Below are 72,089 nucleotides of genomic sequence, written 5' to 3' on the forward strand. Positions count from 1 at the left end.
CTGACGCTTACCACTAGCTGTTCAATAGTGGGACACCTCGTGTACAACACTGGCAGCTGCGGATGGAGTGCTTGTGCGACTGCGGTCTGTGGACGAGCTTTTGCTTCTGGAGGAGGGGGGGTCGAACGCCTACAGCCGTTTCTTATACCGTGGGCTAGGCAGCACTGTCCCACTGCCGCTGTCCCCTGTGGACCCTGCATCCACCACATTAACCCAGTGCGCAGTGATGGACACGTAACAGCCCTGGCCATGCCTACTGGACCATGCATCTGTTGTGAGGTGCACCTTTCCACTCACTGATTGCTTGAGTGCATGGACAATGCGGTCTTTCACATGCACGTGGAGGGCTGGGCTGGCTTTTCGTGAAAAGAAGTGCCGACTGGGTAGGTCATAGCGTGGTATTGCGTAGGCCATGAGCTTGCGGAAAGCTTTGCTTTCAACCAACCGGTAGGGCATCATCTCTAACGAGATCAGTTTGGCAATGTGGGTGTTCAAAGCCAGTGTACGCGGATGAGAGGATGAGTACTTTCTTGTCCTACTCAGAGTCTCTGGTAGGGTGAGCTGGACTTGAGAGCTGCATATGGTGGAACTAGCGGTGGACATGGCAGACTGAGAGAGGGTTGGTGATCGTGATGGTGTTGGTGGTGTTGCTGATGGCCTAGATTCAGTCTTTCGTAGCAATAACATTGTGACTCCATGACTGCTTTACCCTTGCGACGACACCTCGACATTTGCTGCTGGTGGTGTGCTAACAGTGGGGGAAGCGATGTAGCATTGCTGAATACCTTCATTCGGAGCAGGTGCACATGTGGTACATGAGGCTTGGTAGTCCGTCCACGCTTGCAAGTGCATGGTGGTTAAATGTCTAAGCATGCAACTGGTATTCAAATTTCACAGATTTTTCCCTCGGCTAAAGGTCTTTGCGCACTTCTTACAGATAACTTTTGCCTGATCATTAGGATTTTGTTCTAAAAAGTGCCACACTGCACTCTTCCTACTATGGAAGACATTTTGAGACCTTGCACGCTGTGCTAATTTGACCGTATGGCCAAGCTGTCCTGCAACCCTTTTGGTTTTTGTAACACGTTTTTGGACTGCTACGGTCCTGCCAGATAACAGCTGTTGCGATGTCGTTGCATGCTGCGGATCCTCCTCCTCTTCTGAGCTATTGGCAGCGGCACCCTCTTCCCCCAATGGATGCCAATCTGGGTCAACAACTGGGTCATTCATCACCTCCTCTTCAATTTCATGTGCACCTTCCTCTGTGTCACCGTGTAAGGTGGTATAGTATGCGGGAAGGGGCACTTGAGTTTCATCGGGGTCTGATTCTGCCTCAGTGCACTGTGAGGACAATGTAGTGCTCTGAGTGAATGTACCAGCTGAAAAATCTAGCAGTGGCTGTGCATCAATGCACTCCATGTCAGATTCATCTTGGACTGGGGAATTCACGATTTTACTTGCTAACCCAGGCATGGTATGTGAAAAGAGCTCCATGGAGTAATCGGTAGTGTGGCCTGCAACATCCTTCACTTTTAGTAGGGGTGAAGGACACAAGGAAAGGTGTTCCTGACCAGGAGCCTCCAATGACGACTCAGTGATTTTATTTTTTGAAACTTCAGAAGAGGATGCGAAAGAGCTGGAGGCTGTGTCAGCAATGTAAGCCAAAACTTGTTCCTGAAGCTCCAGCTTTAAAATTGGTTTACATACTCCCAGAAAAGAGAGCTTTCGAGGCCTTGTGGAGCCAGACGATGATGCAGGCTCAACACCTCCTGCCTTAGGTGCTATTGTGCTTTTGCCACTACCAACAGATGCAACACCATCACCATCGGGACCAGCTTGCAACCCCCGCCCACTTCCATGGCGTCTTCCACCATACTTGCTCATTTTTGTGAAAATGTACCCAAAATACCACCAGCTATATGGTACCGTAAAAGAAGGTAGAAGGTGTATCTACTATTGGTGAGAATTTGGATCTCACCATAGATTTGAAGACACTGAACTATTGTCTCTAGCCCAGTAGAGATTACACCTCAATGTAACAGGCTGATATTGGATGGTGAATGACAAGGTGGAGGGTGTCTATAGGATTGGTGAGATTTTGAATCTCACTATAGACTTGAGGACGCAGAACTTTTGTCTCTGGCCCAGGAGAGATTACACCTCAATGTAACAGACTGAAATTGGATGGTTAAAAACACACATGTGACATGCACAATGTGAACAAGTCTGTTGGACCATGTTCACTCCACCCTGACTGAAACACAAACAAAAAGCACAGAATGACAAATGTGCAAAAATACCTTGCAATAAGACATATAACAGTAGTCAGCAAGTGCTGATAAAAGGTAATAACAAACACAGGGTATTTAGTCTATACGTTTTTTTGCAAAAAAATGTATAACAAGCTGCCTCACCAACGTCAAGGTAACCCGTATTGAAGCAGTCCCTATCTAATGTATTTAATACCTGAACATATGAACTGTATCTAAATGAGCAGGATTAAGACAGGCGCTTTCTGGTATGGGCACGTGATGCAAGACAGCTCCTTATGTGCATGTCACACAAGAGAGGGGTGGGGTCTCTCAAATCATGCATAAGCATGAAAAAAACTGGATTAAAAACACACATGTGACATGCACAATGTGAACAAGTCTGTTGGACCATGTTCACTCCACCCTGACTGAAACACAAACAAAAAGCACAGAATGAGAAATGTGCAAAAATACCTTGCAATAAGATATATAACAGTAGTCAGCAAGTGCTGATAAAAGGTAATAACAAACACAGGGTATTTAGTCTATACGTTTTTTTGCAAAAAAATGTATAACAAGCTGCCTCACCAATGTCAAGGTAACCCGTATTGAAGTAGTCCCTATCTAATGTATTTAATACCTGAACATATGAACTGTGAAATTGGATGGTGTATGACAAGGTGGAGGGTGTCTATAGGATTGGTGAGAATTTTGATCTCACTAGAGATTTGAGGACGCTGACAATGATGCTCTCAGTCCAAGTATGGACGCAGGCAGCCTAATAAGGACTGCTGCACAGTGCACACACAAAAGGGTGGAAAAATGAACGCTTGGTAAATGTACACAAAAGAGGAAGAAAAGTATTGCTTTTAAAAAAGCAGTTTGCACAGCAGTGTGCAAACAGCAATGCAGCTATCAGGGAGCCTTATAAGGCAGCCTAATAACCAACAGAGCTGATGCACAAAAATAGAGCCTCTCCTGTCTCTGCACACAAAGTGTTGTGTTGTAATTGGAAATCGCTAACAGCAGAAGCAGTTTTTTTGTTCTTCTTCCCTGTCTAACGCTCTCCCTACAGAATCAGCAGCAGCAGCTCTCCCTATGCTAAGATCAGCATAAGATGGCGGTCGGCGTTCACGCCCTTTTATAGCCCCTGTGACGCCACACAAAGCCAGCCAATCACTTGCATGCCCTTCTCAAAGATGGTGGTGACCGATGCCTATGTTATCGCGTTGCCCACAGTGTGCGTCCTCCATCATTGGCTGAAAAAGGGCGCTGGAAGCATCTTTTGAAACGCGACTCTGGTCGCCGACCTCGTGGCTGACCTCATGCTATGGTCGGGTTTTGTTTCATGAAACCCGACTTCAGCGAAAGTCGGCGACTTTTGAATATGACCGACCCGTTTCGCTCAACTCTATCACAACTGGTGTGATACATCGCTGGAAACAGGGTCTCTGTCCCTACCTCATGCTACTTTCAGATTATATAGCAAAAACCTGCTGAAATATTTCCTTTAAAGGGGTTGCCACTACATTCTATAATGCCCCCACTGATTTAAACCTTGTAAAGAAGTATTTTTGTAAATATCTCTTGTTGTTATCTGTGTCTGTGAGCCACGCTATTGTTGACCATTAACTTGGCATCACATGCCCTGGCTGTAGCCGCTGCTGATTTCACATCAAGTTCCAGAAACCCTTATATCACTCAGGCGTGACCCAGTCGCATGCACCCCTCCTGATTGACTGTGCTGTGGGCAGAGTTTCAACGCACGTCACAACCCAGTATCCTGCGCACTCTTGCAAAATGAAAAGCAGATGAAAGCAGGAAAGCGCGCTCTGGATACTGGGCTGTGATGCGCATTGAAATGCCACCCACAGCCCAATCAATCAGGAGGGGTGCATGTGACTGGGTCACACCCAGGTGATGCAAGGGAATCTGGAACTTGACGTGACATCAGCAGATGCCAGTGGCGGCCACAACCAGGGTCATATGATGCTGAGTAGAGTTGAGCGACTTTGGTCGGATCGGGTTTCGTGAAACCCGAATGAAACAAAATTTGTTTTGGATGAAACTGGTACGACTAGGGCAAAAAAAGTCGGAGTTTCGTCTGAAACTCGACCCCAATGCAAGTCAATGGGAAATAAAAGTCAGCATTGAGCAGATGACATTCATCCACTCAATGCCGACTTTTATTCCCCATTGACTTGCATTGGGGTCGGGTTTCAGACGAAACTCCGACTTTTTTTTGCCCTAGTCGGACCAGTTTCATCTGAAACAAATTTTGTTTCATTCGGGTTTCACGAAACCCGATCCGACCAAAGTCGCTCAACTCTAATGCTGAGTGAGCTCACAGTCACAGATGACAAGAGGTACGGTATTTACAAAAATATTTCTTTACAAGGTTTATATCGGTGGAGGCATTATACAATGTAGTGGACAACCTCTTTAACACCTTTACTCCCCTCCCCCAATGCCACACCATACGAGTTAATTGTTTTGCAAGTTAGTAGTGTAGAAATAAATCTGACTAAGGGTGTGGGTAGCGGCTGCACCATTCCTACAGATTAAATGAATATTACTATAAGAGACACCAGATTAAAATCCATTAGATTAGATGACTTTAAAACATCCTGGTGATGTATACACACTAACTTTGCATTTTTAATTGTCCTTTATTGGTTCATTAAAAGTTATGTTTTATTATAGTCTTTAGTTAGGGTCTTGTTGCCTTTGGCAAATTGTAATTATTGTGCTTACCCCACGCTGATTATTGAACAGCAATTGTTGTGTATTATATGACAGAAAATGCCCAAAATTGACGCCATTCCAACTGCACCCCTCAAGGTGCTCAAAACTGCATTCAAGAAGTTTAATAGCCCTTCAGGTGCTTCACAGGAATTTTTGCAATGTGGAAGGAAAAAATGAACATTTAAGTTTTTTTCACAAAACTTTTAAATTAGATCCTATTTCTTTTTATTTTTACAAAGGTAACAGGAGAAATTGCACAACAAATTTTGATGTTCATTTTCTCCTGAGAACGCAGATAACCCATATAAGGCTAGTTTCACACTTGCTTTTTTTTGCAGCGCGTTTTTCCCGCAAAAAAACGCATTGAAAAAACGCATACATAAGCATACAACTGCTGCGTTTTTTTCAAGCATTTTTATGAGCATGCATGAAAAAAACGCAGCGTTTTTATGCGTTTGTATGCGTTTTTAGCGCGTTTTTACCGCGTTTGCGTTTTTTTCCAACATTTTTAGGTGGCCCCTCACACTACCCAAACCATGACTTTACTAACCCTAACCCTGACCCTAACCCTAACCCTGACCCTAACCCTTAACCAAATCTTACTTAACCCTAACCCAAACCCTAAACCCTAACTAACCCTAACCCTGACCCTAACCCTGACCCTAACCCTTAACAAAACCATACTTAACCCTAACCCTGACCCTAACCCTAACCCTGACCCTAACCCTTAACCAAACCATACTTAACCCTAATCCTGACCCTAACCCTGACCCTGACCCTAACCCTTAACAAAACCATACTTAACCCTAATCCTGACCCTAACCCTTAACAAAACCATACTTAACCCTAATCCTGACCCTAACCCTGACCCTAATCCTTAACAAAACCATACTTAACCCTAACCCTGACCCTAACCCTGACCCTAACCCTGACCCTAACCCTTAACAAAACCATACTTAACCCTAATCCTGACCCTAACCATGACCCTAATCCTTAACAAAACCATACTTAACCCTAACCCTGACCCAAACCCCAACCCTAACCCTGACCATAACCCTAACCCTAAACCCCCTTAACTAACCCTAACTCTAACCCAAACCCCTAAATTCCATGGTTTAAAAAAAAAAACGCATATGCAAAAAAACGCATACATGAGCATGCCAGTGCGCACATATGCGCATCCATAGGCTATAATGGCCATTTTTAGCGCAAAACGTGCGCATATGTGCGCATGCGCTTTTTTGCAGGGCCAAAAAATGCAACATGCTGCGTCTAGAAAATCCCAACGCACACCCCAAAAAAACGCAGCGCATGAAAATCGCATACATGCGCTTACCAGCGCGCAGGTATGCGCACCCATGTTAAATATAGGGGAAAAAACGCATGCGCAGGTGTGCGTTTTTTTCCAGCGCTAAAAAACGCAAATGTGAAACCAGCCTAAGGGGGAAAAGTACTGTCTGCATGGCAGGGCTCAGAAGGGAAGGAGCGCCATTCGAGTTCTTGAACACAAAATTTGCTGGAATCTTTAGTGGATAAACACAGTCTTATAACTAATAAATGAAGCAAGCAAACGTCAATATTTTGCATATATGTACACACAACCTCCTGAGAATTATTTGGAGGCAAGACGAAAAAAAATGGCAAAAAATTTTTTGTAAATTAAAAAAAATCTTTATTCATTGAAATATAATAACATGGTTAAAAGCTAACGGAACATGATGGGGTTGGAGGATGCTCACTGGGAGCCTGAGCACACATGCACTTTGAGGTATATCGCTGTATGCCATTTTCTTTCATGTTTTCCAATATGTGGATCATGGTAGCGCACTGAAGCTTTTTATATTTATGCACTAGTCACTTTGAATTAATTTCTCTAAAGAAGTTTCATGGACATATGCTTTATACCTTTTAGTCTACAGATCATTATAGCGCACTGAAGCTCTGTATATTCATGCATTTGTTACGTTAAATTCACTTAAATTAGACACATGCTTATGTGTAGGTAAACTGTTTAATTGCATGCAGTTATAATAAAAAATGTTATTTCTATAGCGCCGACATATTCCGCAGCACTTTACATTTCAGAGGGGATTTGTACAGACAATAGACATTACAGCATAACAATAATCACATAGATTATAACAAATACCTAAAGGAATGGGGGCCCTGCTCGCAAGCTTACAATCTATGAGGAAAGAGGTAGACACGAAAGGTGGGTGGTAACATTTGCAGATTGTATGGACCAGCCATAATGTTAAGTGTGTAACAGTACAGACACAGAGGACTAATGGATGCATAAAGCATGTGGGAACATGATGCGGGGAACCTGGTTATGCAGTTGTTGCATGTGCCCTGAACATTCAAGATTTATTGTTGCAACAAATTTATATTTATTTGTAGGCTTTTTAGCCTCTAATTATCTGGATTGTAACATTATTTCACACCCCTTCTTTTTTTGTGCAGCAGTTTGCATGTAGTTACACTTTGATGCATATCAATGAGTTTTTTTCAGTGTTTTTTTTGCATGATTTTTTCATTATAAGGCTGGTTTCACATTTGCGTTTTTTTGCGCTGTAAAAAAACGCATACGTGCGCATGCGTTTTTTCCCCTATATTTAACATGGGTGCGCATACCTGCGCGCTGTCATGCGCATGTATGCGATTTTCATGCGCTGCGTTTTTTTGGGGTGTGCGATTGTATTTTCCAGACGCAGCATGTTGCATTTTTTGGTCCTGCAAAAAAGCGCATGCGCACGTATGCGCACGTTTTGCGCTAAAAATGGCCATTATAGCCTATGGGTGCGCATATGTGCGCATTGGCATGCTTATGTATGCGTTTTTTTGCACATGCGTTTTTTTTTTTACCATTAGTTTAGACAATGGAATTTAGGGGTTTGGGTAAAGTTAGGGTTAGTTAAGGGGGTTTAGGGTTAGGGTTAAGTATGGTTTGGTTAAGGTCAGGGTTAGGGTTAAGTATGGTTTGGTTAAGGGTTAGGGTCAGGGTTAAGTATGGTTTGGTTAAGGGTTAGGGTCAGGGTTAGGGTTAGTAAAGTCATGGTTTGGGTTAGTGTGAGGGGCCACCTAATGTTGGAAAAAAACGCAAACGCGGTAAAAACGCACTAAAAACGCATACAAACGCATAAAAACGCTGCGTTTTTTTCATGCATGCTCATAAAAATGCTTGAAAAAAACGCAGCAGTTGTATGCTTTTGTATGCGTTTTTTCAATGCGTTTTTTTGCGGGAAAAACGCGCTGCAAAAAAAAGCAAGTGTGAAACTAGCCTAAGCATGTGGTGGGCATATCTATCATCATTGATATAATTCTAATACCAATTTTTCTGAGATATTCAGATTTTGAACTTTCACATGCAACATGCACTTTTGCATTAAATAATTTTTTACATACATTTTTGTATTTTTCATGCATTGATTTTTAAAGTAATTTGTGTGTGTTCTTGGTACTCACCTTACATTTCCCAGTGCTGTTCATCATCATGTTCCGTTAGCTTCATGTGTAAAAAAACTTTTTAACCATTTTATTATATTTCAATGAATAAAGATTTTTTTAATCTTACAAAAAAAATTTTGACATTTTTTTCGTCTTGCCTCAGGAGGTTGTGTGTACATATAATCTTTAGTGGATGCCATGTTCCGTTTGGACAGCCCCAGATGTGCCTAAACAGTGGAAACCCCCAAGTGACCCGATTTTGGAAACTAGACCCCTCAAGCAATGTATCAAGATGTGTAGTGAGCATCTTGAACCCTCCAGGTGCTTCACAGAAATTTACAACGTTGAGCTGAGAAAAAAAAAAATCTAATTTTTCCCACAAAAATATTTTAGCCCCAGATTTTTATTTTCCCAAGAGTAGCAGGAGAAAATGGTCTAAAAATTTGTGATACAATTTCTCCTGAGTGCGCAGATACCCCATATGTGGGGGAAAAGTACAATTTATGCACACGGTAGGCCTTGGAAAGGAAGGAGTGACGAATTAGAACTCTTATGGAATGGTCTATGGGTGTCATGTCATGTGTGGACAGAGTCTATGCTTTGCCTAAACAGTGGAATTCCCCACAAGTGACCCCATTTTGGAAAATAGAGCCCTCAAGGAATCTATCTAGACATGTAAGGTACAGGAAATTCAAGATTGAATCAATCCGGTCCACAATGCCCCTGATAGACAAGGATGTAGTGATGTGCACCCTAGATTTAAAGAATGTGCAACAACCCTGCTGGCATCGCTGCATGGCCTCCCATTCCACACTCACCAACTTTCTCACTGCTCCAGGCCATGCTGTGATTTCTGTCTACTGCCAGCTCCATGCTGTCTCCTATCTGTCCTGTGCATGTTTCCTGGCTGTGTGTATAGGGGGGGTGGCACCAGAACTCTCTGGTTCTTATGGCATCAGGGTGCACCTGTCAAATGTGTCCCTGACCAATTACCAAGAGCACTCTAGTATTTAGGGCAGCTCCACCCACTGGAACCTTTCCTGTGCAATGTGTTAACTCAGTGTCTTGCTACTGAGCTGCCAGGTCTTGCTCTGTTTCTCCTTCTCTGGAGGTCTTACTCCTAGCTTTGCTTGGTACTCTCTGTCTATCCTCCAGGAGGCAGAATATCCTGGTTTCTGTGTCTTTGTCCTAGCCTTGCCCTGTACCTGTCTTGCTGCCCTCCAGGAGGCAGTATTTCCTGGTCCCTGTGCTGTAGCTCCTAGCCTTGCTTTGTACAGTATCTGTGTGTACTCTGGTCCCTGTGTCCATGGTCCTGTTCCTTGTCTCACACTATTACCTTGTCTGAACTCTGTCCTACCTTGGCCTGCCTGTCTCTCTGTCTTTGGCTTCTTTCCCTGCTGTGTCTTTCCTCGTGCTCCGCTCTCTTGCGATTCTGCCTGCTCTGTACTCTTTAGGTTCTGCCTGTGTTCCGTACTCTTGCGGTTCTGCTTTGTCCTGCAGAACCTCTTGCTGCTCTTCAGCTCTTCTCCGCAGCCTTGCGGTTCTCCTCCTGTGTGAACAGGTCCAAACCTGTTCCTTCATACTCCACTCTTTCCTGTCTGCACTTTCTGTGTGAACAGGTCCAAACCTGTTCCGTCATACTCCACTCCGTTCTGCCTGTTCCAGTACCTGCTGTGTGAACAGGTCTCTACTTGTTCCTTCATATACCACTCCAGCCTGCCCTGTCTCTGCCATGCCAGCCTGCCCTGTGTCTCTGCTGTGTCAGTGTCTCCCCAAGTGGAATCAGCAGCCACAGCCAGACACCACCCTGGAGTGGCACCTGGCAGCTGCCTGCCACACAAGCTTGACCTCACCATCAAAGGCTCCAGTGAAAACCAAGGCAGCTGTCCTAGTCACTCCCCTTCCAGGGTATTCTGGTTTGTGGCACAGTGGGGCTACAACACCCTGGCTCACGCCCACCAGTCAGGGCGTGAGCGTGACAGAATGCATATTAACATGTTCACATCCATTCCTGTTGTCAACAGTATCTGAGATTCACACTGAAGGTCCAAGGTTGAGTCCATCATTACCAGTTTTGTTGCCTTCCCTTCGGTTTCCAGGGAACATGGACTCCGGAAGTCCGGGCCAGGTCCTCAAATTACAGGGAGCTGCATGCGGTGTAGGAGGTTCTGCGCCAGGGTCAGTCAGTAGTCACCTGGAGGGGTCCCAGAACCAGGTGGCAGACTTCCTAAGCAGGCAGAGAATATCTCCCACAGAGTGAGAACTGAACGAGGAAGTGTACCACACACTGTGTCTGCGCTGGGGGAGAGAATGCAAAGGTCAGAGAATTTGTTTAGTTAAGTCCATTAAACAGTCTGGCATCGATCGATGTGTTATCCCAGACCTGGAGCGAAGAACTAGTCTACGCCTTCCCTCTGCTCCCCTTCATTTCAAGGGTGCTGAGGAAGGTGCAAGAGGAGAGGGCAAAAATAATACTAACAGTGCCCTTCTGACTCAGAAGAAGCTGGTTTTCTCTGCTGAGGAAGAGGTCTGTGGAAAAGCCTATCCGGCTTTCACAGAGGTAATATCTTCTCTTTCAGGGCCCAGTTCTTCATTAAAACACAGAAAGGTTGCACCTTTCAGCATGGATCCTGAATGGCAGGTCCTAAGGTTAGGAGGTTTGTCTGACGAAGTAGTATCTAACATCCAGACAAGTAGAAACCCAGTAAAATATTTCTCTGTTTTTAAACGTTTTACCTCACAGAATCAGCTGAGATCCTATGCTGTCCCACTGTCTGTATCCTCTCTTTTGCTCCCCCACCCCCTGCCCAGGAAATGTGGTATGACCAGACCATATCCCTGTGCAGTCAGACACAGCCATTAGGCCGGTTTCACATTTGCGCTAAAGGCTGCAGCGTCGGCCTGCGCACGGCCGCCGCTAAGCCCCGCCCCTGCCACGCCTCCGCCAGTAGCTCCGCCTCCGGGCGCATGACGCTGCGTCATGCGTCCCCTATCTTTATCACTGAAGACGCAGGCCGTGCGCAGTATGCGTTTTGGCGGCGCCTGCGTCCTTTTGACGGTGCGCCGACCAGCGCCAAACGCAACCTGTTGCAATTTGGTTGCACTCGACGCACCGTCAAAAGGACGCAGGCGCCGCCAAACGCATAATGCGCACGGCCTGCATCCTCAGTGATAGGGGACGCATGACGCATGCAGCGTCATGCGCCCGGAGGCGGAGCTACCGGCGGAGGTGCGGCAGGGGGCGGGGCTTAGCGGCGGCCGTGCGCAGGCCGACGCTGCGGCCTTTAACGCAAATGTGAAACCAGCCTTACACAGTACACAGCAGGGGCACATTTCTAAGATTATCTCAGCACTGGAACATTTGGTTTAATCAAATCCAAATTGTGGAACTTATTTCCAGAATCCAGTGAATAAAATTAACTTTTGTCTGTGGGAAAACCCCTTTAAAGATAATATTCACCTTTATCTAGCCCAGACAAGACCTTTAAACAAAAACAGTTTGTACAACATTATGATGCAATCTTAAATTTGGAAGCTTCTAAAACTAGACAAGTTGGAATGATAAAATATATAAAGTTTATTATGTAACATTGGAAAATAAATTAATCAAAAATAGAGTAATAATAGATGTAAATTAGAAAAAATAGTGGGCACTGTACTTGTAACATGAAATATTTAGCAGCTCTTTTTATTTCGATCTTTTCCCTTAATTTCAAATGTTGCAGATACTTTTGACGTTGCGTAAATTGTGGCACTTTTAATTTTATGCTGAATGGAAGAAGACGCACAGTCCGCTTGATCCTCCCATTCTTTCATTTCCTCTTCTTTGATGAGGATTGCCTTTCCAAGTGACTGGCCAACAAGTCGACAAACGTCCTGGGCTTTGCGTCGCGCATTACTTACTGCATTGAGACATACTTGCCTCCTGTAATATATAATTAGACAGTTGAAATTTAACTTCGTACTGCAATATCTATTACTAGTAACAATGGACAAGCAATAAGGGTGCAGCATAAAAGAGATCAGGGCTGAGGAGCATGCAACTCAAGGTCCCGACTCCTATTTTTCTATAGCTCTATATCTCTCTATAATATTATATATATATATATATATATATATATATATACACACATACACACACACATATACACACTGTTCCAAATTATTATGCAAAAAATATTTCCTCCTATTTTCTCTAAATTACCTATATGAATTGCAGTCATTGTTATTTTCCAGTCATCTAATATTCTAGTATAATTGCAATGTTTTTGAACAAACTGCCTATAAAAACAGTATATTTTTGAAAATAAACACTCAAAATGCATGTTCCAAATTATTATGCACAGCATAGTTTTCAACCTTTTTATTTTTATTTTGAACAAAAAATGGTCAATTGTGAAATTATAAGCATTATCAGCTTATTACAAAATGAAATCAAACATTTTTAAAGTCAAAACTTTATATTCTAGGTGATGTTACATTTGCACATAAGACCCCTTGTTCGAAAGAAGCTTCTGAACTCTCTCGTCCATTGAATTTGTCAGTTTTTGGATGGTTTGTGCTTCAGTTGTTTTGTATGTGGACAGACTACCCTCCCAGAGCTGTTGCTTAGATGTGAACTGCCTCCCGCCATCATAGACACTCCTTTTGATGATGCTCCAGAGGTTCTCAATGGGGTTGAGGTCAGGGGAAGATGGTGGCCACACCATAAGTTTGTCCTCTTGTATGCCCATAGCAGCCAGAGATGCAGATGTGTTATTTGCAGCATGAGACGGTGCATTATCATGCATGAAAATGATCTTGCTGCGGAAACCACGGTTCTTCCTCTTGAACCATGGCAGGAAGTGCTGTTTTAGAAACACCACATAGATTATGGAGTTCATCTTTACCCCTTCAGGGATACTAAAGGGGCCGACAATCTCTCTCCCCATGATTCCAGCCCAAAACATTACTCCACTTCCTCCTTTTTGGCACCTTAGCCGTGTTTTCATGGGGTGTCCATCAACCAGCCATCCTCCACTGCATCCGTCTGGACCATCGAGCGTTGCACGGCACTCATCGGTGAACAAAACAGTTTGGAAGTCAGTCTTCATGTATCTTTTAAATCAACAGCCGCGGAGACACCATCACATGTTTCTCAACGCAAGCAATGACTAGCCAGGTCTTTCCCCGGGAAGGAACAACCACGGGAAGGGCAGTCTCCAATAAAGGAAACCACCTATGCCAAAACATGGTATCCATCCACAGACAGCTGTTTCGGGGTATTGCCCCTCATCAGTATGGAGTAGGAAACTGGCTAGTAGGAGCAATGCCTAGTGAAAGGCTATGAACATAAGGATGAGTGACCTCATGGAGATCAACATCCAACACTGCGGAGACACCATCACATGTTTCTCAACGCAGTGATCTAGAGCAATGCCCCCATCCCTTATGGGAAATATGCAAAAGCATGTAAATCAACAGCCGCGGAGACACCATCACATGTTTCTCAACGCAAGCAATGACTAGCCAGGTCTTTCCCCGGGAAGGAACAACCACGGGAAGGGCAGTCTCCAATAAAGGAAACCACCTATGCCAAAACATGGTATCCATCCACAGACAGCTGTTTCGGGGTATTGTCCCTCATCAGTGTGGAGTAGGAAACTGGCTAGTAGGAGCAATGCCTAGTGAAAGGCTATGAACATAAGGATGAGTGACCTCATGGAGATCAACATCCAACACTGCGGAGACACCATCACATGTTTCTCAACGCAGTGATCTAGAGCAATGCCCCCATCCCTTATGGGAAATATGCAAAAGCATGTAAATCAACAGCCGCGGAGACACCATCACATGTTTCTCAACGCAAGCAATGACTAGCCAGGTCTTTCCCCGGGAAGGAACAACCACGGGAAGGGCAGTCTCCAATAAAGGAAACCACCTATGCCAAAACATGGTATCCATCCACAGACAGCTGTTTCGGGGTATTGCCCCTCATCAGTGTGGAGTAGGAAACTGGCTAGTAGGAGCAATGCCTAGTGAAAGGCTATGAACATAAGGATGAGTGACCTCATGGAGATCAACATCCAACACTGCGGAGACACCATCACATGTTTCTCAACGCAGTGATCTAGAGCAATGCCCCCATCCCTTATGGGAAATATGCAAAAGCATGTAAATCAACAGCCGCGGAGACACCATCACATGTTTCTCAACGCAAGCAATGACTAGCCAGGTCTTTCCCCGGGAAGGGCAGTCTCCAATAAAGGAAACCACCTATGCCAAAACATGGTATCCATCCACAGACAGCTGTTTCGGGGTATTGCCCCTCATCAGTGTGGAGTAGGAAACTGGCTAGTAGGAGCAATGCCTAGTGAAAGGCTATGAACATAAGGATGAGTGACCTCATGGAGATCAACATCCAACACTGCGGAGACACCATCACGTTTCTCAACGCAGTGATCTAGAGCAATGCCCCCATCCCTTATGGGAAATATGCAAAAGCATGTAAATCAACAGCCGCGGAGACACCATCACATGTTTCTCAACGCAAGCAATGACTAGCCAGGTCTTTCCCCGGGAAGGAACAACCACGGGAAGGGCAGTCTCCAATAAAGGAAACCACCTATGCCAAAACATGGTATCCATCCACAGACAGCTGTTTCGGGGTATTGGGGTATACCCCGAAACAGCTGTCTGTGGATGGATACCATGTTTTGGCATAGGTGGTTTCCTTTATTGGAGACTGCCCTTCCCGTGGTTGTTCCTTCCCGGGGAAAGACCTGGCTAGTCATTGCTTGCGTTGAGAAACATGTGATGGTGTCTCCGCGGCTGTTGATTTACATGCTTTTGCATATTTCCCATAAGGGATGGGGGCATTGCTCTAGATCACTGCGTTGAGAAACATGTGATGGTGTCTCCGCAGTGTTGGATGTTGATCTCCATGAGGTCACTCATCCTTATGTTCATAGCCTTTCACTAGGCATTGCTCCTACTAGCCAGTTTCCTACTCCACACTGATGAGGGGCAATACCCCGAAACAGCTGTCTGTGGATGGATACCATGTTTTGGCATAGGTGGTTTCCTTTATTGGAGACTGCCCTTCCCGTGGTTGTTCCTTCCCGGGGAAAGACCTGGCTAGTCATTGCTTGCGTTGAGAAACATGTGATGGTGTCTCCGCGGCTGTTGATTTACATGCTTTTGCATATTTCCCATAAGGGATGGGGGCATTGCTCTAGATCACTGCGTTGAGAAACATGTGATGGTGTCTCCGCAGTGTTGGATGTTGATCTCCATGAGGTCACTCATCCTTATGTTCATAGCCTTTCACTAGGCATTGCTCCTACTAGCCAGTTTCCTACTCCACACTGATGAGGGGCAATACCCCGAAACAGCTGTCTGTGGATGGATACCATGTTTTGGCATAGGTGGTTTCCTTTATTGGAGACTGCCCTTCCCGTGGTTGTTCCTTCCCGGGGAAAGACCTGGCTAGTCATTGCTTGCGTTGAGAAACATGTGATGGTGTCTCCGCGGCTGTTGATTTACATGCTTTTGCATATTTCCCATAAGGGATGGGGGCATTGCTCTAGATCACTGCGTTGAGAAACATGTGATGGTGTCTCCGCAGTGTTGGATGTTGATCTCCATGAGGTCACTCATCCTTATGTTCATATTCATGTATCTTTTGGCCCACTGGAGCCGTTTCTGCTTGTGTGCAGTGGATAGAGGTGGTCGACAGGATGGCTTACGCACAGCTGCAAACCTCTGAAGGACCCTGCATCTTGTTGTTCTGGGGACGTTGGAGGCACCAGCAGCTTCAAAAACTCGTCTGCTGCTATGACAAGGCATTTTTGCAGCTGCTCTTTTAACCTGACGCAGTTGCCTGTTGGAAAGAGTCCTCAATTTTTCCTTATCAGCACGCACACGTGTGTGCTGGGAATCAGCTACATACTTCTTGATTGTGCGATGATCACGATGAAGTGTCTTGGCAATGTTGATTGTAGTCATGCCTTGACCTAAATACTCCACAATTTGTTGCTTCTCAGTAGCCGACACATCCTTTTTCTTTCCCATTTTGGCAAAAAAATGTAGGCTGCTTAATAATGTGGAACAGCCTTCTTAAGTAGTCTTGCCTTTATTTGGACACACCTGCCAAACTAATTTGCACAGTATCTGCAATTGCTTTCAGTGATATAAAGAGCCCTGACACACATTACCATCAATGAGTTTAAATGACAAACAAAAAAATTCTAACCTTATCACTCCTAAACTCTTTTTGCATAATAATTTGGAACACAGTTTATTATACACATGTAAAAACGGGAGCATACGTGTATAACGGTTTAAATAGTGATTTTTATTAGCAAATTATTTTAGGATAAACAGTTGGTAAAAAAAAAAAAAAAAAGACAGAAACAAATGACAGTCATGAGTGACATCAGACCCACAACTGGACAGGTGAAATCTTCATAGGAATAGGATGTGCTTTTAGGTAAGAGTAGTACAAGACCAAACCATTGTTACATATTTAACTCAGGCCAAGTGGACATAAATAAGGCATGGTTGGAAAGGGTACATCTAACTATGTGGAGGGAATCAGGCTGTCAAAAAAAAATGGATGACAAGACCCCCAACGTGCATTTCGTGTATTAGCATGCCACTTTCTCTGTGTTAAATAGGTAACAATGGAAAGAAAGAAGCATCTGGCACTGTCCCTGGGAAAGAAATACCCGCAAAGCTGCTTATAACCGCTGTCAGTGTGACACCTATAACCCTTATTGAACGGGTGCTCTATCCATATGAAGAAAAAACATGAAATGTCATAGTGGAAAAAGATAGCAGGATGGCATTCACCGTTCACTTTAAATGATTCACTTTAGTTAATATTGACAAAGCATAGGCATCGGCACGGGAGAGATGTAAAAAGACGGACGACAGCCGTTTCGTGCACAATGCACTTTAGGACCTGTTGAAGTGCATTGTGCACGAAACGGCTGTCGTCCGTCTGTTTACATCTCTCACGTGCCGATGCTTTGTCAATATGAAATAAAGTGAATCATTTCAAGTGAACGGTGAGTGCCATTCCTGCTGTTTTTTCCACTAGGTAACAATGGGTTGGCCTTATACTACTCTTACCTAAAAGCACATCCCATGAAGATTTCACCTAGTCAGTTGTGGTTCTGATGTCACTCTTGACTGTCATTCATTTGTCCTTTTTTACTAGCTGTTTATCCAAAACTAATTGGCTAAAAAAAGCACTATTTAAACCATTACACTCTGCATGCTCCTGTGTTTACATGTCTTGCTTGGAGTTGGTTCTCTGTTTGTGATTTATTGCACCAACTTTTAGCGTAATGTCTCACAGATAATATGCAACAAATTATATATATACACCCACACACACAGCTGGTGAAATAAGTATTGAACACATACGTTTTCTAAATAAATATATTTCTAAAAGGTGCTACTGATGAAATAACCAGATGTTGGTAACAACTCATCCAATCCACACAGGCAAACAAATGAAACCATAGATGTCAATAAATTAAGTTATGTGTAACAATGTGAAATGACTCAGGAAAGAGTATCAAACAAGATTACTGAAATTTAATACTTTGCACAAAAGCCTTTGTTGGTGATGACAGCTTCAAAATACCTCCTGTGTGGAGAAACTAGTCACATCTATTGCTCCTGTGTGATTTTCGCACTCAAACACTCTTCAAATCCTGAAGGTTCCGCGGGCTTCTTTTATGAACTCTGAGCCTTTGTTCCTTCCATACATTTTCCATTGGATGCAGGTCAGGTGATTGGCTGGGCCATTCTAGCAGGTTTATTTTTTTCCTCTGAAACCAACTGAGAGTTTCCTTTGCTGTATGTTTGGGATCATTGTCTTGCTGAAATATCCACCCTCCTTTCATTTTCATCTTCCTGGTGGATGGTAGCAGATTTTTTATCAAAAATGTCTTCGTACATTCATCCTTCCTTCAATGAAATTACATTTGCCAATGCCGTATTCTGAAAAACAGCCTCACACCATGATGTTCCCACCTCCAAACTTCACTACTGGCATGATGTTTTTGGGGTGATATGCAGTGCCTTTTAGCCTCCAAAAATGATGTTTGTCATGGCATCCAAAGAGTTCAATTTTGCAAACATCTGAGTAGACTATATTCTCCCAGTATTTCACAGGCTTGTCTAAATGTTGTTGAAGAAACTTTAAATGCACTTGAACGTGCTTTTTGTTCAGCAATGGAGTTTTGTGTGGTGTGAGTGCATACAGGCCATGGAGGTTCAGTGCAGTAAAGTTTTCTATGAAACAATTGTACCTGCTGACTCCAGATCTTTCACTAGTTCTCCACATGTGGTTCTTGGAGAACTCTTCTGATAATTTTCACTCCTCTGTCTTGAAATATTGCAGGGATCACCTGGTTGCGGCCAGTTTATGGTGAAATTATGTTCTTTCCACTTTTGGATTATCACTCTAACAGTGCTCACTGCGGCCTTCAGTAGTTTACAAATTCTTCTGTAACCAATGCCATCAGTATGTTTTGCAACAAGAAGGTTGCAAACGTCTTGGAACGGCTCACTGGTTTTACCCATGATGAGATGTTTCCTTTCTGGCACCTTGGCAATGAGATACCTTTTTACAGACCATCAGTTGAACCAGCTGATAGTGAAAAAATAATAGTTTGCAGGATTTCTAATTACTGATAGATTTCAGATGGTGTCATGACCTTCCATGGCTTGCTGCAGTTTTCTTTCTTCGTGTTCAATACGTTTTCCCTGTGTAATTTCTCATTATTACGCATGACTTAATTTATGGACATCTATACTTTGATTTCTTTGCCTTTGCGGATTGGATGGGTTGTTACCGAAATCTGATGAGAATTTCATGTCAATAGCACGTTTAGAAATATATTGCGGTTTAAATGTATGCAGTTTGACAGTGATAAATGTAAGGTTATACACATGGGACGAAGGAATCAATATCACCGTTACACACTGAACGGGAAACCACTGGGTAAATGTGACATGGAGAAGGACTTGGGGATCCTAGTTAATGATTAACTTACCTGGAGCAGCAAGTGCCAGGCAGCGGCTGCAAAGGCAACTTACCTGGAGCAGCAAGTGCCAGGCAGCGGCTGCAAAGGCAAACAGGATCATAGGGTGCATTAAAAGAGGTCTGGATACACATGATGAGAGCATTATACTGCCTCTGTACAAATCCCTGGTTAGACCGCACATGGAGTACTGTGTACAGTTTTGGACACCGGTGCTCAGGAAGGATATAATGGAACTAGAGCGAGTACAAAGGAGGGCAACAAAATTAATAAAGGGGATGGGGGAACTACAAAACCCAAAGAGATTAGGAAAATTAGATTATTTTGTCTAGAAAAAAAGACGACAGAAGGGCGATCTAATAACCACGTACAGTGGGGAAAAAAAGTATTTAGTCAGTCAGCAATAGTGCAAGTTCCACCACTTAAAAAGATGAGAGGCGTCTGTAATTTACATCATAGGTAGACCTCAACTATGGGAGACAAACGGAGAAAAAAAAATCCAGAAAATCACATTGTCTGTTTTTTTTTCATTTTATTTGCATATTATGGTGGAAAATAAGTATTTGGTCAGAAACAAGCAATCAAGATTTCTGGCTCTCACAGACCTGTAACTTCTTCTTTAAGAGTCTCCTCTTTCCTCCACTCATTACCTGTAGTAATGGCACCTGTTTAAACTTGTTATCAGTATAAAAAGACACCTGTGCACACCCTCAAACAGTCTGACTCCAAACTCCACTATGGTGAAGACCAAAGAGCTGTCAAAGGACACCAGAAACAAAATTGTAGCCCTGCACCAGGCTGGGAAGACTGAATCTGCAATAGCTAACCAGCTTGGAGTGAAGAAATCAACTGTGGGAGCAATAATTAGAAAATGGAAGACATACAAGACCACTGATAATCTCCCTCGATCTGGTGCTCCACGCAAAATCCCACCCCGTGGGGTCAGAATGATCACAAGAACGGTGTGCAAAAATCCCAGAACCACGCGGGGGGACCTAGTGAATGAACTGCAGAGAGCTGGGACCAATGTAACAAGGCCTACCATAAGTAACACACTACGCCACCATGGACTCAGATCCTGCAGTGCCAGACGTGTCCCACTGCTTAAGCCTGTACATGTCCGGGCCCGTCTGAAGTTTGCTAGAGAGCATTTGGATGATCCAGAGGAGTTTTGGGAGAATGTCCTATGGTCTGATGAAACCAAACTGGAACTGTTTGGTAGAAACACAACTTGTCGTGTTTGGAGGAAAAAGAATACTGAGTTGCATCCATCAAACACCATACCTACTGTAAAGCATGGTAGTGGAAACATCATGCTTTGGGGCTGTTTCTCTGCAAAGGGGCCAGGACGACTGATCCGGGTACATGAAAGAATGAATGGGGCCATGTATCGTGAGATTTTGAGTGCAAACCTCCTTCCATCAGCAAGGGCATTGAAGATGAAACGTGGCTGGGTCTTTCAACATGACAATGATCCAAAGCACACCGCCAGGGCAACGAAGGAGTGGCTTCGTAAGAAGCATTTCAAGGTCCTGGAGTGGCCTAGCCAGTCTCCAGATCTCAACCCTATAGAAAACCTTTGGAGGGAGTTGAAAGTCCGTGTTGCCAAGCGAAAAGCCAAAAACATCACTGCTCTAGAGGAGATCTGCATGGAGGAATGGGCCAACATACCAACAACAGTGTGTGGCAACCTTGTGAAGACTTACAGAAAACGTTTGACCTCTGTCATTGCCAACAAAGGATATATCACAAAGTATTGAAATGAAATTTTGTTTCTGACCAAATACTTATTTTCCACCATAATATGCAAATAAAATGAAAAAAAAAAAAACAGACAATGTGATTTTCTGGATTTTTTTTTCTCAGTTTGTCTCCCATAGTTGAGGTCTACCTATGATGTAAATTACAGACGCCTCTCATCTTTTTAAGTGGTGGAACTTGCACTATTGCTGACTGACTAAATACTCTTTTTTCCCCACTGTATATTGAAAACCCCCCTAAAGTGATACCATCTTAAAAACAACATCTCTTGATATATTGAAAACTGCTGTCAGGAATTTATTAACGCTTCAGGGGATTTTCAGGAATTAATGCCAAGTGACATGACAGGAATGAAAAAGTGCATTTTTACCACCTAAATGTCGGTAACTTCTGAACAGGTCACTGTAGCCTGGAGACTCCAAGACCGTTATTTGGCTGTGAATTGCCATGGCAAACATCAGGACCACACAGTCATGATCTCAGGGTGCCAATGGGGATAAAGAGGGAGCCCCCACACTCTGCTAACCATTTATATGATTGTAGTCACCATTGACAGCATTTAAAGTTAAACACATGGACAGTGCCAACACTGATCGTGGCTGATACAGCAAGTTGTCAGCTATAGTGTACAGCCGACAGCTGCTGGATTGTCACCTGTATCGGGAGGCTAGTCTCTTATATGTCATGTCAGTAAAAAGAAATATTGGCAGTCATTACGGGGTTAATAACTGATATTTTTAACTGATTTTTCTGCACACTCCGCAGCCCTTGACATTATAATTTTATTTCCGTGTCCAGTCATTATAATAAGCTTAAATACCTCAATATTTCCATGTTCTCAGGAGAGTGATAGAATTGGGGTGAAGAAATGCAAACTGAACTGGATAGTTTTTCTACAAGCATGTTGCAAATGTTCTGCAGCTTTTCAAAATCCTTAAATACTACACAGACCTAAAGCAAAAGAATAAAAAAAAGTTTATAGGTCCACAACTTTAGACATTAAAACATAACACTGAAAATATTAAAGCTATACCTCTACAAAACATACCGTAGCCTAAATACGTTCAGTAGATCTGCCATTTCGTGTCTTAATGAAAAGTGGAAACCCTTACCTAAATCTCTTTGATGACATACAGATAAGCAGCATTCCATGTGGGATGCTCAAAACTAGCAATTATGGAGGTCACAATATACAGGTGCTTCTCACAAAATTAGAATATCATCAAAAAGTTAATTTATTTCAGTTCTTCAATACAAAAAGTGAAACTCATATTATATGGAGTCATTACAGAGTGATCTATTTCAAGTGTTTATTTCTGTTAATGTTGATGATTATGGCTTACAGCCAATGAAAACCCAAAAGTCATTATCTCAGTAAATTAGAATACTTCATAACACCAGCTTGAAAAATGATTTTAACCCCTTAACCCCCGAAACTTTATTCGGTTTTGCATTTTTTCCGTTTTTCGCTCCCCTTCTTCCCAAAGCCATACCTTTTTCATTTTTTCATCAATGTGTCCGTGTGAGGGCTTGTTTTTTGCAGGACAAGTTGTACTTTTGAATGACTCCATTGGTTTTACCATGCCATGTACTAGAAAACGGGAAAAAAATTCCAAGTGCGGTGAAATTGCAAAAATAGTGCAATCCCACACTTGTTTTTTGTTTGGCTTTTTTACTAGGTACACGAAATGCTAAAACTGACCTGCCATTATTATTCTCCAGGTCATTAGGAGTTCATAGACACCAAACATGTCTAGGTTCTTTTTTTGTCTAAGTGGTGAAAAAAATTCCAAACTTTGTTAAAAAAAAAAATAAAAAATAATAATTTCGCCATTTTCCGATACCCGTAGTGTCTCTATTTTTCATGATCTCGGGTTGGGTGAGGGCTTTTTTTTACATGCCGAGTTGACATTTTTAATTATATAATTTTTGTGCAGATACGTTCTTTTGATCGCCTGTTATTGCATTTTAATGCAATGCCGTGGCGACCAAAAAAACCGTAATTCTGGCATTTTTTACTTTTTTTCCTCACTACACCGTTTAGCGATCAAGTTAATCCATTTTTTATTGATAGATCGGGCGATTCTGAAAGCAGCGATACCAAATATGTGTATGCTTGATTTTATTTTGAATGACAATGACAAGCCTACAACCTGCAGTAACCACCGATCGACGAAGCCACTGCATGACCAGCTCTATCTTCGCCTATTGTATCCTCAAAAATCCCTTGTAGACTGTGAGTCCTCACGGGCAGGGTCCTCTCTCCTTCTGTACCAGTCGTGACTTGTATTGTTTAAGATTACTTTACTCACTTTTATTATGTATACCCCTTTTCACATGTAAAGCACCATGGAATAAATGGCGCTATAATAAATAATAATAAGGCCAAAGGGGGGTGATTTGAACGTTTATATTTTTAAAAACTTTTTTTTTTTTTTTACTGTTGGCATGCTTCAATAGTCTCCACGGGAGACTCGAAGCTGCCACAACCCAATCGACTCTGCTACATAGAGTCGATGATCAAATCGCCTCTATACAGCAGATTAACTCACTTGCTATGAGCGCCGACCACTGGGTGTGGCGCTCACAGCATGCCGGCACTGACTACCATAGAGGTCTCCAGGAGATCTCCGGTTGTCATGCCAACACACCGGTGACCCGCGATCACGTGATGGGGGTCACCGGTGTGCGTATTTCCGGCGTGATTGCTGGAAGCGGTTGTTAAATGCCACTGACAGCGGCATTTAACTGGTTAATAGCCGCGGGTGGATCGCGATTCCACCCGTGGCTATTGCAGGCACGTCAGCTGTTCAAAACAGATGACATGTCCCGGGGAAAGATGTGGGCTCACCGCCGGAGCCCACATCAAAGGGAGGGTATCCGACATTGGCGTAAATGTACACCCAATGTCGGAAAGGGGTTAAAATCCAAAATGTTGGCCTACTGGAATGTATATTCAGTAAATGCACTCAAAACTTGGTTGCAGCTCCTTTGGCATCAATTCCTGCATCAATGCGGCGTGGAATGGAGGTGATCAGCCTGTGGCACTGCTGAGGGGTTATGGAAGCCCAGGTTGTTTTGATAGCAGCCTTCAGCTCGCCTGCATTGTTGGTCTGGTGTCTCTCATCTTCCTCTTTACAATACCCCATAGATTCTCTATGGGGCTAAGGTCAGGCGAGTTTGCTGGCCAATTAAGCACAGTGACACAGTTGTTTATAAACCTGGAATTGGTACTTTTGGCAGTGTGGACAGGTGCCAAGTCCTGCTAGAGAATTAAATTTCCATCTCCAAAAAGCTTGTCGGCAGAGGGATGAATGAAGTGCTCTAAAATTTCGTGGTAGATGGCTGCACTGACTTTGGTCTTGATAAAACACAGTGGACTTACACCAGCAGATGACATGGCTCACCAAACCATCACGGATTATGGAAACTGCACACTAGACCACAAGCAGCTTGGATTGTCTGTCTCTCCTCTCTTCCTCTACACTCTGGGACCTTGATTTCCAAGGTCTAGTGTGAAGTATCCACAATCAATGATGATTCTTCTATTTATCTTAGTTGTTGCCGGTATTCTGCTTTTAAGCACAGTAGAGACTAAGTTCAGGGATTAACCTTTCTGAATCAATAATACTCTCAAACTAAAGGCAGTCAAATGAAGACCCGATTTCTGCGGATGGAAAACTGAACCCTGGCTGAGGCGATCTGGAACATCTGGGAGGATTCATGGACATCATTCTTATCCATGAGAACCATGGTCTCTTGGGCCAGAACGGAGCAATCAAAATGATCCTCGCTTGTTCTTCCCTCAACACAGCAAGAATCAACATCAGTGGGGGAAAAGGCATAAACCACGTCAAAGTTCCAAGGAATCTACAAGGCACAGAATCATAGAATCGTAGAGTTGGATGGGACCTCCTGGGCTATCTGGTCCAACCCCCTCTGCTCAAAGCAGGATTCGCTAAATCATCCCAGACAGATATCTGTCCAGCCTCTGTTTGAAGACTTCTATTGAAGGAGAACTCACCACCTCTCATGGCAGCCTGTTCCACTCATTGATCACTCTGTCAAAAAGTTTTTTCTAATATCTAATCTGAGTCTCCTCCCATTCAGTTTCATCCCATTGCTTCTAGTCTTTCCTTGTGCAAATGAGAATAAAGATGATCCTTCTGCAATGTGACAGCCCTTGAGATATTTGTAGACAGTTATTAAGTCTCCTCTCAGTCTTCTCTTTTGCAAGCTAAACATTCCCAAATCCTGCAACCTTTCCTCATAAGACAGGGTTTGCAGACCGGTCACCATTCTGGTCGCTCTTTTCTGAACTTGCTCCAGTTTGTTGATGTCTTTTTTAAAATGTGGCGCCCAAAACTGGACACAGTGTTCCAGATGAGGTCTGACCAAAGAGGAGTAGAGGGCAATAATGACTTCATGTGATCTAGACTGTATGCTTCTGTTAATACATCCTAGAATTGCATTTGCTTTTTTTGCTGCTGCATCACCACACTGTTGACTCAGTCTGTGATCTATTAGTATACCCAAGTCTTTCACATCTGCTGTTGCTTAGCCCTATTCCTCCCATTCTCCTAGCTTTGTGTCATCAGCAAATTTAATCAGTTTACCCTCAATTCCTTCATCAAAATCGTTGATAAAGATGTTGAACAATACAGGGCCCAGGACAGAGCCCTGTGGTACCCCACTTGAGGCATTCTTCTAACTGGATGTGCAGCCATTTACGACCACTCTTTGGGTCCGATCACTAAGCCAGTTATGAATCCACCTAACAGTTGCCTTGTCCATTCCATACTTAGTCATTTTCTCAATAAGGATTGTGTGAGATACTTTGTCAAAAGCTTTGCTGAAGTCAAGATATACTATATCTACAGCATTTCCCTGATCCACCCAATCAGTGATTCTGTCATAGAAGGAAATTAAGTTAGTCTGACATGACTTATTAGTTACAAACCCATGCTGACTCTGTTTAATCACTTCATTCTTATCCAGGTACTGACATACATGTTCTTTAATAATTTGTTCAAAGATCTTTCCTGGTATACAAGTCAGACTCACCGGCCTATAGTTGCCTGGGTCCACCTTCTTCCCCTTTTTGAAGATAAGAACAACATTTGTTCTTCTCCAGTCTTCTGGGACTTCTCCTGTTCTCCACGAATTTTCAAAGATTATGGACAGCGGTTCAAAAATTTCTTCTGCTATCTCCTTCAATACTCTGGGGTGTAATTCCATCTGGACCTGGAGACTTGAATTCATTTAGGTCAGCTAAGTGTTTCCTCACTATATTTCTGTTTATAGCTATCCCGGATTCTTCTATTCCCTTAATAGGACAGTGAAGAATAGTTGATGTTACATTTCCTTTCTGAGAGAAAACAGATGCAAAATAGGAATTTAAAAGTTTGGCCTTCTCAACATCCTTTCTTACCATTTCATCATTTTCATCCTGGAAAAATCCTATAGCATCTTTGACTTTTCTTTTACTTTTGACATATCCCCAAAATCCTTTATTATTGCTTTTGACGTCTCCTGCAAGCCTCAATTCATTGTCGGCTTTAGTAATCTGATTCGTGCCCTGCAGGTTCTGCAGACAGCATTATATTCTTCTTTAGATATGCCTCCCTCTTTTCATCTTATAAACATTTTTCTTTCTTGTTACCATGTGCTTAAGCTCTGTGTTCATACATCCTGGCTTCCTTAAATGCTTCCTATTCTTCCCTCTTTTCGGACTTAACGAATGTGCTTTGAGAATTTCATTTTTCAAGATTTACCATCCTTCCTGGACATTTTTGTCCTTAAGGATATCCAGCCATTGGATCCCTCCTATTCTCTTTCTGAATCCCTTAATATCTGCCTTTCTGAAATCTAACCTTGACGTCTGAGTCTTCACAGGTCTTCCTCCTCTAGTTATACAAAATTCTAAAATAGCATGGTTGCTACCTCCTAGGGTCCCAGCCACTTTTACCTCCTCAACCATTTCATCCCCGTTTATAAGGATTAGATCCAAGGTAGCAGTTCCCCTTGTTTTCTCCCCTACCTTTTGGAAGATAAAGTTGTCAGCAAGAGAGGATAAGAATTTCCTTGACCTGTTAGTTTTGCCTGAGAGAGATTCCTAACAAATGTCTGGATAGTTGAAATTTCCCATGACAACTATGTCATATTTTTTCAATGTTTCAATTTGTAAATAAGTAAAAAAAAAACAAAAACAAAAAAACAAAACAAAAAGGGAGTGGGCCTTCTTTATTCCCATGTAGCCTTCTTATACCCTGATGAACCCCTAGGAATTTTCTAGGGAGGGAAACGCATCTGGTATTGATGTGGGATGCTGCTACATGTTATCTAACCATGGACTGTGCCTAATTAAGGCTTGGATATTATTATGGGCATCCCTGCCATTGAGCTGACAAACCACAGTAGGACAACCAGATGAGTATATAATTACTGCACCCTGTTTGCTTCTAGGGTGATATCGGATTTTAAGCTATTACTGCTTATTCAGAAGCACATTTATGTTTATACTATTATACAGCTCTGGCAAAAATTAAGAGACCACCACATAAAAACCCTGTCATGGGCAGCCCATTCTCCAGACCTGAACCCCATTGAAAACCTCTGGAATGTAATCAAGAGGAAAATGGATTGTCACAAGCCATCAAACAACGAACAACTGCTCAAATTTTTGTACCAGGAGTGGCATAAGGTCACTCAAAAGCAGTATGAAAGACTGGTGGAAAACATGCCAAGACGCATGAAAGCTGTGATTAAAAATCATTGTTATTCCACAAAATATTGATTTCTGAACTCTTCCCGAGTTAAAATATTAGTATTGTTGTTTCTAAATGATTATGAACTTGTTTTCTTTGCATTATTTGAGGTCTGAAAGCACTGGGATTTTTTTCTTTTTTAAATTGTGACAATTTCTCCTTTTCAGAAAAAAAATACCAAATTTATTGCTTGGAAATTTGGAGACGTCAGAAGTTTATAGAATAAAAGAGCAATTTACATTTTACTTTATATATATATTATATATATATACACACACATACACACACACACACATACACAGTGCCTTACGAAAGTATTCGGCTCCATGGAACTTTTCAACCTTTTCCCACATATCAGGACTTCAAACAAAGATACCAAATGTAAATTTGATTTTTGGTGAAGAATCAACAACAAGTGAACACAACTGTGAAGTTGAATGAAATTTATTGGTTATTTTAAATTGTTGTGGAAATTCAAAAACTGAAAAGTGGGGCGTGCAATATTATTCGGCCCCTTTAACTTAATATTTTGTTGCACCACCTTTTGCTGCGATTACAGCTGCAAGTTGCATGGGGTATGTCTATCAGTTTTGTACATCGAGAGACTGAAATTCTTGCTGATTCTTCCTTGGCAAACAGCTCGAGCTCAGTGAGGTTTGATGGAGATTGTTTGTGAACAGCAGTTTTCAGCTCTTTCCACAGATTCTCGATTGGATTCAGGTCTGGACTTTGATTTGGCCATTCTAACACCTGGATATGTTTATTTGTGACCCATTCCATTGTAGATTTGGCTTTATGTTTGGGATCATTGTCTTGTTGGAAGACAAATCTCCGTCCCAGTCTCAGGTCTTTTGTAGACTCCAACAGGTTTTCTTCAACAATGGTCCTGTATTTGGCTCCATCCATATTCCCATCCCATCTGACTCACAAAATATATTTTTGTTTTTCCTCCACTTTATAAGCAACGCTGTTATTGTCAACTGATTTTCCGGAATCTGAAAGATCTCCTCTGCCACCAACATCAGAAAGCGGGATCTCGTGCTCCCTTGATGGTTGATGTAGGCTACTGTTTTACGACGGTCAGCCAAAATATGAACATGATGACCTTGCAGGAAGGAAAGGAACATTGCTACTGCATTCTTCACTGCCAACAGCTCTTTCATGTTTGACGAAAATTCTCTTTCATTTTTCAACCAGGTTCCTTGGACCACATGATCCACGAGCTCCCCATCCATCTGAGCTTGCATCAGTCGTTCTTTCATCCTTGATCTAATATGACCAAGGGACACCTAGTGACAGATTTTCTATTTTTTAGCCACCATGCCACGGAATCAATAGTTACAGGGGAAAGGGTTACCCTTTTCCTCTAAACAGCCTTTGGAGTCTTTTTTCGCTATTTAGACCATCCTGTTGCAATCACCTGGAGAATATCTGGGCCCATTGGACTGCTGGAACACAGGAAGTCATGTTCCCTAGTAGCGACATTGCCCTTCTTAGAGTCACGGAAGGCTTGGAGTGTGCCGCCGAGACTAAGGCCATGAGATTGATCATTTTTCTAGAAATACACAGGTCTGATCTCTCGAGTTTAAAATAAGACATAAGAAAAACTGAACCCTGCGTAGTTCTAATTCTGATTTTTCTAAATTTAAAAGCCAACCCAACCTGGCCAGGCTGGTCCTGACTTCCATCAGTTTATCCCTGCAGTGCTCTATTGATCTGCCGACCACTAAAAAATTGTCCAAGTAGGGAATTATTAGGGTATCCTGTTCCCGGAGATACACTGTGATTTTCAATATAAATTTTGTAAATACCCTAAGAGCCATGGACAGGTCAAAAGGTAGAGCTCTGAATTGGAAGTGGTTGACCTGTTTGTTTAAATGCAAGGTCACCCTTTAAAAACATCTAATCTTCCACATGGATTGGGATGTGATAGACGTCCTTCAGGTCTAGTACACTCATGTAGCACCCTGGTAACAGCAATTTTATGGCCAATTTTATAGACTCCATTTTGAAGGGCCTGTAGATTTGAAGTTTCTGTTCAACCCCCCTCAGGTTCACTATGGTCCTGAAGGTGCAACCCAGTTTTTCTATTAGAAATTGGGAGGAATAAAATCCCTTAACTTGTTCCTCCACTGGTATCTCCGTCAGGACTTGCATCTGCACCAGATTCAAGACTTCACTCTCCAGAGCTACGGTAATTGTTCCCTGGAACCCCTGGGAGACGATATTCAGAAGGTGTGTCGGGGAACAGACCTCAATTCCAGCCTGAACCCTGACTGTATTATCCCAAGGATCCAGGCACTGGATATTTTTTTCGGGGCAGGAAGGAAGTGGGGCAGCCTCCCTCCTACCTGGGGAACCCCGTCACTGTGAAGACTTTCTTGGCTCCGAGAAAACCTCTATTTTTCTGTTTCCTATCCTATTCCCTGATCACTAGGGGGTCTACTAAAATTGTATCTTCTTCTTCGAAAGTACTTCTATAGTCTGGCATAGAGACACTGGGAAATCCTTTTTTCTTATCTCCCGCTTTGTCCAGTGTATCACCTAAAGCTCTTAAAGAGAAATTCTCCTTCACATGGAATCGAGCATAGTTGGGCCTTGGAATGAACATCCCCCTCCCAGTTCTTGAGCTATAGTGCTCTATGGGTGGCATTTGAATGGCCTACTGACCTGGCTGCCAACCTTACCGAGTCTACAAAGGCGTCCGCAAGAAAGGCAGCTGCTCCCTGTATTAACAGGAGATTGGCCAGGATCTTATCCTTAGAGACATTGTTCTTAATCTGATCCTCTAATTGTTGCAACCAAATCATCATTGATCTGGCCCTACAGGTTGCAGACTGCTGGTTTTAATGCCCCTGCCGAAGACTCCCTTGTCTGCTTCAGATATATATCTGCTTTCTTATCAAGAGGGTCTTTAAGAGCGCCCAAATTTTCAAAAGGCAAGGTAGATTTTTTTGGATGACTTGGCCACTGTTACATCTATCTTAGGGGTCTTATCCCAGTTGGCCACTTCTTACCAATTGGATACCTCCTCTTTGATGACGAGCCAGTGGACCTTTCTTTTCTGTTTTTTTTTCCATTTCATATTAAGGAGCATTTTGATTTTCTCATTAACAGTAAATGTGCGCCTTTTCTTTTGTTCTGAACCTCCGAACGTAATCTCCTGAACTGATATGGGGACTCTGGAATCTAATATACCCATGGTGGCCCTAAAGGCTTTGACCAACTTACCAGTGTCTTCAACAGGAAAACACAGTCAACCCCCTGTATCACTATTAGAGGAGGAGGGAGACGAGGAGTAAGTCATCTTTATCTTCAGATATTACAGAATTGTCTGAATCAGCTGCCTGCGATTTAGATTTTTTTTCTTTTTTTCTCCCTTTCCTGTTGAATGAGTGATCTAATAGAGTCCTTAACTTATATCCTAATTACAGATTTGAAATCCATGGCAAAGCTGAGGGTTTCTTCAGAAAGTCTTCTGAATGCATTCTATGCAGAGCTTCTTCAGGTATGTGCTGGGTAAGTTATCCCAACACAGCGCATATTCCTTATTTTTAAGCTTTGCGCTACACTTCTTGGGCCTTCCCCAGTAAGACTACAGAGAGAAGGGATCTTATTTAACATGGTAAACTTTCACGAAAACCACTCATCACTCTGCTGTTCAGTCAAAGGTACCGGACAAGGAGGCTGGAAAAGCTCGCATGATTTTTCTCCCCTTAAGGCAGTGGCTCACAACATGTCCTGGTCTTCTGGCTGGTCCTACTGCCACTCAAATGGCTACTGCGTCCTTGACGATGATGCTGTTGCTCTTCCTGCATATCCATGCTATGCAAAAGTGAAAAGCGAAAGCAATCTGCATACTGGTAATCATAACTGTAATACACACCTGAGAGACCACCACAGCCAAGCCTCCAGCATTTGTCTTCCGAAACCCTTCCCCGGAAACACTCTCTCAATTTCCGGATCAGACTTTCTCCCCGGAACGTTTGTGTAGGGAGCAATCAGGCGAGCCTTGTACATGCTCAGACTCAGCATTTTACCGCCGCGCTTGGTGATCAGGGTGCCGAGTACATCACTTGTGCACTCTGCGCGTGCATGTCGCCGGCACACTCGACCCTGGGCACACCAATCCAGCGTGTGCCGGCTTGTGCAGACCCAGAGCTGTGTGTTGGCAGGTGACTTTTTAGCAAAGAGGTATCCTCGTGGCCGGAGGAGGTGCTTCCAGACCTGCAACGTACCGGAACTCGACAGATACCAGCCAGACCTTGGTAAGACATATCTTCGGTACCATCCTCACCTCACTTTGGTTCCCTGGAGGACAGGAAACCAACCTGATGTGGAGGAGAGGTACCACCCTTTGGTTCAGTAAGTTTCCTGTCCTTGATGGACGGATACCCTTTCTCAGGTGGTGCGATCATGGGAGAAGGGGGAAAAAAAATGACAATTTTACCACTTTAGCCCAAGATTTAACATTTTCACATGGGGAAATGGGTAAGCATGGCACCAAAATGTGTCACAGTACCGCTTAGCCACATGTCGAGACTCAGGAGAAACGCAGCGCTATGTGACTCTTGGGAGCACAAATTTTTGTAGAATTGTTTTCAGACTCCATATACAGAGCCCCCAAGTGCCAGAAGAGTAGAATCCCCAAGTGACTCCATTTTTTAAATTACACAACTCTGGGAATTTATCTACGGATCGAGTGACAATTTTGACTCAATGGGTGTTTTACAGAAACAAGCAGAAGGATGTTGCTGAGTTGAAATTGCAAATCTGCCGTTGCAGTGCTTGTATTTTGCAGTGCCCAGTACCTCATGCCCAGCTCATGCTTTTGGAGACATGCAACTGTAAATTAAGTGGGCTCTTTTCACTACAGAAATGCCTAACATATGGATGCTAAATTTGGTTTAGGCCCACTGTGGTGCTCAGAAAGGGTGGGGGCATTTGGATTTGCTCCATTTTTTTCGAGGGGTGAGAAGGTATAGTGTTTTTCCAGAGCCTTTGTGCAACCAGTATCCTGGAAGCACCCTATATTTCCATTGACAGATGACAGACCTGAGTGGAGACTTACTTTTTTAGTGGATTGAGATGAAGCTTTTATTGGGAATAGTTTACATAACATTTGAATCACATTTATCCTGAGCTCTACGCTGAGCATCTAAATTTCCAAATTATGTGATTCATATTAAACCCCCGAAGGATGCATTCACAATAATGAGGCAGCAGTTACTCTGGACTTCATCTGACCTTTGTTCAGTAGTGTCTTTTTCAGAAGTGCACAAAACTGTGGCCCACCACACTTTTATGCAAGCCTAAAAAGACGGACACTGCAAGATCTTAGGTCAAATGGCATCCACAGTGCCCCCATCTGCCTCATTACATGGAATCTTCCGTTGGGGGTCTCGTCTGAATCACGTATTTCAGAGATTTACACAGAAACTCTGGTATAAGCGCTCAACGCAGGACAAATGTAAGCCGAGCCTTACTGCGATCTTTGGAAGGCAGAAGGAACAAATCAACAGCAGGTCAAGAAATGGATTTATTAATTTTTTACGCTGTTCCTCATGTGGTAAAAGTGATTAGACTACTGAAGAATAAATTACAGCGATACCTGATTTATATGTCTGACAGGATATCAGGACTCTTCAGACCAACAGATGACTACCCATTCCTGCTACTACATGTGGGGACAAATGACACCGCAAGAAACGACCTGGAAACCATCTGCAGAGACTTTGAAGACTTAGGCAAGAAAGTGAAAGAACTGGGAGCGCAGGTGGTCTTCTCTTCCATCCTCCCAGTGGATGGCCATGGAACAAGGAGGTGGAATAAGATTCTGCAGGTGAACAACTGGCTATGTCGATGGTGCCGTCAGCAACGATTTTGGATTTCTGGATCACGGATTGAATTACCTTTACGATGGACTACTTGCTAGAGATGGGGTGCACCTTACGAAGACTGGAAAACATGTATTTGGAAGTCGCCTTGCTACACTTGTAAGGAGAGCTTTAAACTAGAACAACATGGGAAGGGAAGCAAAAGACCAGAAAAAGCCATACACATGACAAATGCTATTGAGAACTGTGCTATTAGAAGTGAAAAGGAAGAACAAAGACAAAAGAATCTAATTAATAAAAATATTGGAGAAAGAGAAACCAATCACAAACTAAAATGTTTCTATACTAATGCACAAAGCATGGGCAACAAACAAGGAGAATTGGAACTACTAACACAGGAAAAGAAATATGATGTCATTGGAATCACTGAAACTTGGTGGGACAATACACATGACTGGAATACAAGACTAGAAGGATACAACTTATTTGCAAGAAACAGACTTGATAAACGAGGAGGAGGTGTCGCATTGTATGTTAGAAACGCGTATATCTGCACAGAGGTTGAAGCTTCAGAGACTGGGAGTTCTGTGGAAACTGTTTGGGTAAGAATACAAGTAGTCCATGAGCCGGGCCAGATATCGGTACCACCCGGAGTGACTAATTCTCTTTGGTGTTTTTAGGTAGATGCTTGTCTGTAGTTTATGTTTTGATATGATAGACCTTGCACATCAGTAGCTTAACCCCTTCAGGCCTATTTGTACCCAAATGCCTAGGCCATTTTTTGCAAATCTGACCTGTCACTTCATGCGGTAATAACTTTGGGACGCTATCACCTACCCACGCCATTCTGAGATTGATTTCTCGTGACATATTGTACTTCATGGTAGTGCTAATTGTGAGTCAATAGATTTTACCTTTCTGCATAAAAAATTACAAAATACACGAAAATTTGGGAAAAATTCGCTATTTTTGAACTTTGAAATTCTCTACTTTTTACAAAAATGCTGATACCCCCCATAACAGTTATTAGTTTACATTCTCCACATGTCTACTTCACATTGGCATCATTTTGGAAATGAAATTTTATATTTTTCGGATGTGATAAGGCTCATAGTTTTATACGCAATTTTTAAAGTTTACGACTAAATTTCCAAAACCCATTTTTCCAAGGACCAAGTCAGTTCAGACGTCACTTTATGGGTCTTGTATAACAGAACTCACCCATACATTACCCCATTTTGCAAACTACACCCCTCAAGGTGTCCAAAACGGATTTTCAAAACTTTGTTAACCCCTTAGGTGTTGCACAGGAATTCAAGCAAAATATCAAAATTTCAATTTTTTGGCAGATATTCCATTGTAATCCAATTTTACCTGCAACCCAGCAAGGGTTAACAACAAACCCAAAATTGGTTACCCCAATTCCGCAGTTTATAGAAACACCCCACATGTACACGTAAACTAAATTATGGGCGCGCAAGAGGGCTCAGCACAGAAGGAGAGCTAGGCGGTTTTTGGGATAATAGATAACACTGGAAGAAATCCAGTGGGCCATGTCGTATTGGAGAGACCCTGAGGTACCCCCAGAGTGGAAACCCCCAAAAGGTTACCGCATTTTGGAAACTACACCCCCTAAGGAATGTTTTACGGGGTATAGTAATCACTTTGACCCAACAAGCGCTCCATTGGAATTTCATGCACTTGGTTGAGGAAATTGAAAAGTACGTTTTTTACCGAAAAATGTCGCTTTAGGCCCACATTTTTCATTTTGAAAAGGGGGACCAGGAAAAAGTACACCCCACTTTTTATTCCCCATTGTCTCCCGAACACGGCAATACCACAAGTGTTGTCTAAAACCACAGCATTGGCGCACGGCAGGCTTCGTAAGCGAAGCTGCGGCAAAATTCACTGTAAGAAATCTATGGGGCCATGTCACATTTGGAGACACCCTGAGGTCCCGCACAGTGGAAACCCCAAAAAAGTGACCCCATTTTTGAAACTGCACCCCCTAAGGAATGTTTTAGGAGGTACAGTAACCACTTTGCACCAGGAACCGGCTCCCGACCCGCGGCGATCGCCCGGCATATGATCCGGGTACGATTCGCCGTACCGCTACGGCGGCCGGCGCGAAGGGGTTAATGGTATTTTTCACCTTTTGAATAGATCCTACCTATATTTCCAAAAAATGATTAAAGGTCGATTTAGGGGAAATGCCAAAATGTCAATACAATGCATGTAGTATTTGTAACAAAATGTAATCCAAGTTATGTAAATACACACTGAACATGTCATGGGCTTGTCCATACTAATGTATGTGTGTGTGTGTGTGTGTGTGTGTGTGCGCCAAGGGTTTTAATGTTTTTCTTTGTGTTTGCAGGTGTTTACTGACATATCTAATGGCATGATGGAAGTACCAGCGAGGAAGAAATCACGGATCGACTGTATCATACACTGCTCTAATGATGACAGTGATGATCTGGCGTCCCTACAGGATTTGGACTCCTGGAAAACATTGCTTAGGGCTGCAGAGATCAGACAGCATGAATCCGTCCTGGAAGCAGCTAAGGGCCTTGAAGAACGAGAAATACCACACATACAATATCACCGTAAATGTCGTAGTCTCTTTACAATGAAGTCGTCACTGGATTCTATCCTTGCCAAGGGTGTCAATGTCGAAACAGCAAGCGAAATCCCCAGGAGGAGGCTACCGAGGGGTACCCCCAGTGATATCAGGGTGTATGCCAAAGTATGTATGTTCTGCGAGAAGTCAAGCAAGTATCTCAAAGGAGAAAAAACAAGGGAGCCAATCGCCTAGTGTGTTGAGCTACGAGCAGATGAGACGATCCACACAGCAGCGATAAGGAAAGGCACACAGAGAATCCTTGGTTTACTTAGCAGAGACCTTGTTGCTTCAGAGGGGCACTACCACAAGTCGTGCTACAAACTATTCACAAAAGATGCAGCAGATGGTGCAGCAGAAAATCAGGAGGAAAGCAAGGAAGTACGCTACGGAGAGGCAGAGAGAGAAGCCCTTGAGGAACTCTTCTTGTATATAAGGACTGAATTGTTCCCAAACCCAGAAGTACTGCCTATGATAAACCTCACATCTAGGCTTCAGAGATGCATGATGTCCCGTGGTATCATCAAACTGAAACCATCGACAAAGAAACATGTTTGCCGAAAACTTGAAAATGAGTTTGGTGAATCACTCCGCTTTCTCTCCGATGAGAAAGGTAAGCTTCTAGTCTATCCATATAGCCTATCAATGGACGACCTTGCCCGGCAAGCACACAGCATGACAAAAGATCTGCAAGAAGCAAGAGCCGCTAACTCTGGAGATGTCGTAACCAAAGCAGCAATGCAGCTGAGGAATGAGATCAAGAAGCAAGATGTGAGTCAGCCATGGCCTCCCGATACAGATCAGAATGTCGTTCCTGCATTAGTCACTCAATTCCTGCAAACCCTGCTTACAGGAGATTGTGAGTGCCAAACTCCCTCTGAAAGAGCTCAACGTCTTGCCACATCCTTCGGCAGTGACTTGGTTTTTGCTGTTACCAATGGAAAGACAAAGCCACCCAAGCACGTACTGCTGTCCTTTGCAATTAAGTCTTTGACCGGCAATACAGAACTGGTTCGAACTCTGAATCGTCTTGGCCACTGTGTGTCATATTCAACGGCTGAGGAGATCGATACAGCCCTTTGTATCCAGAAGTTGGAATGTTCAACGGATGACATCCCAATGCCAGCAAATATCTACCCTGGTCTGTTCACAACCTTGGCCTGGGATAACATTGACAGACTTGAGGAGACACTAAGTGGAGCAGGTACATCTCATAGAGTCAATGGCATCGCTGTTCAGTCCAATGTTGCATGCTCTGTGACAAAAGTCCTGCCAGATGTAACCAAGTCGAAGAAAAGAAGCATAATTCCGACAGAATTAATGCTACCAATATACAATGTTGGGCGGCGGGGAGGGCCACCCAGGATTGAGACTGCGAATGTTAACACTACCGAGGAGGTCCAGGATTCAAAAACCAAGAACCATATCTGGCTTCTGGCTAGAATGTCAGACCATGAGGATCAGACCATTAGCAGTTGGACTGGGTTCAATATCCAAATCCGCAGCGACATTGCAGTGGCCCAGGACACTGTAAGCTACCTGCCCACTATCAATGCTCCTGCAACAGCCATGTCCACTGTGAATGAAGTCTTGGAGCAAACACATGCCATCATGCAGACCCTGAAGCTTAACAGAATTGTGTGCGTGTTTGATCAAGCACTCTATGCCAAAGCTGCCGAGGTTATCTGGAAACAGGAGAAGTTCAAGAACATTATAATTAGAATGGGTGTCTTCCACACAATCTGTAATCTCCTCTCCATCATAGGTAAGAGATTTCAGGATGCAGGCCTTAGAGATCTGTGTGTTGAATCCGGTGTCATCGCTGAAGGATCAGTGTCTGGAGTGATGGACGGCCGGAGGTACAACAGAGCAGTGAGACTACACAAGCTGGTCTATGACGCACTTATGAGGCTTGCATGGAAAAACTTCCTTCCATGGCTAGAAGAAAACCATGCAAGGGACCTTCACCATCTGGATGAAACACTGAAGAACATCACAAACTTTCACATCAGTGTGTCGCAGGGATCCTTCGAAAAGTTCTTGGATAATGAATCTTGCACACTTACCCTGAAGCTCTTTCAAGTTTATCTTGAGACCTTCAGAAATGAACAACTCTCAGCATTCTGGATGTCATACTTGGACATGGTCGAGACCATGCTGGCCCTGGTTCGAGCTTCAAGAGAAGGCAACTGGATGCTTCACCTAGGAGCAATCCGACAGATGATACCGTGGTGTTTTGCCTATGACAAGGTCAACTATGCCTGATACCTAACCTATTACTATGCTACGATGTCTCGGCTGCCCATAGACCACCCAGAGGTCCATGAATACGTCATGAAAGGTGGCTTTTCGGTCCAGATCGGTAGCAAGAATCCTTTTGGACGGATTCCTGTGGACCAGACCATCGAAGAAACAATCAACAAAGACACCCAGACACCAGGGGGCACAAAAGGCTTCAGCCTCAAAGTTGGAGCTGTCGCCAGATTCTACCTGACATCGGAGTACCGCAGCATGTACTTGAGGCAGCTGAGGGCCCTAGTAGGCCAACAATATACTGACTTCAGTCATTCAGACCTACAGGTGTCCAGGATTAGAAGAGATGAAGCCGATGTCCTATCTTTTGTTGAACTGCTGGAGACTGGTTGGTTGAACCCCTTCAACAAAGAGCATAATGGTGAACCTATCAGTTTATCATCAGCGACTGCAGCACCACCAGATGTAGCCAAAGACCTTCTAGGGGCATACAGTATAGGAGAGGATGCATATCACACATTCAAGGATGAGCGTTTGGGTACCGATACGCAAACTACACTGTTTCATGACAACATGACGAAGAACAATCTTAAAACGTTCTCTAACATCAGAATGAAGACACACAGACAAGGCCTTGGCAAGGAGGTAATTTTGAAGGCTGACAGGAACCTATTTGGCCAGATGATACTTGTAGCTGAGAACAGAAAGCTACAAATGAGTGATGTCTTGACTCATCCCCTGGGGCCATTGCCATGGGCACTTGCCAACGGTGATGGGTCTATCCGCAAGACCAACAAGGCTGCCCTAGCAAGGGAGTTGGAGAGGAATGCTCCTCCTGCAGAGGTGATCCCTGAGCCCTCTGCAACCATCATTGATGGGATGAGCCTGGTTCAGAAACTGAAGGGAAACGATGCAATATTTGCCCAGCTAGCAGGCACAGCAATGAGTCGTGCTATCCATGAGGGTGCTAAGAGCAAGCGCATTGATATTGTCTTTGACGTCTACAAGGAGACATCCATCAAAGATACAGAAAGAGTCAACAGATATGAAGGCACAGGGATCCATTTCAAGAACATTCAACATGGGCACAACATCCAGCAGTGGAGAAAGCTACTAAGTAATTCCTCCAACAAGGCAAGTCTCATAAAGTTTCTGGTAGAAGAATGGAAGGCGAAACACCACAGGGAGAAGCTTGAGGAGAAGGAGATGTATGTCACATGTGAGCAGCTCTGCTTTAAGATCACCAAAGAACAGTGGGAAGAGTCTGCTGACCTTAAGTCAAGTCAAGAAGAAGCAGACACACGCCTCCTTCTCCATGCAGCAGAATCTGGTTACAAGTCTGTCATCATCACTTCAGAGGATACTGATGTCATGGTCCTGTGTCTGGGCATGTGCCACAAAATCCCATCCCACCTGTTCCAGAAATGCGGTACACAGAACCGGACAAGATTCCTGGATATCACCACTCTGAGCAGAACATTGGGAGGCAGCGTGTGTGATTCATTGATTGGTATGCATGCATTTACAGGCTGTGACACAGTCAGTGCATTCGCTGGCCGTGGGAAGATGACGACACTCAAGCAGTTGAAGATGAACAAGACATACCAGGATGCCTTTCAGGAAATTGGTCGTTCATGGGAAGTGTCTCCCGAACTCTTTGAGAAGTTACAGGAATTCACCTGCCACATGTATCTGCCAACTACCCAAACAACTGAGGTAAACAGGCTCCGGTATCAGCTGTTCTGTGCCAGACGTGGAGTGGTAGAGTCAAGTCAACTCCCTCCTTGCCAAGACTGCCTTTTCATGCATGCACTGCGTGCAAACTACCAGGCTGCGATCTGGAGAAGTCTGCAGAGCCAGCCATTTGTTGCAAACCCAACAGACTGCGGTTGGATGATAGATAATGACGGTAAGTTTGTTGTCAAGTGGATGCGAGGGGCACCAGCAGCTATTATCCAGCTACTGTCCTGCAAGTGTGTGCGGTCATGCGAACTTCCTCAGTGTACTTGCCTCAGCAATGGCCTGAAGTGCACGGACATGTGCAGGTTACAGACATGTGCCAGAACAAGGGTATTGAAGACGAGCCAGTAGAACAACAGTCAGATTCAGGGTCTGATGTTGAAGATATTATGGAGTAACGTTATATAATTATACATACACACACAATATATATATATATATATATATATATATATATATATATATATATACATACACACACACACACACACACACACACACACACACACCTACACACACACATTAGTATGGACAAGCCCATGACATGTTCAGTGTGTGTTTACATAACTTGGATTAAATTTTGTTACAAATACTACATGCATTGTATTGACATTTTGGCATTTCCCCTAAATCGACCTGTAATCATTATTTTTTGGAAATATAGGTAGGATCTATTCTAAAGGTGAAAAATACCATTAACCCCTTCACGCCGGCCGCCGTAGCGGTACGGCGAATCATACCCGGATCATATGCCGGGCGATCGCCGCGGGTCGGGAGCCGGTTCCCGATGCAAAGTGGTTACTGTACCTCCTAAAACATTCCTTAGGTGGTGTAGTTTCAAAAATGGGGTCACTTTTTTGGGGTTTCCACTGTGCGGGACCTCAGGGTGTCTCCAAATGTGACATGGCCCCATAGATTTCTTACAGTGAATTTTGCCGCAGCTTCGCTTACGAAGCCTGCCGTGCGCCAATACTGTGGTTTTAGACAACACTTGTGGTATTGCCGTGTTCGGGAGACAATGGGGAATAAAAAGTGGGGTGTACTTTTTCCTGGTCCCCCTTTTCAAAATGAAAAATGTGGGCCTAAAGCGACATTTTTCGGTAAAAAACGTACTTTTCAATTTCCTCAACCAAGTGCATGAAACTCCAATGGAGCGCTTGTTGGGTCAAAGTGGTTACTATACCCCGTAAAACATTCCTTAGGGGGTGTAGTTTCCAAAATGCGGTAACCTTTTGGGGGTTTCCACTCTGGGGGTACCTCAGGGTCTCTCCAATACGACATGGCCCACTGGATTTCTTCCAGTGTAATCTATTATCCCAAAAACCGCCTAGCTCTCCTTCTGTGCTGAGCCCTCTTGCGCGCCCATAATTTAGTTTACGTGTACATGTGGGGTGTTTCTATAAACTGCGGAATTGGGGTAACCAATTTTGGGTTTGGGTTTGCTGTTAACCCTTGCTGGGTTGCAGGTAAAATTGGATTACAATGGAATATCTGCCAAAAAATTGAAATTTTGATATTTCACTGTCATTTTGCTTGAATTCCTGTGCAACACCTAAGGGGTTAACAAAGTTTTGAAAATCCGTTTTGGACACCTTGAGGGGTGTAGTTTGCAAAATGGGGTAATGTATGGGTGGGTTCTGTTATACAAGACCCATAAAGTGACGTCCGAACTGACTTGGTCCTTGGAAAAATGGGTTTTGGAAATTTAGTTGTAAACTTTAAAAATTGCGTATAAAACTATGAGCCTTATCACATCCGAAAAATATAAAATTTCATTTCCAAAATGATGCCAATGTGAAGTAGACATGTGGAGAATGTAAACTAATAACTGTTATGGGGGGTATCAGCATTTTTGTAAAAAGTAGAGAATTTCAAAGTTCAAAAATAGCGAATTTTTCCCAAATTTTCGTGTATTTTGTATGCAGAAAGGTAAAATCTATTGACTCACAATTAGCACTATCATGAAGTACAATATGTCACGAGAAAACAATCTCAGAATGGCGTGGGTAGGTGATAGCGTCCCAAAGTTATTACCGCATGAAGTGACAGGTCAGATTTACAAAAAATGGCCTAGGCATTTGGGTACAAATAGGCCTGAAGGGGTTAAGCTACTGATGTACAAGGGCTATCATATCAAAACATAAACTACAGACATGCATCTACCTAAAAACACCAAAGAGAATTAGTCACTCCGGGTGGTACCGATATCGTCAAAATTGGCTCTTGGCTCATGGACTAAAGGACAGAACAATGGAAAGGACACCATTGTAGGCATTTACTACATGCCGCCTGTGCAAGCTGAAGATATGGATGAACTCTTTATGCATCAAATGGCCAAGTTCTCCAAAAAATATGACATAGTTGTCATGGGAGATTTCAACTATCCAGACATTTGTTGGGAATCTCTCTCAGGCAAAACTAACAGGACAAGGAAATTCTTATCCTCTCTTGCTGACAACTTTATCTTCCAAAAGGTAGGGGAGAAAACAAGGGGAACTGCTACCTTGGATCTAATCCTTATAAACAGGGAGGAAATGGTTGAGGAGGTAAAAGTGGCTGGGACCCTAGGAGGTAGCGACCATGCTATTTTAGAATTTTGGATAACTAGAGGAGGAAGACCTGTGAAGACTCAGACGTCAAGGTCAGATTTCAGAAAGGCAGATTTTAAGGGATTCAGAAAGAGAATTGGAGGGATCCAATGGCTGGATATCCTTAAAGACAAAAAAGTCCAGGAAGGATGGGAAATCTTGAAAAATGAAATTCCCAAAGCACAATTGTTAACAATTCCGAAAAGAGGGAAGAATAGGAAGCATTTAAGGAAGCCTGGATGAACACAGAACTTAAGCACATGCTAAAAAGGAAGAAAAAAAATGTTTATAAAATGGAAAGAGGGAGGCATATCTAAAGAAGAATATAATGCTGTCTGCAGAACCTGCAGGGCACAAATCAGATTAGTAAAGCTGACAATGAATTGAGGCTTGCAAGAGATGTCAAAAGCAATAATAAAGGATTTTGGGGATATGTCAAAAGTAAAAGAAAAGTCAAAGATGCTATAGGATTTTTACAGGATGAAAATGATGAAATGGTAAGACAGGATGTTGAGAAGGACGAACTTTTAAATTCCTATTTTGCATCTGTTTTCTCTCAGAAAGGAAATGTAACATCAACTGTTCTTCACTGTCCTATTAAGGGAATAGAAGAATCCAGGATATCTATAAACAGAAAGATAGTGAGGAAACACTTAGCTAACCTAAATTAATTCAAGTCTCCAGGTCCAGATGAATTACACCCCAGAGTACTGAAGGAGATAGCAGAAGAAATTTTTGAACCCCTCTCCATAATCTTTGAAAATTCTTGGAGAACAGGAGAAGTCCCAGAAGACTGGAGAAGAACAAATGTTGTTCCTATCTTCAAAAAGGGGAAGAAAGTGGACCCAGGCAACTATAGGCCGGTGAGTCTGACTTCTATACCAGGAAAGATCTTTGAACAAATTATTAAACAACATGTATGTCAGTACCTGGATAACAATGAAGTGATTAAACAGAGTCAGCATGGGTTTGTAACTAATAAGTCATGTCAGTCTAACTTAATTTCCTTCTATGACGGAATCACTGATAGGGTGGATCAAGGAAATGGTGTATAGTATATCTTGACTTCAGCAAAGCATTTGACAAAGTATCTCATACAATCCTTATTGAAAAAATGACTAAGTATGGAATGGACAGCAACTGTTAGGTGGATTCATAACTGGCTTAGTGATCGGACCCAAAGAGTGGTCGTAAATGGCTGCACATCCAGTTGGAAGAATGTCTCAAGTGGGGTACCACAGGGCTCTGTCCTGGGCCCTGTATTGTTCAACATCTTTATCAATGACTTAGATGAAGGAATTGAGGGTAAACTGATTAAATTTGCTGATGACACAAAGCTAGGAGGGATAGCTAATACTAGAGAAGAGAGAGAGAGGATTCAAAAAGATATAAATAAACTGGAGAAGTGGGCAGCAACTAACAGAATGGTTTTTAACAGGGAAAAATGCAAAGTACTACATCTGGGCAATAAAAATGAAAAAAGCATATACAGAATGGGAGGAATAGGCCTAAGCAACAGCACATGTGAAAAAGACTTGGGTATACTAATAAATCATAGACTGAATATGAGTCAACAGTGTGATGCAGCAGCAAAAAAAGCAAATGCAATTCTAGGATGTATTAACAGAAGCATACAGTCTAGATCACGTGAAGTCATTATTTCCCTCTACTCCTCTTTAGTCAGACCTCATCTGGAATATTGTGTCCAGTTTTGGGCACCACATTTTAAAAAAGACATCAACAAACTGGAGCAAGTTCAGAAAAGAGCAACCAGAATAGTGACCGGTCTGCAAACCCTGTCTTATGAGGAAAGGTTGCAGGATTTGGGAATGTTTAGTTTGCAAAAGAGAAGACTGAGAGGAGACTTAATAGCTGTCTACAAATATCTAAAGGGCTGTCACATTGTAGAAGGATCAACTTTATTCTCATTTGCACAAGGAAAGACTAGAAGCAATGGGATGAAACTGAATGGGAGGAGACACAGATTAGATATTAGAAAAAACTTGACAGTTAGAGTGATCAATGAGTGGAACAAGCTGCCACGAGAAGTGGTGAGTTCTCCTTCAATGGAAGTCTTCAAACAGAGGCTGGACAGACATCTGACTGGGATGATTTAGCGAATCCTGCTTTGAACAGGGGGTTGGACCAGATGGCCCAGGAGGTCCCTTCCAACTCTACGATTCTATTCTAGGATTCTATATCAGGAATTTATGTTTGTATGCTGTCACACACTAAGACACGCTTTTTTTATTTTGCAAAGACTAGTTTTTGCATCATCATATTTTGAGAGCTATAATTTTTCTATATTTCTGCTAATAGAGTCATGTGAGGGCTTGTTTATAGTACGAGTTGATGTTTTTATTCTTGCCAATTTTGATCGCTTTCAATTCCAATTTTTGGGAGCTAGAATGAAAAAAACCCAGCAATTCAGTAATTTTTTTTTTTTTTTATGCTGTTCACAGCGTGGTAAAATTGATGAAGCAGCTTCATATTTCAGGTCAGTATGATTACAGTGATAACACATTTATATTGTTTCTTTTACTTTTTGACACTTTTACACAATATAAACTATTTTATAGAAAATAATATTAAATTTGCATTGCTATATTATGAGATCTATAGCTTTTTATTTCTTCGCTGATGGAGCTGTATGGCAGCTTGTTTTTTGTGGGACAAGTCATTTTCAGCTATACCATTTTTATTTACATTCGAGTTTTTGATTGCGTTTGATTCATGATGACCATTGAGAGCCCTCTCCTAAATGTTGTGTGAACCCATCCTAAGAGGCGAGGTACAACGGTTATTATTTCCTAATGTTTACTAATGCTATAGTTTTTGTTACTCTGAGAACCCCCTTAACATTTTTCTTTATAAAACAAGTTATGTGAAAATGTGTTGCACAGATGATTCCACCAATGGTTTGATAGTGCAGGGGGATCATGCTCTGCAGTCATACCTCAGCATCCATTTGATATGCATTTGATTTTCTTTCAATTTCCTTGGAAATAGTTATGTTTTCATCCTGGCCATTAAAAAAAAAAACAGAAAAAATAGTCAAGCTTAAGCTATTGTGAGGCACATAACTGTATGTCTAAGAGTCCCTCAATTCTTCACACACAGCAAGCTGATTTCTGCAAAGATGATTTTACAGACAATTCATTTTCAATAGTTTGGGATGTCTTTCTGGCTTGGACTTTGCAGGCTGTTGAGTGGCCACAAACATTAATAAATAGACCTTTATTTTCCACACTAGATTATGGCCCGATGCCATCGCATCGGGAGGATGCGATAGCATCACACCTCTTGCCATGTTAACCCTCAACACACACACTCCTCAACACACACTCCTCTCACCTTTCACCATCTCCACTCACTCTTTTACTCCACATACGACCCCTTCTCTCACTCCGTCTCTCATACTCACGCCGTCATCGCCGCTGCTCCACGATCCCCGACATCTTCTTCCGCCGGCGCCATCCTGGATCCAGACGTTGTCCACGCCGGCGACATGTTCTTGCGGCGACGCCATCTTGAGTATCGTGAAATCCCGCGATAGTCAAGATAGCGTCGCCGGAAGAACATGTCGCCGGCGTGGACGACGTCGGGATCCAAAATGGCGTCGGCGAAATCTCGCGAGTTTTCGCCGACGCCATTTTGGATCCCGACGTCGTCCTCGCCGGCGACATGTTCTTGCGGCGACGCCATCTTGACTATCGCGGGATTTTGCCGATCCAAAATGGCGTCGCCGCAAGAACATGTCGCCGGCGTGGACGACATCGGGATCCAAAATGGCGTCGGCGTAATCTCGCGAGATTTCGCCGACGCCATCTTTTTGGATCCCGAGTCGTCCACGCCAGCGACATGTTCTTGCGGCGACGCCATCTTGAATCTCGCGGGATTTCACGAAATCCAAGATGGCGTCGCCGCAAGAACATGTCGGCGGCCTGGAGAAAGTCTGGATCCAGGATCGCGGCGGCGGAGGAAGATGTCAGGGCAGCGACGATGACGGTGTGAGTATGAGAAACGGAGTGAGAGAAAGGAACGTATGTGGAGTGAAAGTGAGTGGTGAAAGGTGAGAGGAGTGTGTGTTGAGGCGGTGTGGTGTGTTGAGGGTTAACATGTGCGTGTGTGTGGTGACGTCACCGGTTACAACTGGACGGAAGTTGTTACAACCGGAAGCTGCTTAGGGCATTTATTATTATAGATGATGAGGAAGAAGCCGTCTGTTGTTGGCGGTGATGGCGTGTAGAGGCTTCTTCAGCCAATGTAATAGATTTAGAGTTAGGGGATTCGTGTGTGAGACGACGGCGTTTATAAGCCTTAATCTTGTCAAGTCGATGCTGTTTTTCCTCAGGAGTCTCATTAGCACGGCGTTGTTTTTGTCGTAGTGCTAAAGCTGCTTTCCTTTCACTGGCATTGGCATACTGTGCATCGGTATTGAATGGTGGTATTGATAGGGCAGAAACAGATTGCTGATTAGTTATGTCAGTGAACGGCATATGGGATGAAGTGTAGCAGTAAATTGTTCCACATGCTGATGTGGAAGCATCCTGTTGTGAGTCTAATAATAATGATGAGGAAGAGGCCGTCTGTTGTCGGCGGTGACGGCGTGCAGAGGCTTCTTCAGCCAATCTTATGGATTTAGAGTTAGGGGATTCGTGTGTGAGGCGACGGCGTTTATAACAGGGCTGTGGAGTCGGTAAGCCAAACCTGCGACTCCGACTCCTCAATTTCCCTTACACCGACTCCGACTCCACGACTCCCACACATATTGCTTATATTTAAGTGAAAAATTTATTGTAGTACAATGTGAACCTCAGACATTTAATCATTTTTATGATCCAATAATCAAGATATTTATATAGAACAGAATATATATTGGTGTACTACCCGGTTTTCATTCTTTTTGGTACAGATACGATATGGATAGACAGATATGGATAAATGGATAGAGCAGATTTCTAATCTGCTTTTGCTATTGAAAACATTATCTATGAGCTCAAAAACCTTTCAGGTGATGCAGTTTTTTAAAAAGATGATCAGCTTTTGCAGCTGAAAAACGTATCCTCAAAAAACACAGGAAAAACGCTGTGTGTGAATGTAGCCTTAGATCAGGAATATAACAGCCATTTATAGGACATTTCATAACTTTCCCAAACTCCTATGAAAAAATATTCAGCACATCCTGCATTGAATTACTGTACCCAATTTATTATATATTTTAGGAGTCGGAGTCGGTCCATTTTATACCGACTCCAACTCCGACTCCACCAAAATGAGCACCGACTCCGACTCCACGACTCCGACTCCACAGCCCTGGTTTATAAGCCTTAATCTTCTCAAGGCGATGGTGTTTTTCCTCAGGAGTCTCATTAGCACGGCGTTGTTTTTGTCATAGTGCTAAAGCTGCTTTCCTATCACTGGCATTGGCATACTTTTTGTTATGACTCATGTTGGCACAGGTAAAGGAGTCTATTTGGCAGTTATCTGGCAGTGAAGAAGGCGTCCTGGAGTATTGTAGAGTAAACAGATACTAATTGACCCTGTAATTGCCCAGCAGTAGTTATGAAGTGGTAGTGGCAAATTGGCCCTGTAGTTAGACACCGGCAGAGGAGCAAGGCAGCAGTAGTTATGGCGGTAGAGGCAAATTGGCCCTGTAACTAGACACCGGCAGAGGAGCAAGGCAGCAGTAGTTATGGCGGTAGAGGCAAATTGGCCCTGTAATTAGACACAGGCAGTGAACAGTCAGAGGAGCAAGGCAGCAGTACTTATGGCGGTAGAGGCAAATTGGCCCTGTAATTAGACACCGGCAGAGGAGCAAGGCAGCAGTAGTTATGGCGGTATAGGCAAATTGGCCCTGTAATTAGACACCAGCAGAGGAGCAATGCAGCAGTAGTTATGGCGGTAGAGGCAAATTGATCCTGTAATTAGACACCGGCAGAGGAGCAAGGCAGCAGTAGTTATGGCGGTAGAGGCAAATTGATCCTGTAATTAGACACCAGCAGAGGAGCAAGGCAGCAGTAGTTATGGCGGTATTGGCAAATTGGCCCTGTAATTAGACACCAGCAGAGGAGCAATGCAGCAGTAGTTATGGCGGTAAAGGCAAATTGATCCTGTAATTAAACACCGGCAGAGGAGCAAGGCAGCAGTAGTTATGGCGGTAGAGGCAAATTAGCCCTGTAATTAGACACCGGCAGAGGAGCAAGGCAGCAGTAGTTATGGCGGTAGAGGCAAATTGGCCCTGTAATTAGACACCGGCAGAGGAGCAAGGCAGCAGTATTTATGGCGGTAGAGGCAAATTAGCCCTGTAATTAGACACCGGCAGAGGAGCAAGGCAGCAGTAGTTATGGCGGTAGAGGCAAATTAGCCCTGTAATTAGACACCGGCAGAGGAGCAATGCAGCAGTAGTTATGGCGGTATAGGCAAATTGGCCCTGTAATTAGACACCGGCAGAGGAGCAAGGCAGCAGTAGTTATGGCGGTAGAGGCAAATTAGCCCTGTAATTAGACACCGGCAGAGGAGCAAGGCAGCAGTAGTTATGGCGGTAGAGGCAAATTAGCCCTGTAATTAGACACCGGCAGAGTAGCAAGGTAGCAATAGTTATGGCAGTATAGGCAAATTGGCCCTGTAATTAGACACCGGCAGTAAACAGGCATAGGACCAAGGCAGCAGTAGTTATGGTGGCACAGGCAATGCCAAGCGTCCGCACAGCAAGTCGGCGTGAGGTAAATGACGCAATTTCACGAATGCAAGATGGCGTCGGCGAAATCTCGCGAGATTTCGCCGACGTCGTTAAGGCTGTGTGCACACGCTGCGGATTAGGTGCGGATTCATCCGCGCGGATTTTGTAAAATCCGCAGGTGAAACCGCAGGTCAAAAGACCTGCGGTTTTACCTGCGGATTGCTCTGCGGTTTTGCCCTGCGGTTTTTCATCTCCTCAATAGAGGAGATGGCAAACCGCAGGAGAATCCGCAGAAAGATTTGACATGTCAATTCTTTCTGCGGATTGAAAACCGCAGATAATCTGCGCGGAAAATTCCGCACCGTCTGCACTGCGGTTTTTGATTCCCATAGGGAATCATGGTACTGTACACCGCAGCAAAATCCGCAGCGTGTGCACACAGCCTCACACCTCTTGCCATGTTAACCCTCAACACACCACACCGCCTCAACACACACTCCTCTCACCTTTCACCTCCACTCACTCTTTCACTCCACATACGTTCCTTTCTCTCACTCCGTTTCTCATACTCACACCGTCATCGTCGCTGCCCCGACATCTTCCTCCGCCGCCGCGATCCAGGATCCAGACGTTCTCCAGGCCGCCGACATGTTCTTGCGGGACGCCATCTTGGATTTCGTGAAGTCCCGCGATATTCAAGATGGCGTCGCCGCAACAACATGTCGCTGGCATGGGCGACATCGGGATCCAAAATGGCGTCGGCGTAATCTCGCGAGATTTCGCCGACGCCATCTTTTTGGATCCCGATGTCGGCGGCCTGGAGAACGTCTGGATCCTGGATCGCGGCGGCGGAGGAAGATGTTGGGGCAGCGACGATGACGGTGTGAGTATGAGAAACGGAGTGAGAGAAAGGAACGTATATGGAGTGAAAGAGTGAGTGGACATGAATGGAGGTGAAAGGTGAGAGGAGTGTGTGTTGAGGCGGTGTGGTGTGTTGAGGGTTAACGTGCGTGTGTGTGTGGTGACGTCACCAGTTACAACTGGACGGAAGTTGTTACAACCGGAAGCTGGTTAGGGCATTTATTATTATAGATGATTAATACTGCTATTTAGTTGCTAAGTCATTAAAGGGAACCTGTCAGCAGGGTTGTGCACAGTAACCTACACACAGTGTCAGGTTGGTGCCATTATACTGATTACAATGATACCTTGGTTAATGAAATCCATCTTGTGGTTGCTGCTTAATCTTTATTTTCAGTTTTGAGTTAATGATATGCTCATGCTCCGGGGGTGGCCTGGGAAGGGGGAGTGTCTTCATGTGGTGCTCTGAAGAAGGGGCATTAGTGAGCCCAAAAGGCATCACCAGGTACTCAAAATGTCCCTCCGGAGTATTAAACGCCGTCTTCTATTCATCCCCATGCTTAATGCGGATAAGATTATACGCCCCCCTGAGGTCAAGCTTGGTAAACCAGCAAGCACCTTTAACTCTGGAGAATAGATCCGAAATCAGGGGTAACGGATACTGATATTTAACAGTAATTCTGTTGAGGGCACGATAATCAATACAAGGCCTTAATGAACCATCCTTTTTGGCCACGAAAAAAAACCCAGCACCTAATGGTGAAGAGGATTGTCTAATATGACCCTTCTCCAACGCCTCCTTAATATAGGATCGCATAGCCTCGTGCTCGGGTACAGATAAATTGAAGAGCCGACCCTTGGGAAATTTACATCCCGGGCTCAGTTCAATTGCACAGTCATAACTCCTATGAGGAGGCAAAGACGCAGACTCATTCTCACTAAATACATCATAAAAGTCCGCAAAATAGTCAGAAACATCATGTGACTGAGGAGAGGTGGAAAAAACCGGAGCCTCACTAAGGGCACACCGACAACCCCAACTCACCACAGACACAGATTTCCAATCCAAAACTGGATTATGAATTTGCAACCAGGGAAACCCCAGGACAATGGTATCATGCAAATTATGCAACACCAAAAATCTGCAATTTTCTTGATGGTCTGGGGCGACCCGCATTACCACCTGGGTCCAAAACTGAGGTTTATTTTTCGCCAAAGGAGTAGCATCAATCCCCCTCAAAGGGATAGGCGTCCGCAGAGGTGTCATCGGAAATCCACAACGTTTAGCAAAATCCAAGTCCATTAGGTTCAGGGCTACTCCCGAATCCACAAAAGCCTTGGCGGAAAATGTGGACAGGGAGCAGATCAGAGTAATTACCAGAAGAAACTTAGGTTGAACACCACCCACAGAAAACGTGTGTACAAAACGTTTCTCTCGTTTAGGACAGACAGAAATAATATGCGAGGCATCTCCACATAAAAAACACAGCTTATTACGCCTTCTGAACTCCTGACGTTGCTCCCTGGACAAAACTCTATCACATTGCATAGGTTCAGACACTTGTTCAACAGGTGGCAACACCTCTCGTGCAGTCCTGCGTTCACGTAAACGCCGATCAACCTGAATGGCTAATGACATAGAATCGTCAAGACCAGAGGGAACAGGAAATCCCACCATAGTATCTTTTACGGCTTCTGACAAACCCTTCCGAAAGAGAGCTACCAAGGCATTATCATTCCAGGTAGTAAGGACCGCCCACTTTTGGAATTTTTGACAGTACAATTCTGCAGAATTTCGACCCTGGCTCAATGCCAACAGGGCCTTTTCAGCCTGATCAATAGCATTAGGTTCGTCATACAACAACCCCAAGGCTTGAAAAAATGCGTTCAAATTAGTCAGAATAGGATCATCTGGTTTCAAAGAAAACGCCCAATCCTGGGGATCGGCACGCAGCAAAGAGATGACAATTTTAACATGCTGCGCGGAGCTCCCTGACGAGTTAGGCTTCAAGGCAAAAAATAATTTACAATTATTTTTGAAATTCAAAAATTTAGACCGATCCCCAAAAAACACATCAGGAGTAGGGATCTTTGGCATGTGAATGAGCAAGGTAGGCGGAAATTCCCGCACTTCCGCAGCGAGCTGCTCCACACGATCAGACAATTGCTTTATCTCCATTGAGAGAAAAAAAAATTCCCCCTACGGCCTCAGAGATATAGAGGAAAAAATATACACACCTTTTTTTTTTTTTTTACAATTCTTTCCTGCTATTGAGTACCCTAGGATCTGCGGTATGGCTGGTGATTCTGTTATGAACGAGTCACCGTAGGAGGCAAAAACAGAAATTCTAGCTAAGTCCAGAAAACCAGAGAAGTTGGCAGCTATCGGATTGCAGACCCCTGAACCTATCAACAACAACTAGCAGTAGCTGTGGGGGGTTCCTACGGTGCCCTAGACCCCTCGATCACAGCCGGAGAACTACATAGCCTAAAGACAGAAAGGGAAATCTAAACTGCCCCAGAGCAGACCCCAAAGCAAAAGGCAGCCCCCAACATATAATGACGGTGAAGCAAGAAGAAAAAACACTAACACAGATAGGAAGATAGACTGAGAAAATGATGGGGCCCAAGCTAACTAGATAGGACAGGATAGAAAAGCTGCTGTCTGCAATCCGCCAAAAACCCTATCAAAACAAGAGCCAACAGACTGACAGGGAAAAAGGCCCTGAAGACGCTAGGCTTCAAAAAGACTATGTCAGTACTCAGGTATTTTCTGAAGACAGAGCAAAAGGACACAAAGGAATTCAGCTCACCCCAGCAGGGAAAGGCAGAATCCAGAAAAGCAAGGCAAAATAAAACCAAAACACAAATGCAAAAAGCAAGGCAGAAAACTTAGCTTTTGAGGAGCAGGAATCAGACTGGTCTCCTAGAATCCCTCAGAGAAATCACCAGCGAGGCAGAAGGGCGTCGGCTGCCTTATATCCAGTCAGCAATTCCCGTCACCCAGTCATCCTCTACCAGCTCAGGTGTTTGGTAATCAGCCTCACTACCTTCCTTCACCAGAAGAGGGAGTTCATCAGACCTCAATGGTGAAGGGGAAAATGAACTCATAACACACGAGTGTGAAAGTACAACCAACATTCAAAAGTGACCAAAACAGCAGCCAGAAAGCATTGGTACTGAGATGTGGTCTGTGGTCCCCACCTGCAGAACCACTCTTTTATTGAGTGTGTCTTGATAATTGCCAATGTTTTCCATCTGTTGTCTATTCCATTTGCACAACAGCATGTAAAATTGATTGTCACAGCGTTGCTTCCTAAGTGAACAGTTTGATATCACAGAAGGTTGCTTTACTTGGAGTTATATTCTGTTGTTTGAGTGTTCCCTTTACTTTTTTGAGCAGTGTATACATGATGTCTCCCATGTGAATGGAGCAGTGATGACGGTCTATAGAGCTGTCAGGGATGGCCAGAGCTCAGCTACAGCCCCATTAATAAGAGCAGTGGTTTGAACGCTCCATTCACATGGGAGCATAGGATACAAGTGTAATGCTACCTGCTATGCATACAGGTATATGGGGTGTAATGCTGATCGCTATACATTAGGGGTACATGAGGTGAAATGCCCGCCATACATAGGGGTACATGAGGTGTAATGCTCGCTATACATAGGGGTACATGAGGTGTAATGTTGATCGCTATACATAGGGGTACATGGAGTGTAATGCTGCCCGCCATATATAGGGATGTACGGGATGTATTGCTGCCCGCTGTATATAGGAGTACACGGGGTATAATGCTGACCGCCGTATATAGAGGTACACGAGATGTATTGCTGCCCGCCATAAATAGGGGTACACGGGGTGTAATGCTGCCCGTCAAATGTAGAGATACACAGGATGCATTGCTGCCCGCCATATATAGGGGTACACGGGGTGTATTGTTGCCCGCCATATATAGGGGTACATGGGATATATTGGTGCCCGCCATTTATAGGGGTACACGGGGTGTAATGCTGCCCATGTACAGGGGTACATGGAGTGTAGTGCTGCCCGCCATATATAGGGGGTACACGGGGTGTAATGCTGCCTGCTATATATAGGGGTACATGGGAGTGTAATGCTGCCCGCCATATATGGGGTACATGGAGTGTAATGCTGCCCGCCAAATATAGGGGGTACACAGGGTGTAATGCTGCCTGCTATATATAGGGGTACATGGAGTGTAATGCTGCCCGCCATATATAGGGGGTACATGGGGTGTAATGCTGCCTGCTATATATAGGGGTACATCGAGTGTAATGCTGCCCACCATATATAGGCGTACATGGAGTGTACTACTGCCCGCCATGTATAGGGGTACATGGAGTGTAATGCTGCCCTCCATATATAGAGGTACACAGGGTGTAATGCTGCCCGCCATGTATAGGGGTACATGGAGTGTAATGCTGCCCGCCATATATAGGGGTACACGGGGTGTAATGCTGCTCGCCATATATAGGGGGTACATGGGGTGTAATGCTGTCCGGCATATATGGGGGGTAACAGGGTGTAATGCTGCCCGCCATATATGGGGGGGTACACGGGGTGTAATGCTGCCCGCCATATATGGGGGTACATGGAGTGTAATGCTGCCCGCCATATATAGGGGGTACACGGGGTGTAATGCTGCCCGCCATATCGGGGGTACATGGGGTGAAATGCTGCCTGCCATATATAGGGGGTACACGAGGTGTAATGCTGCCCGCCATGTATGGGGGAACATGGAGTGTAACGCTGCCCGCCATATATGGGGGGGTACACGGGGTGTAATGCTGCCCGCCATATATGGGGGTACACGGGGTGTAATGCTGCCTGCTATATATAGAGGTACATGGAGTGTAATGCTGCCCGCCATATATAGGGGGTACACGGGGTGTAATGCTGCCCGCCATATCGGGGGTACATGGGGTGTAATGCTGCCTGCCATATATAGGGGGTACACGGGGTGTAATGCTGCCCGCCATGTATAGGGGTACATGGAGTGTAACGCTGCCCGCCATATATGGGGGGTACACGGGGTGTAATGCTGCCCGCCATATATGGGGGTACACGGGGTGTAATGCTGCCTGCTATATATAGAGGTACATGGAGTGTAATGCTGCCCGCCATATATGGGGGTACACGGGGTGTAATGCTGCCCGCCATATATGGGGGGTACACGGGGTGTAATGCTGCCCGCCATATATGGGGGGTACACGGGGTGTAATGCTGCCCGCCATATATAGGGGTACACGGGGTGTAATGCTGCCCGCCATATATAGGGGTACACGGGGTGTAATGCTGCCCGCCATATATGGTGGGTACACGGGGTGTAATGCTGCCCGCCATATATGGGGGGACACGGGGTGTAATGCTGCCCGCCATATATGGGGGGGTACACGGGGTGTAATGCTGCCCGCCGTATATAGGGGTACACGGGGTGTAATGCTGCCTGCCATATATAGGGGGTACACGGGGTGTAATGCTGCCCGCCATATCGGGGGTACATGGGGTGTAATGCTGCCCGCCATATATAGGGGGTACACGGGGTGTAATGCTGCCTATATATAGGGGTACATGGAGTGTAATGCTGCCCGCCATATATAGTGGTACACGGGGTGTAATGCTGCCCGCCATATATAGGGGTACACGGGGTGTAATGCTGCCCGCCATATATGGGGGGACACGGGGTGTAATGCTGCCCGCCATATATGGGGGGACACGGGGTGTAATGCTGCCCGCCATATATAGGGGTACACGGGGTGTAATGCTGCCCGCCATATATGGGGGGTACACGGGTGTAATGCTGCCCGCCATATATAGGGGGTACACGGGGTGTAATGCTGCCCGCCATATATAGGGGTACACGGGGTGTAATGCTGCCTGCCATATATGGGGGGGTACACGGGGTGTAATGCTGCCCGCCATATATAGGGGGTACACGGGGTGTAATGCTGCCCGCCATATATAGGGGTACACGGGGTGTAATGCTGCCTGCCATATATGGGGGGGTACACGGGGTGTAATGCTGCCCGCCATATATAGGGGGTACATGGGGTGTAATGCTTCCCGCCATATATGGGGGGTAAACGGGGTGTAATGCTTCCCGCCATATATGGGGGGTAAACGGGGTGTAATGCTGCCCGCCATATATGGGGGGACACGGGGTGTAATGCTGCCCGCTATATATGGGAGTACACGGGGTGTAATGCTGCCCGCCATATATGGGGGACACGGGGTGTAATGCTGCCCGCTATATATGGGAGTACACGGGGTGTAATGCTGCCCGCCATATATGGGGGGACACGGGGTGTAATGCTGCCCGCCATATATGGGGGGACACGGGGTGTAATGCTGCCCGCTATATATGGGAGTACACAGGGTGTAATGCTGCCCGCCATATATAGGGGTACACGGGGTGTAATGCTGCCCGCCATATATGGGGGGACACGGGGTGTAATGCTGCCCGCTATATATGGGAGTACACGGGGTGTAATGCTGCCCGCCATATATAGGGGTACACGGGGTGTAATGCTGCCCGCCATATATGGGGGGACACGGGGTGTAATGTTGCCCGCCATATATGGGGGGACACGGGGTGTAATGCTGCCCGCCATATATGGGGGGACACGGGGTGTAATGCTGCCCGCCATATATGGGGGGACACGGGATGTAATGCTGCCCGCCATATATGGGGGGACACGGGGTGTAATGCTGCCCGCTATATATGGGAGTACACGGGGTGTAATGCTGCCCGCCATATATGGGGGGACACGGGGTGTAATGCTGCCCGCCATATATGGGGGGACACGGGGTGTAATGCTGCCCGCCATATATGGGGGGACACGGGGTGTAATGCTGCCCGCTATATATGGGGGGACACGGGGTGTAATGCTGCCCGCCATATATGGGGGGACACGGGGTGTAATGCTGCCCGCCATATATGGGGGGACACGGGGTGTAATGTTGCCCGCCATATATGGGGGGACACGGGGTGTAATGCTGCCCGCCATATATGGGGGGACACGGGGTGTAATGCTGCCCGCCATATATGGGGGGACACGGGGTGTAATGCTGCCCGCCATATATGGGGGGACACGGGGTGTAATGCTGCCCGCTATATATGGGAGTACACGGGGTGTAATGCTGCCCGCCATATATAGGGGTACACGGGGTGTAATGCTGCCCGCCATATATGGGGGGACACGGGGTGTAATGCTGCCCGCCATATATGGGGGGACACGGGGTGTAATGCTGCCCGCCATATATGGGGGGACACGGGGTGTAATGCTGCCCGCCATATATGGGGGGACACGGGGTGTAATGCTGCCCGCCGTATACAGGGGTCGAGGTACCATCTCGCTCTCTATTGCGGCCTCCATACATAAACGCCTCTCACCGTGACCCCTCTCTGGCGCAGGGTCTGCTCAATATACTCCAGCCGTTTACCGACGCTGCTCTTCGCCTCCGCAGCTGCCGCTTTGCTGCTTGACACACGTACACACACCCGGGCCCTGTCCGGGGCTGCGCTCAGCTCAGCGGTGCCAGTCACTTGCACTTCGCGCCCTCCTTTGTGCCCAACCACAATACCCGGCCTGTTCTCTGTCTCCTCTGGAGCCATAGGCGCCATATCTCCCGGCTGCAGAGACGCGAAAAGCCGTGATACCGGCACCGGAGCAGCCATTGCTTTACTGTCACTATGGAAACGAGCACCTTACGCTTGCGTCTCGTGACGTCCTTGCCGACGTGTCGCCCGGCGGCGTAAACTGATGGGAGGGGGAGGACAATGTCCCTGTCACGTGACTAGATTATGAATCGAGTAGGTGTCATGGTTCTCTCTCTCCTCACAGGTCCGTGCTGAGGGTTGTGAGACTGCTGCTGGCACTGCGGGATAGGAAACGTTGTATTACACACGTGCAATAAGTGGCAGCCACAGTTTGCCTTATGTTAGCCCCTCATAATTGCTAGCCACGTGTCTTTAAGAAGTGTGGCGACCATCCATAATGGCTCCAGAGACCACGCTGATATATCACTTCATGGGATGCTATTGGCTTATTACCTGTTCACAGGCTGACAAGTTTCTGATTGCTGGGGGCCACCATTGCCTCCCCACCGACTGCGAGAACAAGGTTCTTATGTCCCTTATTTAGTGGTGAATTGTATACTCACTGTCAGTACATTCATTGTCTGGAGTGGCGGAGAGACTCGAGTGTACTGAATGGCTTCATTAGGCCCATAGACTTTGGAGCAGTAATGCACATGACGACTACTGTGCCCAGGGGTGGACTGGCCCACCCAAAAACTGGCATACAGGGTTGGCAGCTGCCTAGGGCTCCCTCTGCCCGAGGGGACCCCAGCCAGTGGTGTGTCGCTAATAGCTGCACACTACGTAGTTGCTATGGGGTCAATGAGTCGGGGGGCCGCCCGGAGCCAGCAGAGAAGCAGCGGTTGGTAGGAGGCAGGAGCTGGCTGCTGCAGCTAAAGCCTGTTCCCACTGCTAAAGAGAAATGAATATTCAGTACTCTACACGCCCCACTCAGATGACGCACCCTCTCCCATCATTTCCCTCTACCCCTGTCAAAGTGCGTGAGCAGTGACATGCTGTGTGCCGGGCAGAGGACAGTGCAGCTGCTGAGACTGGAGCAGAGCTAGGATCAGCAGGGGAACAAGGAGGAGAGGTGAGGATTGTGTATATATACAGCTCTGGCAAAAATTAAGAGACCACTGCACAGTTTTATAAAACTCAGCTTCTCTACATGTCTGACAGCCATTCCATTCCAGTGTCGGTTGAATTCCAACCAGAGTACGTTTATGCTTCTAATTAGGTGATCACCTGAACCAAATTGTATTTAACGAATGAAAGTATAAAAAGACTCTAGTTCTAGTAATATCCCAAAAGTAATAGGAATGAAAAAATAACTTTTAACGATGCCAAAGGCATTGAAAAGAAAAGTCTTGAGTGAGGAAAACAAGGGCTTAATTCTGGCTTTACTAGCAGAGGGATACAATGAGCGTCATGTTGCCTCAATCCTTAATATTTCTAAGACGGCAGTACATTACAACAAGGTCAAGCAGCAGATATTGGGGACAACAACGCTATAGACTGGCAGAGCGTGAAAACGACTCTCCATTGACCAGGATGACCGTCAGCTTATTCGAATGTCATCAACCGCAGGATGACATCAAGTGACCTATAAAAGAAATGGCAGCTGGGGTGAAGTGCACAGCAAGAACAGTTCGTAACAGGGTCCTAGAGGCAGGGCTCAAGTCATGTAAAGCTAGAAAAAAAGTCTTTCATCAATGAAAAGCTAAGGCGAGCCAGGCTGAAGTTTGCCAAAGACCATAAGGATTGGACCATAGAGGACTGGAGTAAGGTAATCTTCTCTGATGAGTCTAATTTTCAGCTTTTCCGAACACCTGGTCGTCTAATGGTTAGATGGAGACCTGGAGAGGCCTACAAGCCACAGTGTTTTGCACCCACTGTGAAATTTGGTGGAGGATCGGTGATGATCTGGGGATGCTTCAACAAGGCTGGAATTGGGCAGGTTAATCTTTGCAAAGGACGTATGAATCAAGCTGCATACAAGGTTATCCTGGAAAAACAGTTGATTCCTTCTGCTCAGGCAATGTTCCCCAACTCTGAGGTCTGTTTTTTCCAGCAGGACAATGCGCCATGCCACATAGCTAGGTCAATCAATGTGTGGATGAAGGACCACCACAGCAAATCCCTGACATGGCCAGCCCAATCTCCAGACCTGAATCCTTTTGAAAACCTCTGGAATGTAATAAAGAGGAAGATGGATAGTCACAAGCCATCAAACAAAGAAGAACTGCTTAAATTTTTGTATGAGGAGTGGCATAAGGTCACCCAAAAGCGTGTGAAAGACTGGTGGAAAGCATGCCAAGACGCATGAAAGCTGTGATTAAAAATCATGGTTATTCCACAAAATATTGATTTCTGAACTCTTCCTGAGTTAAAACATTAGTATTGTTGTTTCTAAATGAATATGAATTTGTTTTCTTAGCATTATTTGACATCTGCAAGCACTGCAGTTTTTTGTTATTTTGACCATTTCTCGTTTTCTGAAAATAAATACAAAATTTAGTGCTTGGAAATTCAGAGACATGTTGTCAGTAGTTTATAGAATAAAAGAGCAATTTACATTTTACTCAAAAATATACCTATAAAGAGAAAAATCAGACAAACTGATTAATTTTCAAATGTTCAGTTTATCTGATTTTTCTCTTTATAGGTATATTTTTGAGTCAAATGTAAATTGTTCTTTTAGTCTATAAACCTCTGACAACATGTCTCCGAATTTACAAGCAAAAAATGTATTTTTTTCTGACAAAGAAAAATGGTCAAAATAAAAAAAACAGTGCTTTCAGACCTAAAATAATGCAAAGAAAACAAGTTCATAATCATTTAGAAACAACAATACTAATGTAATGTTTTAACTCAGGAAAAGTTCTGAAACCAATATTTTGTGGAATAACAATGGTTTTTAAAAACAGCTTTCGTGCGTCTTGGCATGATTTCCACCAGTCTTTCACACTGCTTCTGGCTCAAAAATTTAAGCAGTTCTTTGTTTGATGGCATGTGACTATCCATCATCCCCTTGATTATATTCCAGAGGTTTTTAATGGGGATCGGGTCTGGAAAATGGCTGCCCATGGCAGGGATTTGATGTGGTGGTCTCTTAATTTCCTCCATAGCTATATATATATATATATATATATATATATATATATATATATATATATATATATATATATATATAAATGGAGATTCAGTGGCGCTTGTGTATGAGTGTAATTCCAGCAGCAAACACTAAGACACCTGTCACAAGGGTGTCAAAGAAATAAGGTAAAATAACTAATAATATTAGTGTGCGCTTGGAACACTCAAAGAAGAGGGAAATCTAAATTGGGTGGTTATAGAAAAAAAAAACCCCAAAAACTTATAAGTGCTCTTTATGTAGCTGGATAATAGCGAGAAAATAGCAATTAGTAGTAGTCAATTGTAAGACCTCAGAAGAAGTGCTTAAGGCAAAAATATATATAGATGCTGGTGGCAATCTTAGTTCCAACCTGAACAATCACAAACTAGAAAGGCATGAGTGAGGGTAAAAGCCTGAAATCACTGAACAGGTTATATACTGCAGGGTAATTCTCCCTGATAGTAGCTTACAAAAAAAAAAAAAAGTCAAAGTCAAATTGCAGCCTGTGAACGGCTGTGCAGAGTAGCCGCAATTGTAAATGCACAAGTCAGAGACCGGTACCTGTAAAGATAATGCGATGCAAAGTCCTCACTCCAGTAAGCGGTGCAAGTTAAAATAGCGCTTTTTGCTCCAGCGCTTGGAAAAGGAGGGGGGGGTTTGTACACTGGGGTATAGACGAGTTACAGGGGCTGCCCCGGCCGGTGGCAGCCTCCTGTCAGTGTACCTCCAGCTGTGGAGCAGACGTGAGCGGCCTCTCGTGCTCCCGGCGTCTGTGAGCTGCTCCAGGTATACAGGACCTTCGTGATGTGAGTCAACACATGACCACGTCAGTTTCACTTGCTGGTGGTTGCGACGGGGACCAATGGACTTTCCAACATGTTTCAAAGACTAACTATCTTCTTCCTCCCTGAAGAACTTAAGCACTTCTTCTGAGGTCTTACAATTGACTACTACTAATTGCTATTTTCTCGCTATTATCCAGCTACATAAAGAGCACTTATAAGAGTTTTTTTTTTTTTTCTATAACCACCCAATTTAGATTTCCCTCTTCTTTGAGTGTTCCAAGCGCACACTAATATTATTAGTTATATATATATACAGTATATATATATATATTGTGAGGTAGCGCTGTCATTCACATAGGGGATCACTCGCTTGGCAGCGAATAAAACACATCCGGCACCGGGTTTTCATACACCATAACATAGTCCATGCGGTTTATTCCTCCATCATAAACCCACAGCAGCAATATACAACCGCTTAGCGTCCATTACAGAGCTTCACTCTGGTTATCCTGTACTCACACAGGTTATGCAAATGTCCATTGCGCAGGCTCTTCAACTTCAGTGTTAACTCACCCGTCAGGGTTACTCATGCGGCTTCACCATCCCGCACACGTTCATTCCCTCCAGGGAAATGTCGGGCACACATCTCCATTGCTCACAGCCACCTCACATGCTGTGAGCCAGGAGACACCTCTCCTAGCGGGACCTTCTGCCCTGGACCAACCAGGTCCCTGCATTCACCACCTGTGACCTACCCTGGCCTCCATATATGGTCTGTAGCCACGCCCACCGGGTCACATGGCTATGACCTAATCACAAGTCCTTCACACACTCACAGTCTTTTACTATAGTGTACTAAACACACCCTCTGGGTGGGTTTGTAGGTAACTAGGTCGCCTGTCTCCCCAGTTACCTGGAGACTTCTCCATGACACATTGCCACAGCACCTCAGCAGTATCACTACTGCTCAACACACACATCAGTCTCCATCTCAAGGCCACCCACCTTGAGATACATTATGGTCATTCAGCATCCTACACCTATTAGGACAATGGAAATGCTTATACGCCTGTCCTGGGACACCCACACAGCACCCCCTTGCGGACACAGTGGTCACTACACCACATACCTCCCCCTTTGTTCAAACCTGTGGGGTTGAACACGCAGCATCACCCCAGGGTCTCGAGACCGGGCACTCACTACACCTTGCCCCCCAGGTCGAGAGAACCATCTCCATCTGTCATACGGCCTCATCTCTGCGTTAGGCCTTACCTGCGCCCAGTGGTCAGAATATCGGCCCTGATCTTTGGCCCTCCAGTCACAGTCTGCGTCATCAGACACTGTTTAGTCACCACACTCCTTTCTCTCACTGACCGGCTCTCACGGTTGGTGCGGTCATAAGTCTTAATCGAGCCTACTGTCTGGCCTGAGTCTGACCCATTCAGCATCTCACAGGTCTCTCAGCCTCGTATGGCCCGTTGAACTGCCACTTGCTGACATTCTTCGGACTCTTGCCATGTCACTACTTGGCGGAACCTTTCGGGTGCTTACATCTTGAGTTGAAGGCGGCCGCCACCTGGTATTCCGTACTTCTTTATTGATTCGCCGATGGTCCAGCCTCAACTGCTCAATCTCTTGCAGGTACCCCACTCGATACTCCAAGAGCATCTGAAAGTTTCTCAGGCTTTCCACGGAGCCAACCACCAGGACGGGAATCCTACCCTCTCCACTGGATACCTGGTCTTCATCATCAGGAGGGATCCTCACCCTCACCACACCGGAGATATTGACAAGGTCTTGCATTACCTTCCCGGATCTTCCAATGATTCTCCCAATCAGAGCTTTGGGTACCGGAACCACATCTTTCCGCAAACCCTGCCGATCTATAGCCTCCCTTGCTAACTCTAGGTGCCGAGCAGCCTTCACATTACTCCGCCTGACCAGCTGTTTGGCTTGGAGACATTGTAGATGCATTTCTTTCAGGACAGCTACTCGGTTTGATGTATCTTCTCTGGCTGATACTATCACCAACTGGCGAGTCTCAGGTACCCAGTACACCTTACACGCTTTGACTACCTCTTTGAAAGCCTCATGCACACCTTCCTCAGCACAGGCCTCGTGCATGTCTTCTGGTACATCAATCACAGACTGGAAGGTCGTGGTCTTGCTCTCTTCCTGGACCGAAGGCTTTGGCTTTACCACGGACACTTCCCTCACTACAGTTGACCCGACCGTGTGACTTCTTCAGTTCTTAACTCACAAACTTCACACGATTTGATCTCTTCATGACCCTTGGCCACGATGGACACTGGTAGTTCTGTCTTATCACTCGCGCTCACCCGCGGTAAGTCCTCGACCAACTTCTCCCGCAGAAAACCTTTTACTACACCACTAAGTTCTTCCATCTCTTCCTTAAGGCCCGTGTTCACACTTTGCCAGGTGGACAGGTGACCTCTGAGCTCCAAGACTTCTTTCTCGAGCCCCTCCACCTTGTGCTCGGCCAGTTGTCTCAAGAATCTTTCTCGTTTGACATGTTCTTCCACTGTGTCTTTTATTAACCGGAGCTCCTGATCTTGTTCTCTTTTGGCCAGCACGTGTTGCACCACTACCTATTTAATTATATTGTCAAAGGGAACCACTGGGTCAGTCCTGTCAGCCGAGTGAACCCTCCCATTACCGTCTAACCGTGTTAATACTTCAGCCGTCTTATCCACCAAGTCACCATCAGTCATGTCATGACATGTCGGGTCCGTCAATTGGGCAGATGTAACCCTTCTTCCGGTCACTTCTACCTTTGACCTGTCCACTTTAGGAGGTGTCACAGTCTCAGTGTCTGCTGGCCCCACTGTCGAAACGTCTCCATTGTCTGACCATATGTCATCAAACAGAAGAAAGTCCCGGCCCCTCTCCAAGGCATACACTAAGTCTGGTGGTATACCGTCACCTTGGCACTCAACGCTGTGGGACGGGTCAAACATTACTCTGTCTACCACATAGTTCACCATGACCCCATGTTTACAGCAAACCTGGACCATTTTCTCAGTCAGCCAGAAAGTGAGCGAAGTTCCTGTCAGAGTCACCTGACTCTTTGAGTCCAGCCGACCAGAGAATCTTCCAGCGCAACCTCACAGTACACACCTGCGACCCATCGTTACTATCCGGAAAGCATATCCCACATTCTGACCAAGTCATACACACACACTGCTGTTCCCCAGACATACCCACTGAGCCAACCAGTGCTGTCATTTCTTCAAACTCGGCCCCTTTCTGGACCACCACCCCACTTTGGGTCACCGCCCCCTTTTGGGCTACCACCCCGATTTGGGTCACCACCCCCTTCTGGGACTCCACCCCCTTTTGGGCTACCACCCCGATTTGGGCCACCGCCCTCTTTCGGGATTTCCCCATGTCCGTTTTACTAGTCTCCTTAGACTGCAGTTCACACAACACAGTTTATGTCTCTTACGATACCACACAAGTCCTTGCTGGCACCACCACATCTCCTGCTGTCACCGATCACCGACACCACCGGTTGCTGTTCACACATGGCTGCTGGTGTCCTCTTCGTAATCCCGCCGAGTTACAGAAAGCCGCTTGTCCCCTTCGTAACCCCGCCGAGTTACAGCAAGCCGCTTGTCCCCTTCGTAACCCCGCCGAGTTACAGCAAGCCGCTTGTCACCTTCTTGACTCCCACTGAGCCACCGAAGGCTGAGTTGAGAAAAGAAAAAAAAAAAACACAAAACTCACATGTCCTGTCTGTGTTCTATTCAGGACGTACCGTCTCTGCCTGAGACCGTCCAACACACAGGGCGCACCAGGTGCTTTCAGGGAGCCGACCCTCCTCCCAGGGTCTCCCAACACACCAGCCTCACCAGGTCCAGGGGCTCAACGGGTGCTATTCAGGACATCCGTCTCTGCCTGAGACTGCCCAACACTCATGCCTCACAAGGTCAAAGGTCATACCACGTGCTCCAGGGATCCGATTCTTCTCTCAGAACCTCCCAACATTGACCCTCCAGGACCTTGCTCACTGACCCAGGTCAGTACAACACGAACACCTGTCCGTTACCTGTGTCGGCCACACAAGTCTTCGGGTACCTCTTCTCCGCAGAGGCACCCTAGCAACCACCAGTCTCTTTCTCCTAGGGAAGCGGCCGCTCTGGGCTCACCGATCCGGAGAGTGCCTTACTCACTAGGCCGCCCCACGGTTCCAGAACCACAGCCGGACAGTGGCTTCCCCAATTGCAGGTCGTCACAGGCTCTGCTCACACACTTGGCTGGTCAGCAGCATATCACACGGCTTCCACAACCGTCAGTCCTCCTGGCACAGCGTTGCCCTTAGCCACCAAACTTTACAGTCCTTTTCCGTTGCTCCCAGCAACAAGGCTACAATATTGCCCTTTGCATTTCTCCACCATTTGTGAGGTAACGCTGTCATTCACATAGGGGATCACTCGCTTGTCAGCGAATAAAACACGTCTGGCACCGGGTTTTCATAAACCATAACATAGTCCATGCGGTTTATTCCTCCATCATAAACACACAGCAGCAATATACAACCGCTTAGCGTCCATTACAGAGCTTCACTCTGGTTATCCTGTACTCACACAGGTTATGCAAATGTCCATTGCGCAGGCTCTTCAGCCTGAGTTTAACTCACCCGTCAGGATTCCTCGTGCGGCTTCACCATCCCGCACACGTTCGTTCCCTCCAGGGAACTCTCGGGCACACATCGTCATTGCTCACAGCCACCTCACATGCTGTGAGCCAGGAGACACCTCTCCTAGCGGGACCTTCCGCTCTGGACCAACCAGGTCCCTGCATTCACTACCTGTGACCTACCCTGGCCACCATATATGGTCTGTAGCCACGCCCACCGGGTCACATGGCTATGACCTCATCACAGGTCCTTCACACACTCACAGTCTTTTACTATAGTGTACTAAACACACCCCCTGGGTGGGTTTGTAGGTAACTAGATCCGCCCATCTCCCTAGTTACCTGGAGACTTCTCCCTGACACATTGCCACAGCACCTCAGCAGTATCACTACTGCTCAACACACGCATCAGTCTCCATCTCAAGGCCACCCACCTTGATATACATTATGATCAGTCAGCATCCTACACCTATTAGGACAATGGAAATGCTTATACACCTGTCCTGGGACACCCACAGCGCCCCCTAGCAGACACAGTGGTCACTACACCACAATATATATATCAGTGAGTGTACTGGTAGCCATAGTACTGTGGAACTAGATCATATTCTAGTGGATGGTAGGCTGTAGTATATTCTATGGGGGACTGCATTATACTATTTGAGGGGGGCTGCATTATACCCTATGAAAGGGCTACATTTTATTCTATGGGGGTGCATTATACTCTATGAGGGGGCTGCATTATACTCTGAGGGGGCTACATTATATTCTATGGGGGCTGCATGAGGGCTATACTCTGAGGGGGCTACATTATTTTATATGGGGGGCTGTATTATATCAGGGCGGCACGGTGGCCCAGTGGTTAGCATTGCAGCGCTGGGGTCCTGGGTTCAAATCCAACGAAGGACAACATCTGCAAGGAGTTTGTATATTCTCCCCATGTTTGTGTGGGTTTCCTCCCACATTCCAAAGATATACTGATAGGGAATTTAGATTGTGAGCCCCAATAATGTCTGTAAAGCGCTGTGGAATTAATGGCACTATATATATGAGTAAAATAAATAAATATTCTATGAGGGGTGAATTATACTATGTGAGGGGGCTGCATTATACTATATGAGAGGGGCTGCATTATACCCTATGAGGGGGCTACATTATATTCTATGAAGGGGCTACATTATATTCTATGGGGGGACTATATTATATTCTATTAGGGGGCTACCCCAAACCCTGCTATATCATTAAGACGTGTTCTAGCTTATAATATACCCTGATATTAGCTTGTTTTACCCCGCACAATGGGTGGTCTTGTATTTATTTCTATGTAGCTCCATAGTGGGTCCCAAGAATGATTTCCTCTGGTGGGCCCAAGGTGCTCCAGTCCGACGCTGACTGTGCCAGTCAAACGGATTTAGGACCTTTCTTGTGATTGGTCATGGTCCTAGTTGCAGGACCTAGAGCAATCAGAAACTTATCCTGTTTATGAGCGAGCAATTGTCCTTATTAGCACCATAACTGGTGGAGAAAGGTTGAACTTCATGGATTGTATTTTTTCAACCCCTATAACTATGTAACTGTCACGATCCATTTTTGGATCTGTGTCAGTTTTGGGCTGCTCACATTTAAACTTTTTTTCTTTCTGGCCATCGGGGGTTAATGTCACTTTTTCACCCCGGTGGCCGCTGGTGTTACTACAACTTTAGTTAGTCTGCTGGTGGGTTTTTCCCCCCGGTGGCCACTGGTGTTACTGCATTGTGATTAATTATCTATGCAGGTGGGTGCCATTCCCACCTCCCTTTATAAGGCCACCTGGTGCTGCAGCTGCTTTTTGGAGACCAACCAAGCTGGAGTCAGGAGCTGGCAGAGTTCTGTGGTGCTTCAGTTGTATGCGGTTATCAAGTGGCTAGCTCTGCATGCCCAGGAGCATTGCAGCAGAGCAAGCTAAGTGTTGTTTTGTCTTACCTTGTCTGTTTTCTTCCCCTGGTGTTTTATTAGTGCAGCTGTGGGACCAGTGTCCACACTTACCAATTCCCTAGTGAGGGATAGGTGCAGGGTAAGTGAGGGCTGAGATATCCTGGTCAGCAACGGTTTGAAAGAAGCCATATAGGGACATCAGGATAGTCCAGGACATTGCCTCAGGAGAGTGCAGGAGGTGTCCCTTTTCCCGTTCCCTATTGCAGGGCCCACCGTTGTAATTGTGTCCCCGGTGTCCCCTTGTTTGTCTTGTCTGGTGACCGACCGATCGTCGGGTCGCGTCACGCAGGGCCAGTCACATCGTGACAGTAACTATATGAAAATGTCACCTGTAAGTCACTGAATATTAGCTCATGATGGTCATGAAGACATCACTTATAAGTCACAGAGTAGGGATTTGATGTGGGCATGACATTGTTACCTGTGAGACAGTGGGGAGGGGCTCGGTAAGGCCATGAAGACATCACCTATGAGTCACTGAGTGCAGGTTCAGGATTGAGCATAAAAAGTCACCTGTAAGTCACTAAGTAGGGCATGAAGTTGTCACCTGTGAATCACTGAGTAGGGGCTTAGTAAAGCCATATGAAGACTCCACCTGTGAATCACTAAGTAGGAGCTCAGTATTTGCACGAAGATATCACCTTTGACTCGCTGAGTAAGGGCTCAGTAAGGCCATGAAGACTCCACCTGTGAGTCACTGAGTAGGAGCTCAGTATTTGCACAAATATATCACCTTTGAGTCATGGAGTAAGGGCTCAGTAAGGCCATGAAGACTCCACCTGTGAGTCACTGAGTAGGAGCTCAGTACCTGCATGAAGATGTCACCTGTGAGTCACTGAATAGGGGGCTCAGTATGGTTATGAATATGTCCTTTGCGATTTACGGAGTAGAGGCTCAGTATGGTCATGAAAATGCCACCTATGAGTCACTGAGTAGGGTCTCAGTATAGTAGAAGTAGAAGCTCAGTATGAGCATGAAGATATGACCCCTGAGTCACTAAGTAGGACATAAGTACGGTCATGAAGTTGTGAGTTGTATGGGCATGAAAACGACACCAGTGCATCACTGAATATAGACTTATTATGGGCCTGAAGACACCACATCTGAGTCACTGACTAGGAGTTCAGGAGGGGAGTGAAGATGTCACCTATGAGTCACTGAGTAGGGGCTCAATATGGTCAAGTAGATATCACCTGTAAGTCACTGAGAAGGGGCTCAAAATGAGCATTAAGATGTCACCTCCGAGTCAATAAGTAGAGGTTCAGTATAGTTATGAAGATGTCACCTGTGAGTTACTGTGTAGGAGCTCAGTATGGTCGTGAAGGTGCCACCTGTTAGTCTCTGAATATGACCGAAGTATGGTCATGAAGATGTCACCTGTGAATCACTGAGAAGGGACTCAAAATGGGCATGAAGATGTAAGGCTGGGTTCATATTGGGTTATTGGGGTGCGTTTAATGCATCAGTTACATAGCAGCATTAACGCTATGTAATGGATGTGTTAACGCACCCATAGACGGCAATAATGTAGCGCATTGCTAACGCATGTCATAAGCGGCATGCGTTAGCGATGTGCTGCCATTCTGTGACAGACCCTCGGACGCCGTCTGCAGTGTTTGAGGGTCCGTCACTGCTAGCGCAGATGAAGAATATTTTTGCTTAACTCTACAAATTATTGTAGCGAAAACACTAACCATAATCATTCAGATAGTATACTCCATGTATTCAGTGAGACAATTTTGGATGAAAGTTCTTATATTATGTGGCCCTGTTACGTCCCTCTATCTCCCTAACCTCCCAGTTATGATTTCGAGCCAGAAAACAGCATTACAATTATTTTCTAGGTGTCTTTTATTATAGCTGCTCAGCAGATGTACTAGTCCAGCATGGTGTCACTTCCAAATAACATAGAATTTGGCCTCACACTCCCAAATCATGACCTCTTGGCTCCAGAGATACATTTTTAGGGTATGTGCACACATAGTTTTCAGGTTGTGCGGATTTTGTTGAAAAATCCGCAGGTAAATCTGCAGGACGAGAGTCCTGCGGTTTATCTGCGGATTAGCCTGCGGTTTTGCCCTGCGGTTTCACACCTCATAATGGATAAGGTGTGAAACCGCAGCGGACTACGCACAAAGAATTGACATGCTGCGGATTGTAACCCGCAGCAAATCCGCGTGGAAAAATCGGCAGCATTTGCACTGCGTTTTTCAGTTTACCATTGAAAACAATGGTACTGGACAACGCACCTAAATCTGCTGCGGACCCGCAGGGCCAGAAACGCTGCGGATCCGCAACAGAATCCGCAACATGTGCACATAGCCTTAGAGGTGGTGTGTGTATGGATCAATGAAACTCTCTGGGTCTGCGTGCTATCTGAGAAAAAAAAAACAGAACATGAACGTGTCATACGGAAGTATGAATGGAACCTAGTTCTGTTGTCCAAAAAAAAGAGTACTGAAAGTAATATGTTTATTAGTGTTCTTGTTTTTTTTTGTCATACACATATGATTTTTTCCAAATATGTATTGTTTGAGTTCTTCACCGTTAGATGGCAGTGTTACATATAGTATGAACTAGAAAACGGGATCGATACTTCAAGCTTTCAGGGGACAGCAAAAAGACAGATGAAAGGTGTGGTAAAATGGTTGAAATTCTTACTCAATCTGAGATCTTAAATGGTCTTAAAATGATCTATAATGCTTGGAATTCTCTAAGGGCACGGCAGAGAAACAAGGAACAGCTAACCAGTTTATAGTTGTATCACATTTTTCATTCTGAACCCCCCATCCACTGTAGCATCTTTGTAATGTGAGGGCCAAGCAGTTACTTTTGTGCCATATGTTTGTCAGAAGTGAATAGTTAGAAAGGACGGTAGATAGTACACGTACAATTTATTTTCAATACGGCTATTTTTTTCTAGAAAAATGTTGCAAGATTCACAGTTTTTTTAAGTGAATTTGCTTAATATCTTTCAATTTCTTCTAAAATACCTTTTTTTTTAAAGAAATATGCTAGAAACTAGAAGAAAAGAATCTATAAAGGCTTACTAAAGATTTATCAGATCAAAGACTCTTCAAAAATGAAAAGATATGGCCAAAAGTAGGCCTTAAAATCAATAGATCCAAGAAATGTGGAGAAGCAAAGTACAAGAAGTACACATCTAAGTCCTTGCTTGTGAGAAGATTAATAGAGTTTAAAGCAGTCCAACTGACTAAGTCATTTCACAGTCCACAACACGAACCACAATTTGCATATGCAGTATTAGGCCGGGGTCATTAATGCGAGTGCAATGCGAGAAACTCCACCACACTCATTAAATTACCCTTGAGCATGTGT

At 44.8% G+C, this 72,089-nt stretch overlaps 1 protein-coding gene across 2 annotated transcripts; it reads right to left on the minus strand.

Annotated features, from left to right (window-relative positions):
• Positions 1-11,997: 11,997 nt before the first annotated feature.
• IRAK1BP1 (interleukin 1 receptor associated kinase 1 binding protein 1) lies at positions 11,998-58,318 on the minus strand. Of its 2 annotated transcripts, XM_073569290.1 has the most exons (4): positions 58,011-58,318; positions 46,006-46,071; positions 22,065-22,195; positions 11,998-12,369 (listed from the first exon to the last, which is right to left on the minus strand). In XM_073569290.1, exons 1-4 carry the CDS (start codon positions 58,293-58,295, stop codon positions 12,120-12,122), a joined length of 732 nt encoding a protein of 243 aa, XP_073425391.1. In that variant the 5' UTR covers positions 58,296-58,318; the 3' UTR covers positions 11,998-12,119. The 2 variants fall into 2 exon arrangements, with proteins under 2 accessions (XP_073425391.1, XP_073425392.1); XM_073569291.1 differs by lacking the exon at positions 46,006-46,071.
• Positions 58,319-72,089: the final 13,771 nt, after the last annotated feature.

This window comes from Dendrobates tinctorius, unplaced genomic scaffold, assembly GCF_039654945.1.
Source record: "Dendrobates tinctorius isolate UK_male_01 unplaced genomic scaffold, ASM3965494v1 ptg000024l, whole genome shotgun sequence".
In the NCBI taxonomy this organism is placed as follows: Eukaryota; Metazoa; Chordata; class Amphibia; order Anura; family Dendrobatidae; genus Dendrobates; species Dendrobates tinctorius.

What these genes read in the sequence shown, in the direction of transcription:
- IRAK1BP1 (XM_073569290.1), bottom strand. Translation starts at nt 58,295, where the DNA reads ATGGCTGCTCCGGTGCCGGTATCACGGCTTTTCGCGTCTCTGCAGCCG. An exon ending in CATATCAAATGGATGCTGAG is followed by an intron (nt 22,196 to 46,005) that starts GTATGACTGCAG and finishes CTTTTGCTTTAG; the next exon opens with GTCTGTGTAGTATTTAAGGA. An exon ending in GAGAACATGGAAATATTGAG is followed by an intron (nt 12,370 to 22,064) that starts GTATTTAAGCTT and finishes TATATATTACAG; the next exon opens with GAGGCAAGTATGTCTCAATG.